The sequence below is a fragment of the Sciurus carolinensis genome, unplaced genomic scaffold (assembly GCF_902686445.1).
Source record: "Sciurus carolinensis unplaced genomic scaffold, mSciCar1.2, whole genome shotgun sequence".
NCBI classification, from domain to species: Eukaryota; Metazoa; Chordata; class Mammalia; order Rodentia; family Sciuridae; genus Sciurus; species Sciurus carolinensis.
In genome coordinates, this window is record NW_025920175.1 from 888,494 (window position 1) to 960,582 (window position 72,089).

General features: G+C 37.5%; 2 pseudogenes; both read right to left on the reverse strand.

The window, feature by feature from the left end:
* Positions 1–17,539: 17,539 nt before the first annotated feature.
* On the reverse strand, positions 17,540–46,752 carry LOC124974782 (5'-AMP-activated protein kinase subunit beta-2-like; annotated as a pseudogene).
* Positions 46,753–68,674: 21,922 nt separating this feature from the next.
* Positions 68,675–72,089, reverse strand: part of LOC124974783 (flavin-containing monooxygenase 5-like) — a 5,195-nt pseudogene continuing 1,780 nt past the window's right edge.

Here is a 72,089-nt window from a genome sequence, read left to right on the forward strand (position 1 = left end):
TTGACCTTAGGAAAAATCTTAAGTAGCTTTAACTGATAATCTCACATGTATATAACCAACTTAGTTACATGCAAACTTGTTGAAATTTGTCCTTTACTTACACACAGACTGTCTTAGCACTTACTTAGACCCTCACGTTTACTACATAAGCATTTTCTTACCCAGAAACATTTTTTTCACTAAATATATTTCCATATGTAGAACCTTTTATTTTTTCTTTCCTATCTGTTGACCCTTTGTTGTTCGCATCCTGAAACAATTCTTATGCAATTTCTGAATTTATTTAAATCACTCCATTTTAAAATTATTAAACACTTTGTTGTTTATAGTTCTCTAATTGAAACACAGTTGAAACTTTTGGAGCCCTTTGTATATAGAATTGTACCTGCTAGGACTTAACTCTTAGTTACCTTGCTATTAGTGATGACACAAAGCAATTTTAAACCCTTTTTATTCCCCAATCTATGAAAACACCAATAACATTTAAGTATGTTACCCCCTGGAATTTAAGGAGTTAAGAGTACTCAATGTTATTTAATAATTAGCATTTTATATTTGCAAATTAATCAGATGTCTGTAACAAACACATTTGAGAAATCTTGTATATGTTAAGTCTAATTTATTTATTTTACTGTAAAACCAAGATATCAGACCAGTGTATTAAACAGTATGTGCTGACTCTTTCCTGTTGAAAAGTCTTAGAAACAATTGATATTAGACAGTTATAAATGTCAACATTTTATTAGTTTGACCACCTAGAGAGACTTGCAAGTTATTTTCAAAGAACTTTTACTTTTAATAGTTTACCCAATTTAAATTGAATCTTTTAAATCACGTGAATTAAAACTATTTGGATCCATGTTTTAAATTTTAATTTTATGCATGTTTAATTTAAATGTCATGTACATGATATATACATGCAAATAGACAATGACATTAGAAAACATGATATACACATAACACAAAAGCAAAGACCTTGTAACATTTGTATCCATTGAAGTGTAAAAGATGTTCAAAATAACTCTAGAGTTGGATAAAAAAGAGAACTGATCAACAAATCATTAACCTACATATGTAGGATCAAAATTGAGCATTTAAGGAAAACAAAGCAAGAATCCTAGAAGAAAAATGATACTGACCATTAATTATAGCATGAGAGAGTGAGAGAGAGGAAGACAGAGAGAAGGGGTGAGAGGGAGGGAGACAGTAAGTTTTTGTAGCAACCCAGAAGTTTAAAATTGACATTTTTTTCTTCACTCTCAGGTTGGTCCACCACTGAGCATGATGCAGGCTTCAGCAAGGTCAGTTGGGGAAAATTGCCTAGGGCTTTTTATCCCTTTTTCCTGGTTGGGAATCAGGTCAGGTTTGGATGCAGAAAACTATGAAATATTATCTCCCACTATTCTTGAGAAATGGGCTGCTATATCATACCCCTTACTGCGACATGCCAAATGTAGGGTTATTTTCTCCACACCAGCCACCTCCCATGGGGATTTTTTTTTCAGTAGGTGGAGCTGTTGGTTGACTCTTTTGCTTGGGATAGGGTGGGGGGGCAGGCCTGAGGAATGGGACCAGACAGGATATTCTCTTGAAATTGATTGCTTATGAATGTCCTGTACTCCTGTTACTGGCAGAGAACAAAGAGGAGTAGCTGGAGAGGCATCACTTTTGCTATCTGTGCTGCCTTTTCTTCACCATTTTTCCCAGGGGTGGGGAAACTATAGGTTTTGTTTTACTTTTTTCTATAGTCTGAGAGTGTAAAACTTTGGGGTCTACATTTTATACTGCAAATGGATTATTGGGAGAAAATAAGACCCTTTTAAAACTCTGTGCTTCACAGAGAGAACTCCAGAGGGGGCAAGAAAGGACAATTCATTCCAAGGGTTTAGAGGGGAGGAGCAGATGGCGGGAGGCCTTTGTTACTCAATGGGAGCCCTCTGTTATTATTGGCATTGGTTTCCTCCTCTTTAGAAGTTACAATGCTTGAAGCAGGGGCCTGAAGGATTATTTTCTCATCTCTTGGTTTCACTTTAAGTTCACGCTGCCAGAGAAGTGACTTTAAAGCAGCTAGCTGCAAAGCTCTCTACTTGGGGGGAAGATTGGAGTAAACAAATCTCTCAAAACAAAAAGAAGAACTGTAAAGTAAACTTTAATGAGTATCCCTAAACCTAAGATAGGGGACCCATGGGAGGACTAAGGGAGCCTACTTTCTGACATACAGAGAAGTGTTTAGGATCCAATATGTCTCCTGTTTAGCAGGGAACTTCCAAGAGTCCTTATGTTATGGCTGTATGTCCACAAGGTGTCTCCAGTGAAAAATCTCCACAGAGGGAGATGTGTTTCCAAATTTGGGGGGTTCAATTCCTTATGTGAATTCCAGGAGAACCCAAAGTGAAAGAGCCACTGGAAGGAGGGCGTACAACACGAGCCAGCAGTGGTTAGGACAAACAGGATGAACAGGAAAGAAAAGGGTCAAAGTTATCCTGTGCTCACCCTCACAGGACCATCAGCACACCAAAAACAAAGGACCCTTATTAAATCAGGGGGAACTCACCAATCCCAAGGTGCATGAGTAGATGAGGCACATTGGGATCCAAAATATAGTTGTGCCACACTAGCTCTGATGCTGGTAAGGACATGGGGGCAAGACCCTCAGACTCTGGGAAATGGGTGGAAGCAGTCTGCAAACTCATTTATTTGGGGAGCAGCCATACATTTTATAGGCTTGTAGTCCAATCACAATGTGCCACAGGGGATCAGACAGCCAGATTCCTATATGGGTTCCCGTGGTAACGTTGAGTCATCTCGGGGCAATTGTTTACTTTCCTAGGTGGGAGAAGTGGAGTGCTCCTCCCTGCAAGTTTTCCTTACACCCTTGAGACATTCACTGCTGCCATCCAAGAACTAGGATTTCTCCCAACAACCTAGAAGAAAAATATGCCATTAGATTATAATTGGTTTACTACTGAGTTCACTTTATAATTTATCCTGTGTGATAAAGGGTCCTTTGTCGGGGTTTCCAGGACCCCCAGCCTTGGGCACGGTCAAGATGACGCCTGGCACTGAGCCAAAAGTGGCCAGCTATACAGTAAACAACCAGCGAATTCCAATGATTGGCTAGTTAATGATGTGATTAGAGCATGCCCCCCTCGTTTACCTATTCTATACCTGCAGCTGTCCGCGCGTTTACCTCGTGTGCTCTCCCCTGATTGGTTGAAGTGTATATAAGCTTGATGGGTGGGGGAGTAGCAAAAGAAGCTGGGAGTAGGAGCAGAAGCTGAGAGCAGAAGCTGAGGGCAGAAGACGAAAGCAGAAGCTGAGAGCAGAAGCTGAGAGAAGAGGCTGAGAGTAGGGGTAGAAGCAGAGAAGCGGAACGACCGGAGCAGGCGAGAGTTAAGCGGAGGGAAAGAGAGCAAGAGAAAGAAAAGAGAGAAGAAACTGAGAGTAGGAGTAGGAGCTGGGAGTAGAGGCATGCAAGCAGGCGTGAGCCGAGCGGGAGAAACGAAGCAGCCGGAGCAGGCGAGAGCCGAGCGGGAGAAGAGTGAAGTGCAGGAGAGGGAAAGAGAGCTAGAGAAAGGGATAGATAAGAAGGAAAGAAAGGAAGACTGTACGCAATAAACTTCCAAAGCTTCAGACGTTTGTCGTGTCTCTCTCTGTGGGCAGAGGGAACGCGATAGTCCTTCATACACCTTTAGGTAAAATCAGGCACAAGTGGAAAAATTATTTCATTAACTAGAATCTTTGATGGCCCAAGTTTCTTTTCTAGTTCAAACTATCAACTATTTGTTATGTAAAAGGGTTTCAAAAATTTGTTTCTAATACTCTGTGCTTCAGTTTATTAATGTTACTTTTTCACATGACTTGGGACAATTTATAAAACTCTTGGTGTGATCTAACCTATGTAGCCTAGAAAGAACTTTCAACTCTTCTATTTATACATTGACCAACAAAACTGAAATCATATTCATAGTAATATTAATAATCATATGCAACATTCCCATCATCAGATGTTACGGTATCAAAACAAAGTCCAAAGACTGAAAGTCTATATAATTTCTAAAGCACTCATGAATATTTATTCCACACATTTTGGTTATATATACTCCGCAGCTATTTCTATAGATCAGGACACAGAGATTCAGTAGAGATAAAATAATCCCTGGTTCACAGCAGTAAACAATGCAGTCAGGCTGGAGGCTGGGACACTCTCACTCCTAATCCAGAGTGATGTCAGTTTAACATGTGGCCTTCTGTCACATTCCTTTCTCTTCTTAAACCTTAGGTAGATGCTGTCTTTTCATCCTGAATCTATTCTTAACCAGGGAGAAATGACATGTTGGACTGCTTTCATTTTCATGCTGTGTAGTTTTCTTCTGTGTTCTCACTCAGGCATCCTGATCTTGTCATACCCTACATTTGACATGGAAAACAGAAGAGCTGGTCAAAAGATCACTTGGTGAATGGAGCATCATGAGATTCAGGAACCTGGAACCTGGGAGCAGTTCAGTGTAATCAAGACCTCTGGCAACTTTACATGGAGTGTTTGAGGACATGCCACTTTGCCAACCTGTGCCCCTCAACCAGGAGCTCATGGAGGTCTGACCCCTGGTGGGTGTCAGCATATTATGGAGTGAGAAGGTGCTTCAGATATTAGTTGAATAGAAATGACACATCTCTCCACTGTTGTAATTTCTTCCTTAACTGGGACAGCTTTGGGGTCTGATCTTGAATATGATATTGGAATTTTCTGAAGCAGAATACAGATAAATTTAAGTCTACACAGATTTAAAATAGATCATCTGAAGTTTGACAGAGATTTTGGTGAGAACATACCCAAGGAACTCTCAAAGCAGAATTCTCTTATCCTATGAAAAAAAAAAAAAAAAGGGTGTGGGCAACCAAAGGTCTCCCCTGTATAATAAAATGCTCTGTAAGATCCCTAGACATTCTCTAAAGTTAGGTATATTCCTGAATCTTCTACATAAAGATGTCCCTTCACTTTCTCATTTGGTCATTTCCATGTGGTAAAACACATAGTGCATTGTTCCAGCATGGAATGTAAACCATATACAAAATGTGTCCTGATTCACACAGCTGGGGTTAATGAGAGCAATGAAACAAAAGGAGATTGACAGACTCAAGAAGTCAGCTGCACTCAGGATGTGATTGGGACTAAGAGTAAATGAGGCAGTACTTACACAACATTATGAGTACACCAAAGGTCACACAACTAGGTTGCTCACCTAAAAACTTGCTTAATTTTATATTTGGTAATTATTTTAGCTCAGTACATTTTGGAAAAGTGAAAATGAAGCTTTCCATAACAATTTTAGACCAGCATGCACAACATGATTTGTTGGTTTGTAGTTTTATAATTATTTGGGAGGCATGTGCCTGTCATGGGACTTCATGCCCTTTCTTGTTCAAATTAGCTGTTAGTCTTCCCACCTGAACTGCCAGAGTTGATTAAAAAACCTTCCTGCCTGCCTGAAATGCACAGGGTCCCCTTTCCTGAGCTTCTTGACTAGTGTCAGCCTTTCTGCTAGCTTCCCATCCTTGCACTGAAACTTCTCCTCCAGCACATGATTATTGATGTCTTTGTCCTTTTCACACTCTGAGAAGAGACAAATGTGCCTTCCTCAGTGGACAACTGGATGTAATGCTGTAGGCACCACCTTCAGAAGAGGAGGCAGGCCCACCCCAGTGACAACAGGAACTTCAAGTCCCAGGCTTTATGCAGGGACCTCCACCATTTGAAATCTCCCCAAATACATGATATTTGATTATCCTCAATTTATAGATTAGGAAAGAGAAGTTTGAAGACACAAAGTACTACAGTAGGGTAATTCAATGTATTTGGCAATCAGATTCTCATGTGACTCTGAATCCTCAACTACTATAATTACCAAAGCCCCTTGAATCAAACACTAAACTGGGCATGAAGCACAGGCTCTGTGTACACTCAGGAAGGTCACTAGCACTACAGGGCTGAAGTTGCAATTGTGCTCACAACTTTAAAAAAACAAGCACCTCCAACATAAAAAGTTTTATCTTAATACACTTGTGTAAATTATAAGGCTTAAGACTGTAAATGTCTGAAAGAAATATGCCTAACACTAATAAAGTTTGTATTAAATGGGAAGTAATATGAGTAAAATATCAGTGTTTACTCTATGCCAGGCACTGATGTAAGAACAATAAGAGAATTAATACCTACTTGACAACTCATAAATGTAGGTACTATGATATACCACATAAACAGAGTAGGAAACTGAAGAAAGGACAAGAAACCTGGATTAGAGCCCAGGAGACTGGCTGGTGCCATACTCTATACACAGTTAATAGGGTCTTGAGGGATATGTTTTTTCATATTTTTCCTACAATTATACTATGGTCCTAAGAAAAAAATTACTAAAATATAGTCTGCATTTTCCCAAAATTGATTTCTTGAATTCCTTAACAACTTTCTGTACATATTTTTTTTAATTCTTTCTATATGAAAAAAAATGCCAATAAATTTTTGGGAAAAAATGTAGGTAAATGAGGCAAATTCAAGCCATGTTATTTCTTACCATAGTGACTAACACAGGTCCTTTTCCCATGATTCCTTTAGTACCAAAAGGCCACCTTACTGATAAGCCACTGGGCTCCCATTACCAAGCTAATGGTTGGAGGGAAGGGTCTCCAACCTTCTGAGCAGCTTGGGCTTTACTGGGGCTGATGGTCTTCTCCACCTAGATTCATTCTTGTCTTGACCTCAAAGCACATATTTCAGACCACACAGCAGCTTCTAGAATGGCTGGCTATCTAGCAAAACTGAAGGTTCAACAGCTTGGACAGACCTATAGGGTGCTAAAGAATCTGATGTCCCAGAAACATTTTTTTTTTTTTGGTACCAGGGATTGAACTCAGGGTCACTCAACCACTGAGTCACATCCCTAACTCTATTTTGTATTTTGTTTTGAGACAGAGCCTCACTGAATTGCTTAGTTTTTTGCTATTCTGAGGCTAGTTTTGAACTTGCTATCCTCCTGCCTCAGCCTCCTGAGTGCTGGGACTACAGGTGTGAACCATCACACCTGAAGGAACTTTATAATGTACTGCAGGTAGAAGACTCTCTTGCATTTTTAAGAAGAGGCTGTGCCCCTGGAAATGGCGATTTCCCACCAGCAGAATCCCTTCTGTCACTTCTGTATACCACTCTTTCATTTAATGCAAGGTTGTATTGAGCTCCTTTAAAGAAGGTACTGTGCACTGTCAAACTGTTCCCAGCATAACCAGAAAGTGCTGTCCACTTAGTACTCAACAGAAGCTTGAACTAAGTGGAAAATCATTAGTCCCAGACTCTTAGACCAACACACTTGTTATATGCCTGTAGGAACTGATAAGATACAGAGGATCCTAGTAAAAAATATATGAGCTATTCTTGATAAGAACAGGCAATTTATGCCTCCAATAGCAGTCAGTAGCTGGGACATTAATCATATTCCCACTCTACACCTACTAGTAAACTATAAGAAACTATAGTATTTGTTCCTCATTTTTCCATTGTCAGTAAATTGAAGGTAAAATACCAATCCCAAATTTCTACAAATATGTTAAGGTTGGAATTACATGAAAGAACAGGAAAATCAAGTTGGAGAACATATTGTTTCTCAGAGGAAACAGCTGATCATTCATCACTTGCTGACTGTGGCCCCCATCTACAATTTACAGTATTTCAGCCAGTTGACCAGACAGTAGGTTGTAGATTTAGATATAAGAATTTTTTCATTGAGGTCTCAAAACTGCTGTTTGTTCTCTTTCAGTTGAGGCTACAATTCCTGTTGATTTCTAGGAGATTCATTTCTCTCTATAGGTCATGTGAAGGGCTGACTAATACTGCCAAGATGGAACAGTCTAGGACTACAGTGAAGAAACCCAAACATGTCATGGGTTAAAGACAAATAAAATCAAATAAGTTTCATGAGGCCTAAGTGATGACAATAGCCTAATCATTAAGTCATTTTTGAGAAAAGGTTGATCGATACCCTGTAAATTTGAGGAGTCCTTAATACACAAAACAAGGCTCCAGATGCCAAAGCTCAGAGCTGAAGTCTTTGCCTATAGCTCAGACTCAGACTCAGGAGTGAGGAGGTAGGGCCAGTACACAAAGAAACAGTCTAACAGATGTTTGGAGATGTCATGAAATGTGGGGAACCTCTGCCTTTCAGTTGCCTTATCCAGGTTGACCCACAGGCCACCTGGTCTGTTAAGAAGGTCATCACAGATGTGGATCCCCAACTCATTTGCCAGTCTCAACAGTTATGTAGCCTTATACCAATATAGCCAACCTCTCTTTTCCCAAACAACTAAGCATACTTCATGTTTCTCCTTTTTGCATGAGTAGAATTAGTTTTCCAACATGTTAATTTTTCCTCAGCACTACACAGAAGTCAGCTCACCATTTCTTTAACATTAAAATGTATCTTAAGGTTTTTCCTCAAGTGAAAAATGTAAATTTTGCCAATGTAAAACTCTCATGATGTTCTTCTCTGATCCACTCATTATTTCTAAGTCCATTAAAATATATAGAAGAGCTGGCTTCAGTGATAAATGCCTGGAAACCCAGCTGCTCAGGAAGCTGAAAAAAAGGATCAAAATTTCAAGGTCAGCCTCAGCAACTTCCTGAGACCCTGTCTCAAAGTAAAAAATGTAAGGGATTGGGGATGGTAACGTGCCCCAGGGTTAAACCTCTAGTACCAAACCTCCAACCCCCTGCCAAAAAATACAAGAGTGCTGTATAACTCAAAGTAATTATGAGTGTTGTCAGTTTTTTCTTTTATCAATATTATTTTATCAATATTTTATCAATGATTTATCAATATCAATTTTCTTTTATCAATATTATCTTCCATTTTTATATTGACATCTTTTCTCTTACTGGGCATTTGTTGGTGTTTCACTAAACCTAAATAAAGTTTGACATCACCGCCTCTTAACCTCCTCCTTTATGTTTCCTTGCTTTGTTTGTGTTTTCTACTGTCACTAAACAATACATTTCATATCTTTTATGTATGAATTTTATTCTGGTAACACAAGAGCCATTTCTAAGGTCAATGTGATTAAAACATTCTTGTGTATAACCTTGAGTACATGTAAAGTCAACCCATTTTTTTTTTTTGCAGTGCTGGGGATTGAACCCAGGGCCTTGTGCTTTGTGAGGCAAGCACTCTACCAAATGAGCTATCTCCCCAGCCCAAGTCCACCCATTTTGGTAGGAGCTCCTCGGGGCGGCCCGGGCGGTCGAGGTGCAGTCTAGCGGGCTGCAGCGTGGGCGCTACTCTCGGGCCGCCATCCAGCTGTGCCGCCTCCTCGGCCACTGCTGGCCGCTCCCCTGGTGGGCGGGAAGGCGGGCCCGATGCGAGCCCTGCCTCCGCAGCGCCTGCCCCCGCCTCCACGGAGGGCCTCAGGGCTCCGTGGGCTAGTCGGGGAGGCCCCGCATGCCGCCGCCACTGCAGCTCGCTCTGGGCCCCCTCAGCGCCGCTGGCTAGGGCTGCAGGGCCGCCCACAGGCCGCTCGAGCATGGTCCTCCAAACTCATACATCTTAATTTGCCTCTTTCTCCAGTTGACCAGAACATAGGTAGCTACTGATGTCATCAGTCTTGTCTTCAGAACTTGACATTGTGGATTGCTCTGAGATTGGGGAGAATCCCCACACTTTTCTAACTTTTACCTCTGGGAACTTTATTCACCTTTTTGTAACAAATACCTAAGAAAAACAACTCAAAGGAGTTAAGATTTATTTTGGATTATGGTTTAAGAAGTTTCATTCAATGGTTTTCTGACACCACTGGTTTGGGCTTGTGGCAAGTCAGAACATCATGGTGGAAAGGTGTGGTGGAGTAAAGCTATTCAGTTCATAGCAGTCAGGAAGAGAGAAGGAGAAAGACACAGAGGGTGGGGACCAGAAATACTATTACAGGGTCTGCTTCCCATGACCTCCTTCCTTCAATGCTGCCCCACTGTTTACAGTTTACTCAATTCCCCATAGTCCATTCAGCTACCAACAGATTAATCCACTATTGAGATTAGAATCCTCATGGTCCAATCACTTTCTAAAATTCTCACTTCTGACATTGCTGCCCTATGACCAGCCTTTATGAAATCAGTCTTTGGAGGACATTTCAAGTACAATCTATGAGAATCAAATCATGTTCTCATGACAAAGATCAGAAAAATCCCCAGAGGTTTTATAATCTAATATTAAAGGATTTGTTATAAAGCTACAGGAAGCAAAACTGTATGAAATATTTGGAAAACATCAAGAGAAACATCAATGGGAAAGAATACAAAGACCAGAAACAATTCTATAGAAATAAGTCAAAAATTTTAACAAAGGTAAAAAGTTAATTTAATGAAGAGAGAATATTCACTATAATCAATGGTGCTAGAACAACTAGACATCCACATTTTAAAAAATCTATACTGAGATTTTTAAACCTTTTATAAAATGGATCACAGATAAATTTGAGGTGTAAAACTATTAGACTCCTTGTTGTAGTGTGGATGTATTTTGAATGTTTCCCCCAAAATTCATGAGATGAAATCTTGCTCCCCATTGTACCAGTATGGAGGTGATGGGGTTTTTAATTCATGGTTAGATCAGGGGGCACCACCTTCAATGAGGATTAATGTAGTTCTCCAAGGATGACAAGACTGGATCTGTTTCTGTGAGATTAGGTTGTTGAAAAAGAATAGCCTCCTCTGTCTCCTGCTTCTTCTCTCACCTTATGCCATCTCTAGCACACACTTTCACTGTGCGCTGTCATCTTCCATGTTGTGACAAACCACAGCCTCAGCCAAGTGCCCAGCTAGCCTCTAGAACAGTGAGTCAAAATAAACTCTTTCCTTTATAAACTACCCAGACTCAAATATTTTGTTAAAGGAGCACAAAATGGACTAAGATGCAACTCAAGATATAATAAGAAAATCTTAGTGAATTTTGGTTGGGTGATATCTCTTAGATACAATACCAAAAACACAATCCAGAAGGAAAAATATTGGCAAGTTGAAGTTCACTGAAAAAAAAAAAAAAACTTATGCTCCATGAAAGGTGCTGTTAAGAAACTAAACAAACAGTACACAGACTTGAAGAAAATATTTGTAAAATACAAATTTTATGAAGGACTGGTATACAAAATATATAAAAATCTCTTTGAACTCAATGATATTAAAATAAGCAATCCAATTAAAAATGGGTAAATGATCTGACAACTCACCAAAAAAGGTATACAGATGATTTCATATAAATAAATGAAAGGATGTCCAAAATCATTTTTCATGGGTTAGGGTTGTACTGCAGTGATAAGAGTGCTTGCCTGGCATGTGTGAGTCACTGGGTTTGATTCTCAACACCATACATAAATAAATAAAATAAAGGTCCATCAACAACTAATTTTTTTTAAAAAATCATTTTTTATTATGACATGGAAAATTAAACAAAAATGAGATAACTTCTGTTTACCTACCATAATAGATAAAATTTAAAAAATTAACAGTACCAAATGCTGCCAAAGATGTGGAACATAGAAACTTTCAGTCATTGCTGGTAAAAATGTAAAATAATAAAGTCACTTTGGAAAATAGTTCATCAGTTTTTACAAAATTTAATGTAATCTTACCATATAGTAAAGCGATTACAGACTGAGGCATGAGCAAAAATGTGATGAAAACATATATTCACAAGAAAACTTTACATGAGTGCTTACAGCAATTTTATTTATAACTTTCAAAACACTAGAAGTAACCAAGATGTCCTCTACTAAGTAATGGATGAACGAACTGTGGTGTATCCCTACAATGAAAGAATATTAAGAAACAGAATGAAATGAGCTATGGAGCCATGAAAGAACATGGAGGAACTGCATCTAATGTAAGAAAGAAGTCAGTGTAAAAATTTATATACTATCTGACATACCATTCCAACTCTGGAACATTCTGGAAAAGTCAAAACCATAGAGATAGTAAAGTGATCAGCAGTTGCCAAAAGTGAGAGAGAAGGGAGGATAAACTGGTGAAGCACAGAGTTTTCAGTAGTAAAAATATCCTGTGTGAAACTGTAGTGGGGTTAAAGGCAATTCACATTTGTCATAACCCACAGAACAATTCAGCACAAAAATTAAAATCTAATTTAAACCATGCCCTTTAATTTAAAAAGATACATCAATTTTTTTATCAATTGTAGCAATTCTACACTTTAAAACAAGACCATAATAACAGGGAGATGTGTGCATGGAGAGGAGTATGTGGAAACTCTGTGCTTTCTGCTCAATTTGTATATAAACCTATAAATATTCTTAAACAAATGTCAGGATTGGACAGCCCCAAATCAAAGTGCTGGTGGCATCCTGTGATGGCAAATTTAATAATCTTTTAAGGGTGCACCAACATGGATTCAGAGTCATTTCTTTTTTCCATGCTTGAGTACTGAGTGTACCCTGGAATCCAGATAGGTTGAGGTAGCCTCTGTGCTCTGAACAGTGAAGAGAGACCAGTGTCATCTGGTAGGACAGGAAGAAACCACATTCTCAAGGCATAACTCAGTGAATATAGCCATTAATTCCTCACAACATCCCAGCAGCAACCACAGTCAAAGGAAAAAGAGACCAGGAGGAATGGAGGGTTACAGGATGAAAGATAAAAGAATCTTCACAGAATGGCAAATTTTGAGAGAGAATCAGAAGTTGAATGAGAATCTAGAAGAAGACTAAAGCATCCTGGTGTGGCCTTGAACCACCTATCTTTTTCATTAACAGCCATGTTCTTATTGTAGCACAGAGAAAAAACACTGTGGAGTCATAGGCTGTTACCACTGGGGGAGAAGATGTTCCACAGCTCCTTATTCTAGTCTGAAAACACATTCAAAACCCACTGGTACTGCAGACTTGTCTTTGGTCAAATTTAGTTTTGGACATGATTGATTGAGTCACTTGACACCCAAATGCTAATCCATGACCTTCTCCACTTCTTCTTCTTCCTTTAGAAACTGCCTCACTGCAGGTGGCAGCCATAGCCCCTTGGTCTGATATAACGCATCTGCCATTCTTCAGTACACTTCACTTTTAAAATTCACTGTTGGTCTCCCAGGACCCAATAGTCTAGCATGTAGGAGGGACATGGTTGTACATCTATGTGCTGCCTCTATGCCTGCAGAGGTGGAGTTCATGAGTCAGGCAACTGGGCTTTGTTCCACATGCTACCCCTCACCTGCAGGACCTGGCACCTAAGAGCACCCAGTAAATGCTACGTAAAAAAAGCATGTTACGTGACAATGCTGGCACAATGTCCTGGTGGGGAATGGACCAATAATTTACACATTGAACATGAAATGTCTGCAGCACTGAAAAAAGCTGTTAAATTCTATACTCAGATTTCTCTCTCTCTCTCTCTCTCTCTCTCTCTCTCTCTCTCTCTCTCTCTCACACACACACACACACACACACACACACACACACACACTCACACATCATGTAATATAGTCATTTTCCTATGCTTCTCTGGACAGAAAATAAACCATATAAGCAATGCTGTTTCTCAGGCTCCTTAAACCCTTCATCCATTGGTGAATTTTTTATCTCCTGATTGTGGAAGAAGCTTTAGTATATGACCAGATATAAATACTTTTATCCTCTACATATAGCTAAAATGATCACCACCAAATCTCTCTCATTTTGAAATTTTGAGCTCCTACAAGACTACAAAATACAAATGACTATCACAACTTTCTTTGGAAAGTCTGAAATGGTGGTGAAGATGGAAGGAAGGTAGCTTAGGGAAAAAGGAATGATGCTCCACAAAGCAAAGGGGAGAGTGGGAGAGATAGAAATATGAAGAAACCAGGCATTCACAAGATAATTTGACTACATTTTGCTGTCACCTAGGGTCCTAATTTTGCAGCATTTGTGTGTTTGATTTTAATGCCCCCAACCCCTGTCTCACTCTCTCCCTTCTTTGTTGTGTGGAGAGAAAACACAGAGTCTTGAGCATGCAAGATAACCAGACTACCTAATTTTTAGGCATTTGTTCTTGTGAGCTTTCTTGTCATTGTTGGGAGAATGGGATAGGTTTGTAAGTTACTGAGAGTCAAGTCAGGATGTTGCTGGATTTCTTGGAGTTTCCTAGCAAGTAGCCTCCTTCCCACTTCTCTCCCCCTTGCAGGGCAACTGCTTGCAGGGCAGAGCTTCAGAGGACATGGGCACCAAGGTCCTGAAGATCCTCAGGGACTAATCCAGATGGAGATGCCAGGGTGCATCCCACTGTGGGCTTGCAGGACAGTTGCAATGGGGTTAGTGGTAGTCAGGTTAACCAGTGGGTTTCTGTATCATCATGAAGACTTTCCTCTTTGAAGGCCCCAGATCAGGTTTTCCACCTCCTCTGCATAAATTGCCTTTAACATAGAGCTATTCTTTTAATGAATTTGCAAGTTTTTCTTATAATTTGGGTCCCTTTGTGAGGCCAAACATCCTCAGTTTCCAATGGCCAGGTTTCACTCCTTTTGAAGACTAAAATTCAGAACTTTTTCTCTAAAAGATGCCCCTTCCTCTCTTTTCCCACCAGCACTACCCTAGCTTAAAATATCTGTTTGATGATTAGGACAGTCCCTTCACCAGTCTCTCCAGTCTGGGAAAGGCAAATATTCCTCAGTTCTCAACCTCCAAACACAGAAGATGAACTACCTTGCTCTGTGATCATGTTATGAATGGTTAGTGGCCATAGTAGCCTTGACTTGAATCTTAATCAACTGAATTAACAAACTCGCTGCTGTTTTTCTTAAAAGTCTTCAATTAAGTCAACAATATCATAAAATTTTCCCCTTTTGATATGTAGACACTGAACAGGACGGTAAGCATCCCACAGCATCTCATGGTGGTATTGTAGGGGAATTCCAGTCTTTGTTCCTCCCTTAATGTGGAGAAAACTCTGTAAGTCACTCAGTTGACAGGTCTGCAGAGAAGTCTTGTTCTTTCCAGTACTGAGGGCGAAAGCACCAGGGATAGACTGTGAGCAAGGAAAGGCAACCAGAGAGACCATGTACCTGGGACTTCTAACTGTAATGTATGTATAAGACTCAAGAAAAGAATCCTGGATTTCCATGGAAAGCGGATTGTTGCTAAAAGTTTGAGCAACTGATTTCCTTCTACTAGGAAACACCAGAACCCCTGTTTTTCATCATCCAGTTTGCTCAGTTCTTGGACTTTTGTTGTTTGTGTAAGAAATCCCATGAACACCACACCAGACATGGGAAATTACATAAGAGGGTTTATTAAGCAAACAGAGTGTCTCCCTGCAGGGAAAAGCAGTTGAATTCCACCAGGCTAACAGGAGACCAATAACAGAGGATAATTGCAAGCTGACTGATGAACCAATAGCTAGCTAGGATGTACAAAGACTGACAAGTAGTTGGGAGGTGGGAAAATGGCTGCAATGGAAAGGGTGGGAGAGCAGCTTTATACATTACATTACAATTTGTTTAATTTTTGTAAAGTGAAACTGCTGCTTTCTTCTGGTAAAATCTCTCTGCTACTACTAACAAGTTAAGGTTGTGTAGTCATCACCATAATTAGAACACAAATTTTGCTCTTCCAAAACCTTCCTCATGCTGTCTCTTTACCATCACATCTTTCCCTAAAACAAGCCTGGCACCTGCCCATCTATTCATCTCCATAGTTTTGTTTTATTGACAATGTCATAGGAACAGAATCTTATAAAACCTAACTGTTAAGGACTGGCATCTTTCACTCAGTACGTGACTTTGAGATTCTTCCAAATTGTTTCACATATCAATAGTTCACTTTTTTCTTTATATTTTTGGGTACTGGGGATTGAACTCAGGGGCACTCAATCATTGAGCCACATCCCCAGTCCTATTTTGTATTTTATTTAGAGACAGGGTCTCACTTACTTGCTCAGTGCCTCACTGTTGCTGAGGCTTTGAAACTCCTGTGTCAGCCTCCAGACACACTGGGATTACAGGTGTGGGTCACCATGCCTAGTTCATTTCTTTATTTTTTGCTGAGGGTTCTATTCAGTGGAAATTCAATGTTTTTCTATTAATCAGTTTAAAGACTTTTGTGTTCATTTTAGTTTGTGGCTACTACTATTAGAACTGCTATGAACATCCCTGTAAAGAATTTTGTGTGAATATAAGTCTTTATTTTGCTAAGGTACAGATGTCCAGGAGTGGACCTTAACTTTTTAACAAGTGTCCTTAACTTTTTTTTTTTTTCGGTACTGGGGATTGAACCCAGGGCCTTGTGCTTATGAGGCAAGCACTTTACCAACTGAGCTACATCCCCAGCCCAATTATTCTTAACTTGATAAGAAACTTCTAAATCTTTTTGAGAGTGAATTACCATTTTGTACTTATACCACAAATGTGTGAAAGTTGCTCACTACTCTGAATAGCTCATCTTTTGATATTTCTAATGGAAGTGAGGAGGTGTTTCACTGGGATTTTAATTTGCATTTTCCTTCTGTCTGATGATGTGGAACTTCTTAACATGTGCTCATTTGCTGAAATGTCTGCTCATGTCTTTTGCCTTTTTGTTGTTGTTGCTCTGTGTTTCCATTTAATTTTTATAGTTCTTTACATATTCTAGTCAAAAGTCCTTTGTTGTATTTGTGCTTTATGTATTTTTCTCTAGTTCATAGATTTTTTTCTTAACTAGTTTTTGACTAAAACAATTTTAAAATGAGTCTCAAATAATTGTAATCATTTCTTTTCATGACTACAAACTTCCAATTGCATTAAAAAATTAAATAAGGACTAGAAAACCTCAAGGAGTGTAAGAGGAGGACCTGTGGTGAAGGTTTAAGAGTAGAAATGTCTACTCTTAAGAGAAAACTAAAGAAAAGAAGCATTTCTTTACATGGTGTACTGTCCACTGAAAGGACTCTAGTCCTTGAATCTCCACCCACCACTAGTCCTTGATTTGATGGCCTCAAGTCCTGAACCTCTCCCCTCAATCTAACCTCTCCAAGCCCAGCAGGCAGCCTATATGAAAGGGAAGATGATGAGGGGAGGAGGAAAACATGTTCCTGCTAGTCAACTTTAAGTCATTAAATTCCAAGTTTTCAATTCTGCCAATATTTTAATGAAATTGACACAGTTGTGTTAATATAGTTTGGAAAGTTTATTCTAGAGATTATATAATTTATTATCATTAATAATATCATTAATATTTTTTAAATATCATCAATGATCATTTGCCTATTACATTTCTCAGAATATTAGAACTCTAAAAGCACAAATATTTGTTTCAAAATTACATAAGTTCTATATACATGGTTCAATGTAAAATTTTTGGTGTTTCATAAATGAGATGACAAGCCATAATGGGTTAAGAAAAGCAGGTCTCTGATTTAGTGACTACACATATTATTAGGGATTTCCCCCATGCCACTAAGAAGACTGAAAAGCAAATTAGCAAAAAGAAAAAAAGCAAACAACTTCAGACTTTCAGGGTGGACAGCGTTCCGGGGCGGATCTGTCAGGGTTCAAACGACATGCAAGAGAGAGGTTCCACAGTGGGCAAATGCGGTGTCTCCAACCCAGCAACTGAAAACTACCCTGTTGGCTCCTTGCTGGTCCCCTTCTTTCTTTTTCTGTTTCCCTTGCTCCTTTCTCCTTTTGTGACCTTCTTTGGCCTCTGACTTTCTTTTCAAACACTTCAAAATGAGCTCCTCCTCTAAACCTATTTTGAGAGTTTTATATTTTACAGTCTTTTGTAACCGCAGAAAGTTTTAAAAATGGAAGAAAAAAATCAAAACTTCTCTGAAGCATGTGGTGAAGAACTTCTTAACTAGGTAGGAAGATCTTTAAAATCATCCAACTTTCTCCATAAAGAGGAAGGAATCACAAAGGACTTTTCATGATCTTCTCCAGTGCTGTCTTTGGTGCAGGGCCTGGCAAAAGAAAGGGCAGTCCTGCGATTTTGAGCCACGCCACTGGAGCTGCTCAAGCTCCTTTCACCTCCACCTGAGATGAAATTCCCTGGGACTCAACCCCTGGGACACACAAATCCAGGCCCAGGTCTCTACTTGGCAGAGTTCAAGGCTTCAGTGGATTCTCTACATTTGGGTGCAAAATTCTGGACAACTGCGACCCCTACTGGCCTCAATAGAGACTAGAAAGCTTGGGATTATACAGACAAAATGGTGACAGGTAAGAATCCAATGAAACCAACTGAAATGCACCCAACTTGATAGAACCCAGGACAGAAAATCGAGTCTCATCAACATGCCACTAAGCTAAGGAAGGAATGGTATTTCTTATTTCAAGTAATTTCTGCTTGTACAGAAACAGGAAAATAGGTCCAAATATGAGAAGGAGTTGGGGTAGGAGAAAACCCGGGGTGAAGGATTTGGTGGTCAGAGGCTGAAGGTCACCTGAGGACACGGAGGGGGACTGCCAGGTCACTCAGTCCCTTGGCTGAGGTTTGGGGACCTCCAAAGTCAGTGAGCATGACACCAGCAGAATTGCTGAAAACAGGACACCCCAAGTTCGGACACCCAGAATCAATGTGTCCTAATTTCACAGTGGTTGCCACCTAAGGATGGTCCTCATGTATCCGAATTAATGAGCTAAGGAACAGAGCAGGGGACAAAGGCTGTCTGGTGCAAAGGACATGTGAAACTGAAATATCTGCTACCCTCAGCTACTTCCTTCCCTAGACAGAAACCCTCCTGTTCAGTAAAGCAGAATGTGGAAGTAGAGACTGTCTCTCACTTACAGAATAAAAAAAAATGCCTTTTATTCCAACTAACTGGAAAGGTCCCCTGGAGACTTGAACTCAGATCGCTGGATTCAGAGTCCAGAGTACTCATCATTACACCACAGAATCACAACAGCTTCACCTGCTTGCCTCGCTATTGGTTTGCAAATCCTTTCTTCAGCTTCCATTGTACTCTAGAATTCCTTCTCCTGGTGCTTTTCCTTGTCAGACAGGATCCAGGTACCTTTACTCTACAACGGGAGGAGGAGTCATGTCCCCCACTTCTCCAAATCTCTCTGCTCATTTCTTTAGGATTGTACTTCAGAGAATGAAATTAAATCCACTTTGAGATTAAAGACATGCAAGAGTGTTTTAGGCCTCAGGCAGACCCACCTGTTCCCCCTAGGTTGCTAGAATTTCCTACCATGACATAAAATTTCTACCCCTTCCCCTTAAAAGTTTTTCTTTACACTTCTTTGTAATTTTCCTCTTCCCATTAATTATCCAGAGAGCACTGATGACCTTAGAAGTGGATTTCGGATTCACTGTGATTTCTCCTTTTCCTCTCCTTTATCCCTAAGTCCCTTTATCACTTTTCCTCTTATTCCCCATTTTTCTCTTCCTCCACCTCCCTCGCTACTACTACTCACTTTTACCTGTGCCTTAATCTCTATTCAGCACAGATTATCAGAACACTGGGAAGGGTGCCACGGTCTCAAAAGAAGGTGAGGAATTGCTGTTCAACAACACAATGGCCCTACTGCTTCTAAAGTCAGAAGACTGTGCAGGTCTTTGCTGGGAAGATAGAATGAGGCAGTCCCAGATGAGTGGCTGAGTGTCCCCAGGCAGCCCTCCCCTGGTCAATGTGGGCCTTAGGCCAGCACAGAACAAACCCGGATTTAAGGCAATTCAAAAGTGAAGAACCTCGGATGTGGTTCACATGGATGTGAACTTTTTGTAAGTTACTTACATGATACAAGAAAATACATAGAAAAAAATTAAATTCTGCTCCACACAGCTTAAGGCTGACTCACCAAGTCCATCAAAATCAATCCACCTTGCATAATGCTCCTTTAATACCCCAATTGAGAAATGGCCATAGTTCCCCTCATTGCCCCCTTGTGGCTACATTGGGCATGAAGTACAATGACCAGAGCTGCTAGAGCAGCTGCCAGCTGCCTGGCAGAGAAGTGGAAAGTCCAACAAAGACTGAGGAAACACAGAAAGAAATAGGTATGCTCCTCTCTCCTGGGTACAAGAAGTGTTGAGAAAGCAACAATCTGGCATTTTAGGATTCGGAATATGAGTCTGTGTAGTCATTAGTAGGCAGAAGAAAAACTGATTTACAAGGATCTCTATCCTGCTGCTAGCCCTTCTACCTTTAAACTTTCAATTGTATGGCCAGTACCTGTGCACAAACCCAACATCAGAGCATTTGGATATCCCTAACTCTTGAGTGGAGATTGAGATCTTGGAGAGGTCCCCTAGTCTGTTCAGTGGGGAATTAGTGATCCAAGAGTGGTAGTTTATATATGATTAACAGTGGATGTTCTAGAAGAAATGAGTATGAAGGAGCAGAATTTAATTTTTTTTCTATGTATTTTCTTGTATCATGTGAGTAACTTACAAAAAGTACACTTTCACATGTTTCTTGTGTTTAAAAAGATAAAGGAAGAAAATGAGAAAAAAGAAAGATGATTCAGATGCCTATTAAAGGTAATTTAATTGAGGAGGGTGAGGAGTTTATTTAGAGAGACAATACTGAGAGACAACCAAGACCTGATAAGATCCCAGGTAATAGACCTGAAGCTCTCCACAGATAGCTGGGGCAGAGAAAGGTGTTTTGGGCCTTGGACTAAGTAACCTCCTCCTGCAAGTGTCTTTTTCTGGAATTCATCCCTACCCTCTTCTTCTCTAAATGGCTCTCAAAAACACCTTTCCTTTCCTAAGGCTGGTGTGTACTTGTGGAAATACTATTTGACCACATGGGTTAATGATTTCATTATAACTGGACCCTATTCCCCACATTAAGAATGATCCAGTCACATATAGACACAAGGGAGCACTTTGAAGCCTTATATGTGAGGAGCTTCTCTTGGAACTGTCATGGATATGGTATTTTATGTGAGAAGGGAAAAAAGCAAGGTACAAAGGAGTATGTTAAGGTAAAAGGGGGTTATGTATTATTATTTAGATATATTGTTTCTTCAGGAGTGATATTTTGCAGAAAATGGAGTGTTTTTTTTTTTTTTTTAATCTAAGGGTACATGGGAGTGGATCTAAGGCATAGAAGTAACAAGAACTTTCTGGGCTAGAGTTGTGGCTCAGTGGTAGAGCACTCACCTAACTGGTGCAAGGCCATGAATGTATTCTGTTTTCAGCACCACATGAAAAATATGCAAAATGGAGATATTGTGTTCAACTATGGCTAAGAGTATTTTTTAAAAATTACTTTTATAGGTATGTCTTAATCTAGTTATTTTTAAAACCACATCAATATTTTATGTATCCAAAAAGAGTGGAAATGCTAACCTTAAAAACAGAAGCAGAACAAATGGACAATATATCAAATGATAATATAACCACAAAAAATTTAGTTCAAGTAAATTTAGAAGGCAGTGGTTGTCTTTATATAGTTGAGTATATCCTGAGGACATCTTGAACTGTATTTAGTAGGTTTACCGATGGCAGAGGAATTGGTATAATAATTCTGGATCTGTTTTGTAAGCCATACAGGATACAGCAAATCAGTAAATGCTTTGAATTTTCTCTGGAACAAGGTTATCAAGTTTGGCAGAGGAGGATGAAACTATTAAATGGGAAAAGTTAGAGAAGAACCCTATGGTGTTGGGTTGGAGTTGTAGATAGCTATATCAATTCATGATACCCACTAGTAGAGCCTTAAAGCAATGGTATCCAAGCAGCAGTGAACATATATACTGTCCACTGCTTGGTTTCTGAGTACCATTTCCTACTAAAGGTAAGTCAAATTCCTTCTCTAAAAAAAAATCTGTGCTTTGGGGTTGTGGAAATAAAATTACAAGATGAACTTGGAACACCTTCTGTGCAAAGATTAATAGGGACATTTCCTAATGACACAGATGACAACTAGAAGTTCCTCTAGTCAAATCAAAGACCACTGGAACATCAAAAATATAATAACTATAAGGTGTTGCAACATGTTGAATAAAAAAATTATTCCATATAATATTCATGCTATATACAAATAGTGGCATTCATGTAGTATCCTTACAGAAAAGAGGGAAAACTACTAAATAGAAGAATATCATTTAGATCATGAAGGAAATAATAGACTGTCTTTGTTCAAGAATCTAAGCTTATAAGTAAAATTCAAGTTTTAATTTATTTTAGAAGCCCAGTGATAAACAGGATGCACCTGATCTTTTTTATTAACTATGTTTATTTTTTTTTTCTGTATAGCATGGTTTACGTGATCATTTATAGTAATGGTAGCCCAATGGGTTATTTTTGCTACCCTAGTCCCTCTCTTTAGCCAAAATTTTACTCCTGAGGCATAGTTTTATTTACCTAAGTTCCTAGAAATTTTCTGGTTCAACATAATTACTCTGAATTTTTATTTGACAAATTTTATTTATATAGATTTATACAAGTGCTAATTATGGGGCTGGGTTGCAGACCAGTGGTAGAGTGTCTTTTATGTGTGAGGCACTGGGGTCAATCCTCAGCACCACATTAAAAAAAAAAAAGGTATTGTGTCCATCTACAATTAAAAAAATTTTAAAACAGAAGTGCTAATTATGTACATAAAAATCCTTGCTAATATATAGGCAATATAACTAGATTCTAAAGACTGAGAATTAACTTCTTTTTGAAAACGTCATAAAGTCTATAGGTTGTAATTTACTGTTTTGTGTGCAAGCAATATTTTCTTTTCAGTTTTACTAAGATTAAGGATTCAGAATCAGTATTTACCAGGATTTATCTGTTTCATCTAAAACCATAAGGCTCCTTCCTCCCTTCCCATTCACAATCTTCAATGTTGCAAACCAATGGGAAGAAACATCTTTTACTACCTATAATAGAGTCTGAGTTCTGTAAGGAATACACCAGGTAAGAGACCATTTCTGTTACAGGACCTTGCAGGCATCATTTTTATAGATGAAGCATAGCTCTTTTTCCTTCATAGTAAGCTTTTATGCCAAATTAAATAAGACTTGTGCCTTGGTCATGGATATAATATATTTAATTTTGCTATTGTTTTAGTTTTCTGTTGCTGTGACTAAATACCTGAGAAAACCAATTAGAAGAGAAAAGACTTGTTTTAGTTCTTTGTTTCAAAGGTTTCAGTCTATGGCCTGCTGGCTCCATTGTTTCTGGGCTTGAGGCAAGGAAAAATATGGTGGCAAAAGCGTGTAACAAAGAAGGCAGCTCACCTCATGGTGGCTGGGAAGCAGAGTGAGAGAGTGAGGAAAGGGTCTAGGACAAGATATACCCTTCCATGGCATACACCCAGTCACCTACTTCCTCCTACTAGACCTTACCTCCTACAGTTTCTGCCACTTCTCACTCCATCAATGGATTAATTCACTGATGAAGTTAGAACCTCATGATCCAACCACTTCACAGAAGGTCCATCTCTGAATACTGCTGTATCAGGAACCCAACCATTAACATATGAGAATTTGAGGGACATTCTAGATCCAAATGGTAAGAGTTATGACAGGAAGACAAAGGATTCTTACTGTGTATTAGTAAGTAATGATAGGATCATGAAAAGTAAAAAATATTAGTAAATGCACATTGCATTATGTTTAACCATTGTTAAATTGTTCTGAGCAAATTTTTAGGCCAATCAACTATTTAAAAATAATTCTTTGTGATTAATTAATTTATACCTATATTAACATCTTTGGTTTTTTCTTAAACTAAAAAGATCAGTGACAGAGATGCCATTAAGCAGTGTTTCTTTCTAATTTGTACAAATTCTTCTAATTTAAACATTTGGAATATATTTTTAAAAGGGAGGTTCTCATATACAATTAAAAGAACGTTGGTCACAGTTTTATTAGTTATTTTGATCCATTTAGCTTAGTAATTAATTCATATTTTGTGGATCTTGGTGTAAGTAGTCCACTTTATAAAGTCTTCAAGTTTTGAATTAAAAAAATTTGGAGAAATTCTGATACCATCAGTTATATATAGTCTAACAAGTACCTGAAAAAATGATTCCCTATTGTACTAAGAAGTTGTTTTTGTATGTGATTTGCCAGGATTTTGTTAAGGATTTTTGTGTCTATATTCATCAGAGATGTTGGTCTAAAATAAAATACTTGGGAATCAATCTAACCAAAGAGGTGAAAGATCTCTACAATGAAAACTACAGAACATTAAAGAAAGAAATTGAAGAAGACCTTATAAGATGGGAAGATATTCCATGTTCTTGGATAGGCAGAATTAATATTATCAAAATGGCCATAGTTTCAAAGGTGCTATACAGATTTAATGCAATTTGAATTAAAACACCAATTACATTTCTCATAGAAACAGAGAAAGCAATCATAAAATTCATCTGGAAGAACAAAAGACCTAGAATAGCCAAAGCAATCATGGGCAGGAAGATTGATGCAGGTGGTATCACAATACCAGACCTTAAACTCTACTGTAAAGCAATAATAACAAAAACAGTGTTGTATTGGGACTAAAACAAACAGGTAGAACAATGATACAGGATAGAAGACATGGAGACATACCCACATAAGTATAGTTATACTAGACAAAGGTGCCAAAAACAAACAGTGAAGAAAAGATAGGCTCTTCAACAAATTGTGCTGGCAAAACTGGAAATTCATATGCAGCAAAATGAAATTAAACCCCTATCTCTTACCCTGTGCAAAACTCAAATAAAAGTGGATCAAGGATCTAGGAATTAGGCTTAAGAACCTTCACCAAATAGACAAGTAGGCCCAAATCTCCATCACATTGGCTTAGGACCAGACTTCCTTAACAAGACCCCCATAGCACAAGAAATAAATGAAAGAATCAATTAGTAGAATAGACTCAAACTAAAAAACTTTTTCTCAGCAAAGTAAATAATCAATAATGTGATAAGAGAGACTACATAGTGGGCAAAAATCTTTGCCACACATACTTCAGACACAGCACTAATCTCCAAAGATTATAAAGAATTTAAAAAACCTTACACCCAAAATACAAAGAACCAATCAATAAATGAGCTAAAGAACTGGGCAGACATTTCACAGAAGAAGATATACAAATGATCAACAAACATATGAAAAAGTGCTCATCATCTAGAGAAATGTAAAGAAACCCTCCTAAGATTTTATCTAACTCCAATTAGAATTGCTATTTTCAATAACACAAACAATAATAAATGTTGGCATGGATGTGGAGGAAAAGGCACATTCAAACATTGCTGGTGGAGTTGCAAATTGGTACAGCCACTCTGGAAAGCAGTGGGGAGATTCCTCAGAAAACTTGAAATGGACCCACCATTTGACCCAGCTATCCCACTTCTTGGTGTATACCCAAAGGACTTAAAATCAGCATACTAGAGTGATACAGCCACATCAATGTTCATAGCAGCTCAATTCACAATAGCTGCATTGTGGAACCAACCAAGATGCCCTTCAATTGTTCAATGGATAAAGAAATTGTAGTATATATACACAATGAAATATTACTCAGTCATAGAAAATTATACAATTATAACATTTGTTGGTAAATGGATGAAGTTGGAAAAGATCATGCTAAGTAAAATAGGTCAATCCCAAAAAACCAAAGGTCAAATATTTTCTCTGATAAGTTGATGATTATATATAACAAGGGGGGTGTTGGTGGGAGAAAAAGTAGAATGAAGAAACTTTAGATGGTGTAGAGAAAAATGGGGCGGGAGGGGATGGGAGACCGAAAGATAGTAGAATGAAACAGTATCACCCTATGCATATTTATGATTACATAAATGGTGTGAATGTATGTTGTGTACAACCCTAGAAATAAAATTGTACCCCATTTGTGTACAATGAATCAAAATGCAGTTTGTAAAAATAAAAAGAAAATTAATTAAAAAAAGAACATACTTAAACATTACCTGTGGTTTATCTGAAATTCAAATTTAATGGGGTGCTCTTGTATTTGATTTGGCAAACCTAGTGCTGGGTCAATGACTATTTATCAACTAGAGGAGAAGCATTTCAATATTTTAGCAGCACATACAACTATCTTCTGGGTCACCTGTCTCCATTCTGGTCTACTTTGTCTAGAAGGATTAGTTATTTATAATTTGAAGCCCTCCAGCAGAATAGGACCTTGTGTGTCTCTTTCATCTTAGTACCTCTAGAAGCAAGTATTTTAAAGCTAGAATTCAGAATTTATTATGCAAAGGACCACAGGAAAAGGCAAATGGACTGAGATCATCAGTAAATTGATCACAGGATCAGAACCAGCCCCCTGGTGATCATGGCTGACTGTTCCTTCGCATTTGGACCTCTCTGTTAAGGCTCAAGCTTCAAGAAACTCCCATTTCTATAGAGATGGAGGCTTCCCAAGGAGAGAACTCAGGAAAACTGGTTCCACCCCCCTGTTCTGTGGTGGTCTCTATTGTCTCTCCCTGCCAGAACGCAGAGGCTAATGGGTCTTTCAGGGATGTTGAATGGGGCGATTGCAAAAGCAGAACACAGACACAGTACAACACCTCCATCTTATTGGCCAAAAAGCTGCAGCCTCCTGGGTGCCCAACATCCATTGGCTTCCCCATGTCCAGAAAAGGATGAATTTGTGAGGGTGTTTGCTTTTACACACTAACGCACTCTGGCTTGCTCTACTCTCAGAAGCAAGTGCTCTCTTGTTCAGTCCTTTCCTAAAGCCAAACACTCAATCTTCACCCACACATCATACCTTCCCTCAGTGACTGCACCTCACCTTCCTTTACACACACTCTCCCCCACGTGAGATGGCTGTGTCTAGGATGGGTACTGAGAGCAAAGACCTTGATCCCACCTACACCCTTCACCATTCCTCAAGGAGAAGGCCTTGTAGCAAATGGCAGCCATGCAGAGTCCCACCCACATGACTTCATTCAAACTAATAATACCACGCATGAGGATGTTTTGGGGTTTAGATGGATTTGCAACTAACCAAGGAAGGATGACGTACATTCATTGTGGGGAAGTTTGTAGTATGTAACAATAAAGAAATGATATTCTTTTTTTCTTAAAGTTTTTTTAGTTGTCAAAGTACCTTTATTTGTTTACTTTTATGTGGTGTGGAGATTTGAACCCAGTACCCCACACATGCAAGGCATGAGCTTCACTGTGCTACAACCCCAGCCCTGATCATGGATTTTGAGACTTGCAGAAAGTGAAAAACACCTCATAACTAAGTAATCTGGGGTGTGCATCATCCAGGCCTCCTGCTGCAGGAAGATGACCACTACTCTGGGGAACAACCAAAGACCACCTATATAAGCCATCTTGGATCAACTTCCTTGCAAGAAGGGCTTTGTTACAAGAGTTTCCCTTTTCTCTTGTTGAGCTGGCTTTCCAAATAAAATCACCTTCCTTGAGTCAACACCTTGCCTCTTAATTTAATTGGTCAATTATGGGACAGACAGTAATTCTGGCAGCTACACAAGGTGCATTGATTACTTTTTAATTTAAACAAATTTGAATCCTTCAACTGGTAAGTATCAGAAAAACAAACTGTTGCATCTATACTATGGAATTCTATTCTGCAATAAAAAATAACCAACTACTGATACACACAATGGAAACTTTTTGTTTCAAATATACTATTATTTTGAGCACAAAAATATTAAAAAGGGATGTAGCTTAGTGTGGTGCACATGGGCAAGACCCTGGGTTCAATCCCCAGTATATTTAAAAAAAAAAAAGGCTACTGACAACTCCATTCATATGATGCCCAAGGAAAGCAAAACTGTAGCAATAAAACAAACAAATGGGTGGTTGCCAGGATGTAGGAGGGGTTGGTCACAAAGAGGCAGCACCTAGGGGCTGTTTGGGTGATAAAACTGTCTTATCTTTTGTCTGAGGTGGTGGCTACACAACTGATGCCTTTGTGCCTAAAGATAAATTTTACTACTTGTAATTCTACTTCATAAAACTCATCCTTGAAATAAAACAATAAAAAAGGACATCAGAAAAAAAGAATAAAAGAAACAAATATGTGTACATACATATGTCCATGGACCAATTGGCATAGCACACACACACACACACACACACACACACACACACACACACATGCACACACACACAAAGAAATTCTTAATGAATGATTAAGGCATCGTTTCCACTGAGTTGGTCAAAATTGTCAGAATATATATTCACTGTAGTGCTCAGTGGGCTGCCTGGCAAGTAGATGCAGCACGGCAGGCCTGTGTGAAACTCCCAGGTGTCACCTGGCTGTGGCAGGCAGGAGGAAGGCACTGGGTTTGCCTTGCTCTCTGGCTCTAACCTTGGGCCTTGGGCTGCCTACAACCAGCACACCCTAGGACCTCATGGGTCTCCTTCCTGAGCAGTTGGGCATAAAACACGCCTGCGGTGGAAGGCAAGGAGGAATGACAGCATCCCCAGCTGTCAGTCTACTACCATAGCCAGCCATTGGTCCACTTGTCAGCTTGTTTGGCACCCATTGGCTTAATCTGTAGACCACAAATTTTAACTGCTCAGCAATTACCCCGATCATCCTTAGCCCAGGCAATTCAAGTACTTAAGCAAAGCTCCTTCACCTCACTATCTCTTGCAGGCTTTCTCTCTCTCTTCAGGGCAGACACTGTTAGTCTGTCTAATAAAATCTCTTGTGTGAGTTCCCATGTCTGGAGTGGTTTGTCTGCATGCCTTTTCATTTTTCATTCAGTGTCTATGTCCAACTGTCTTTCTTTCCATTTGTTCTTGAGTGATGTACTGAGCATGAGCATAAGGGTAAAGTATTGTTTAAACCTTCCTCTTTTTGTGTTGCTCACCAAGTTACCAGTTGGAGTTCAAAAATTCTCTGCTTCCCTTCTCACCAGTACAAGGTATGATGGGATGGGAAGTCCTGTCAGCTGTAGTTCTGTCAGCACAGACCAGATTACTGCACTCTGAGGCATGGCTGCTACAGAGTTCTAAGAGTGGAGTTTCTGCAGGTGGGGCTTAGGTCTAATCAGGTCTCAGGGGTGGTGACTGCTCTGGAGAAACTGGATCAACATGTAGGGCCCAGCACTTACCCTATCTCTGCTGGGAGTCTGGATTCCAGGAGTCATCAATCATGGGACAGGGTAACCAATCCTTCACCCCTCTGCTGCCTATGGACACAGCCTTTCCAGGCTTCTTGGGTTTGGTCCTTCAGCTTATCACCTATCTGTTCAAATTCCTGACCTGTTCTGCAAGCCACCAGACTCAAAGGGAAAAGTGAGTCGGGTTCCCCTTCACCTTTCCAGTATGAATTCCTCTGGGTAAAATATGCTCTGGGCCCCAAATCAAAGGGCAGGGGGCAGTTGTCTAATAGGAAAGCTAAAACAGACACATGGACAGAGAGGAAACCAACTGATAACAGTGAGGAATGTGTAGACAGGGGAAGAGATAAGGAAAGGAGAAAATTCCAGAGACAATTAAAAAGAACAATCCAAAACCCACCCAATGGATTCCCAGTAGTTGGGCCCCTTCTCTTCAGAAAAATATATCTCTGTTACCTTTGGCAATAAACCTGCTTCTTGCTTGCTATCTCTGTGTCCTATTCTTCAATTCTGTGTTGAACATAGACAACAAATCCAGCACCCCAGATACTAACATTGCTGTGTTTGCTCCAATCTCCCAGCTCCTGCAGCAGGTGCTGCTCCATAACTACCTCAAGATGCCTCCCACCTCAGCTCTTTGGCACCAGCTGGTAAACATCATGTACAGTGCAGTCTCTGGATCATCTGAGGGCAGGCTGCTTTTCTAATTTCACATTTTTTCTTACAAAATCTATTGAGTTTCTCTGCATTCTCCCTCCCTCTGTTGAACCAGCACTGCAAAGTGATTGGCTCTAATGTAGTTTTTTTTAAAACTACTTATTTACTTTTTTTTACAGACTGTATTTTGATTCATTGTACACAAATGGGGTACATCAATTTGTTTCTGTTGTGCACAATGTAGATTCATACCATTCATGTAATCATATATGTACATAGGGTAATGATGTCTGTCCCATTCCACCATTTTCATACACATCTTCCCTCTCATTTCTCTCTACATAATCTTGTATCCAAATTTATGAGTCTCTAAGATACTTTGATGTTCCAATACTGTTTTAGTGAAATCCCTCTTTCACCAACCTCTCAAAGCAGTATTCCTGCTGCTCAAATCCCAGTTCATGGAACAACAAGGTATACAGCATTCCCCTAACCACCATCTTGAATTCCCCTGCATTTTTCATTTTTAAAAGCCTTTTTCAATATGCAATGGAGAAAAGATAGCCTCTTCAACAAATGGTACTGGGAAAACTGGAAATCCATATGCAACAGAATGAAATTAAACCCCTATGTCTCACCCTGCACAAAAATCAACTCACAATGGATCAAGGACCTTGAAATCAGACCAGAGGCCCTGTATCTTATAGAAGAAAAAGTAGGTCCAAATCTTCAACTTCTTGGGTTAGGATCAGACTTCCTTAACAGGACTCCCATAGCACAAGAAGAAAAAAAAAAAGCAAGAATCAATAACTGGGATAGATTCAAATGAAAAGCTTTCTCTCAGCAATGGAAAATATCAGTAATGTGAAGAGAGAACCTACAGAGTGGAAGAAAATCTTTGCCACTCATACTTCAGATAGAGCACTAATTTCCAGAATATATAAAGAACTCAAAAAATTCTACACCAAGAATACAAATAATCCAATCAACAAATGGGCTAAGGAAATGAACAGACACTTCACAGAAGAAGATGTACAAGCAATCAACAGATATATGAAAAAATGTTCAACATCTCGAGTAATAAGAGAAATGCAAATCAAAACCACCCTAAGATTCCATATCTCCCCAAATAGAATGGTGATTATCAAGAACAAAAGCAACAATAGCAGTTGGCGAGGATGTGGGGAAAAAGGTACACTCATACATTGCTGGTGGAGTTGAAAATTAGTGCAGCCACTCTGGAAAACAGTATGGAGATTCCTCAGAAAGTTTGGAATGGAAGCACCATTTGACCCAGCTATCCCACTCCTTGGCCTATACCCAAAGGACTTAAAATCAGCATACTACAGAGATACAGCCACATCAATGTTCATATCTGCTCAATTCACAATAGCCGGATTGTGGAACCAACCTAGATTTCCTTCAGTTGATGAATGGATAAAAAACTGTGGCATATATATACAATGGAATATTACTCAGCCATAAAGAATGATAAAATTATGGCATTTGCAGGCAAATGGATGAAATTGGAGAATATCATGCCAAGTGAGATAAGCCAATCTCTAAAAACCAAAGTACAAATGATCTCACTGATAAGCGGATGATGACACATAATGGGGGGGTGGGAGGGGTTAGTGTTAGGGTTAGGGTTAGGGAGGGGACAAGAATGGAGGAAGGAATGACTGTATAGAGGGAAAAGAGGGGTGGAAGGGGTGGGGGAAGGGAAAAATAGCAGAATGAATCAAACATTACCCTATATAAACTTATGATTACACAAATGGTATGCCTTTACTCCATGTACAGAGAAACAACATGTATCCCATTTGTTTACAAAAAAAAAATTTAAAAAGACTTTTTCATTTTTTTCATTTTGAGTGGTTTTTATTGTTTTGCAATCATTAGCACAAAAAGACTGGTGTGAACACAAACTTCACAGATCAGCTCTTTATTCAGGAATAAACTCATGCAGGACTGGATGAGGGGTGGGAATGGGGTGACACCATTGGACTCACTTTCCTTATGGAAAATGGGCCACTGAATAAAGGAGAAGACTGGGTTTATAAAGGTTATACTGAGAGGTGACTTAAGTAATAAGCATGTCTGCTCGGGCACTCAGAAATTTGGGTTCTGTCTTACTGGGTGAAATGGGAGGAGGTCTGGAGTCATCAGTTTGAGCTCTCAGGAAACAACTTTGTGGAAATTTGAAAATTTATTTTTACTGGGAAGTATTTTTATTTGAAGAAGAATGGAAGGTCTGGGGTTGGTATTCAGTAATTTTCTCTTTCCCTTCAGTGTCCCATTGCACTGCCACTGAGAAAGGATTTATCTGGGGAAGGATCAAAGCTTTGGATTTCTTTCTATGGGATTGTTCTTTCATTGGGCAGGACTGCACTGGGAATTCATCAATGCTATTAATGTATGGCTTTCTTTTTTACAACCTTTTCTCAGGTCTTGCTATTTTAGGGCTTGTCATTTTCCATATCCAACAGCAATGTCTAATGTTTATCTAAGTATTTTTCCTCTCATGATTTTTTGTTCTAATCTCTTGAAGCTCAAGTGATATAAAAATGTACATGTGTGGACATACAGTTAATCTTTCCAAATACAGAGAAACAATTATGTCATTCAATATCCATTGTGGGCTATGTCTACTCTTTAAATTTTGAGTCAAATTCAATTATTTTTTCTCATTATGGTTTAATTTTCCTACTTTTTGAATGCTTCATAATTTTCTATTGGCTATCAGATATGGTAAATTTTATCTTGCTCAGTGCTAGGTATTTTTGTTTTCTATAAATATGTTTGAACTTTGTTCTGTGATGCAGATATGTTGAAGTAACTTGATCCCCATGACTTGGCATTTTAAGATTCAGATTTTGCTTTAGTTTTTCTATGCCCACTGTGACAAATTACAGCAAATTCAGTGGCTTAAAGTAATACAAATTATCTTACACTTCTTTGGTTCCTAACTCCAAAATGAGTCTCTCTGAGTAAAAATTAAACCCTCTCTTTCCTGGAGGCTCTAGGAGAGAATCCATTTCCTTAATTTCTAGCTCCCAGGGGCTACCTACATGGCTTGGTTCATTATTCTCTTTTTCCAACTTCAAAGTCAGAAAATAGGTCATGATATTTTATGAGAGCTTCTTCCATTTATAGTTGGGTCCAACTGAATAATCCATGGCAAACTCCCCATTTCAAGTTAACCTTAATTCCATCCATAATCTTAGTTACATTTTGACATATAAGCGAACCTAATCATAGATTCTGGGAATGAACACAAAGATATCTTTGGAGGGTCATTTTTATGCCTAATATCAGCATTCGGTCTTGAGAGAAATGTTCTCTACTACTAAAGGAAAACCCTTCTGATCTGTATTCCATGTTCTCAACTTAGGAAGTTCAGTAGGCTGGAAAATCATAACTTAGAAATTTCCAGTCTTAACTCAGAAATATTCTCAGAGTAGTAAGCTGAGGCAATCAATTAAAGGGTCCACCTCATTTGTGTCCCATATTTCAGAGATAATTATTCTTCATTGCTTGGTATTTAATATCTATGGTAGTTTGAAAGTATCTCCCATAAAGTATGTTACAAAATTAAATTCCATTATAGTAAAATTAAGAGGTGATTAGGCCATGAAGATTCTGCATCATAGTGGACTAATGCTGTTACTGTGAGAGTGGGTTTATTATCATAGGAGTGAATTCCTTATAAAAGATTGAGTTCCATCCTCCAGAAGGAATGACATAGCACAAAGGCCCTAGTCAGATACTAGCCCCTTGTTCTTGACTTTCCAGTCTCCAGAACTGTAATCAATAAATGTTTTATATGTGTTTGTGTACATATACATATATAGTGCGTGTGTGTGTATGTGTGTGTGTGTGTGTGTGTTTGTACCTAGGATTGAATCTAGAGGTACTTAACCAGAGCCATTTACCCACCATTTTTAAAATTTTTGAAACAGTTCTCACTAAGCTGCTCAGGATCTCACTAACTTAGAGACGACTGGCCTTGAACTTGTGTTCTTCCTTCCTCAACCTCAAGGGTTTCTGGGATTGCAGGTATGTATCATCATGCTTGACTTCTTGGCAAATTTCTGAATCTTCAGTATTCTGTTACTGCTATACAAATAGACTAAGACAATGCCTGAAAACTATTTGTTCTTATAATGTGTGCGGAATATTGTTTTTGGTGGCAGAGTAAATCTAATTCATGTTATTCCATCTTGCCTAGAAGTCTTCCTAGTAATTTTTGATTGGCTGTCAATCATGGTAGCTGTTTACCAAGTTGAGAGGTGGATATTTTTGATTCTGAAAGGTATTCTTGAGTTTTGTTCTGGTATACAGTTTGGTTCTTCAAAAACTTTTTGGGAAGCTCTTTATTATAATACTCTACCTTACTTTAATACTTGGAAAATATTTTGAAACCATGTGCTTCAGTTGAGTTCCCTTGCTTTAGTTATTCTTTATGACCTTAGTATCATACATCTTTAAGAGATTTTACTCTGCTTCTTATAAGATTTTGTGGTGTCTCTCTACACTTCACATATAGTAAGAGTCCTTTGGGGGAAAACTGGCTGCATGTCTGAAGTCCCTCATGTTTCCAACTCACCCTCTATTAGCTCATATTGCTTGGAACTTTATTACCTTAACAGATATTCTCTGACTAGGCAAAGGTCATACACAGTCCAGGCCCATAATCAGCAAATGGCCCCAGAGGATAAAATGACTATTGAACTCAGTTCGCCATGGAGAGTTCTACCTTTTCTCCTGAACTTTTAGTTCATCTAGTTGTAGTTGCCTTAAGAGTTCTCTGCTGTATCAGAAAACAAGATGCTACCTTCAGAATCTTCTGAGCTCAGACTAGCTCTTGATCTGGTGGATCTCTAGATTGTCAATTCCTTTTATTTCATCTATAGATATTCTAACTGTAAATCACTCTCCCAGACAATCTATAGAATGCCACTCTACTAACTGGGAAAGAGAAACACCACCTTCAGTTTATCACAAATATTTTCAAACATTTGTGTATTTAAAATGTCCTTTGCCTGTCCAAACTCCCTTTCTCTTATTTTATAAAGTCCTGTTAAGACAAAACCCATGCCACTATTCAGTTCTAACCCACAACTTGTGGTTATGACCCAAAACTTCAATTTTATAATTGATAACAGAAATCCCTTGAAGTAAGAAGAGCTGTAGGGTCACAGTTCTGAGTTACCAATGGAATGGAAGTCAGAATTGCCCCCCTTAAGATCCAGGTACACAGACCTGCTCTAACCTTGACTCATTCAGATACCCAGTATCTTTACTTCATCTTCTCAAAAACTGTCACTTTTAAGGAAATTGGAAGCAGTAGTGAAGGGAAATTAGATCCCAAGTAGTAGAGAACTATGTGAAAAACTACTGGGGTCTTAAAATACATAGCATAATACCTTAGGCCTTCTGATTTCTGACAAAAGAAAACCTCAAGACAGGAGCTTCTTTCAGAATATGAATGAGTGTGTGAAAAGTGCTAACTGAACAGAAAACATAAAGCACTACATCTTCAGTCAATTTAAGTGCCCTGGAGTCAGGGGATGTTAAGCAAAGGCACGTGGCACTTCAGAACTGCATATGTGCTGCTGGATGGTTACCTCAGAGGCCAGAGGGAAAGGGGAAGAGAGATTCAGGATGTCTCTGAACCACCTCTTTCATTGGTCCTTGTCACTGCAGGAGAGTGGGGTGGGTGAAGAAGGGATAAATCAAAAGGCCACAAGTCAAGTAGACTAGAAAAAGATGCTTTAGAAAGCACAAGTCAATTCAAGTTTGGCCTAAATGGAATCATGGTGTCATTTTTTTCAGTAGCCAAAGAACCCAAGTCAATCTAATTTAGAAACCAATATATTTTCCTACCTTCCCCCCATACTGTATTATCCATAATAAATGCATCTCAGGTTAACACTTTCACCAGAGTATGCTGACACATAGCCTAAATATGATAGAAAGAAGGTAAAAATTCAACTTCAGTTGGGCATGGTGGTGTGTGCCTGTAATACTAGTTACTCAGGAGGCTAAGGCAAGTTCAAACTCAGCCTGGACAACTTAGCAAGATCCTGTCTCAAAATTAAATAAAAATGCTAAGGTGGAGCTCAGCACATGCCTAGCATTCACATGCCCTAGTAAAACACACCAGCACAAACAATCCCAGCAAAAATTTTGTAGAAATGAGAAGCAGGTCAAAGAAAGATCTATTTGGTATACCTGGCATGATGACACAAAGGATATAATATGGAATTAGGATAAGGAGACTGAACCTCAGCCCTTTCTGTTAATTGTTAGAAATTTGACCTTCTCTGAGCCTTAGTTTATCTATAAAACTGGGGTTATAAAGAAAAGCTCACAATGTAATTACAAAAGTTAAATTCAAAAATATATTTCTAAATTTTCTATATAACCATATAATCTATTACAGTCACTCTACCAATGATATCCCTAAGCTAGCTACACACATCTAAGATATAAAAGCAGTGTGCCATGCATGGTGGTGCATGACAATAATCTCAGTGACTTGGGAGGCTGAGGAAGGAGGATCACAAGTTCAAAGACAGCCTCAGAAACTTAGTGAGACCCTGTTTCAAAATGAAAATAACACAAAAGTGTTGGGGATGTGCCTGGATCTCGATGCTCTTATTTGAAATCTTTGGAGATGTAGCCACTGGATCTGTATGTTCACAAAGTTTTCCAGGTCATTGTGATCATGATTAACTTAGTTTGACAATCACAGAGTTTTATAAGTTTATTCTAACAGCCTAACCCCAGACATGACAAGATAGAACAGAACAGAAATTTTCATCCCAGAATCTAAAATAGCAGAGAAAGTAAGGAGGACTCTAGAGTTAGACAGGACAGGGCAAGTCTGGTCGCATTTATCCTTTACCTTCTGTATAGTACAGAAGAAAGCATTGGGGTATATACAATAGTGGCACCCAAAAGTAGCTCAATTCCACACTTAAAATGGGAGAAAGAAGTCTTACTATCACATTAAAGTATTCTTTGAACTAGAAGCTAAACCTGACTTTCTGCAAATGATGTCTTACTGCTATGAACTCAAATAAGTAGGTGGCATAAATGTTCTAGCCACCCAAAAAGAAACTGGGAAATAAAATAAGTCAGTTAGCCAGAACATAGACACAGAGAATGAAATTAAAAACAAATGACTCACTGGCTAAAAAATAAGTTCTTCTTAACCATTACTGTCACCTTCAGGTAAAATGAAGTAGCTGAGCAAGTAACCACTGCACAACATGTTACCCATTACCTTTCATATAGCTGAGATGTGAAGAACCAAGGACATCACTTGCCTTAATAGATAATGCATAGAGATGGTTCAGCATAACATGGGTGGGCTCAGGAAGTATGGTTGGATCACACTAAGATACAAAAAATTTAAAAATAATTACATTAGTTGTATGGATGAACCATCAGCTTACTCTTTCTCAGAGCTTTCTGGGATTGTTAAGAACACCTTATCTTCATCTCCTTTCAATAGTGTATCTACTCCAGTATGTAACAATAATACATTCTTATTACAGAAAATTTGGGAAATTCTCAGTTTATGGCAGAAACCCTAAGCATCAATATCTGCTAATATTAATAGAGCTAAAACAAAAATATTACCTACAACAACTATGGAAGATTTGCATTAAATGGCAAAAGTAATCTTAGTGAGAATCAATGAGAATAAATACAGAAGTCAATTTTATGCAAGCAAAAATTGTAACTCTTTTGCATATCCCCAAATAATAAGTATTCCTTATCTCATGTTGGAATAGAAATCTCAGAAATTGGTTCTACAATACATTGTGGTCCTGGTTATTTTCAGGAACAGAGACAACTATAAGCTTTGATTTTATTTCCTGAATAAGTTAACAAACTAGCCTTGATAAAAGGAGTCTATAGTGCTATTCCTATTTATATGATTTATAATCTCAATGTACCTTTATAGTAATCCCAACCTCTAGAATTACTTAAGTTTGGCCAAATTAATCCTACAGTTTCCCAGATCCTCCAGCAATATTCTCAGAGTACTTACAGAAATATTAGTGTACGTGTTAAGAATAACTTGGAGTAGGAAAGGATGAAGGATGGGTGGGGATTTGATTCTCTCTTCAGATCAAAATACATATATTTCTTGACCATTAGGCCCAGGGGGTGAGCTGGAAAGATCTAAAAGATATTTCCACAAACATGAGAAAAAGTACAAAAATTAGGACAATGCATAGAAAAATACATGGTCACTAATATTAAATATAGAAATCATGGATCATAACTTTTAACCCATTGGGTCTACAAGTGTCAAGCAGTGCAAGGAAAAATTTGCCTAACATGGCCAAAAGATTCCATGAAGAGGAGAGGGGTCATAGACTTGAGCTAAGGAAAGAGCTACCCTATTTATCAGCTTTACAACCTTGAAAAAGGCCTTTACCACAATTTCCTCATCCATAAAAATAAAAAGAATCCTTGCCCTATTTCTAATGTTATTGAGGAAACTAAAGAGATAATGAATGTGAAGAGGCCTTGCAAACTTTCAAACAATGTGAACAAATTAGATTTCATTTTTCCCCCCACCCAAGCAACACATAACAAGGTTACAAATTCTATGATTTCTGATACTACAATGACTGCAGCAATAAGAACAAGAGCTATGTAATAGTCATTAGGGAAATGCAAATGAAAACCACAATAAGATGCCATTTCATACTCACTAGAATGGCTATAATTAAAATGACAAACTAATAAATACTGGCAAAGATGGAGAAGTTCGAACTTTCAAACTACAGTAGTCCCATTGCCAGTGGGAATCTACAATACAATAGCCACTTCAAAGAGTTAAACGGATTGTTACCACTTGACCCAACAATTACATTTCCAGGTGTATATCCAAGATATATGTGCCCACATGAAAACTCATATGTTAATGTTTATAATACCAAAAAACAGAAACAATGTCTATCAATAACATGAACAAAATGGTATGACTATACAATGGAATAATATTGTGTCATAAATAGATTCATGTTTCAATATGAATGAACCCTGAAAACATTAAGCTAAGTGAAAGAGTCTCACAAAATATACCATGAATAGACAAATCCATAAAACAGAAAGTGAACTTGTGGTTGATAGTAGTATGAGAGAGGAAGAAATGGAAAGTGACTGCAAATGGGTACAGAGTTTCTTCTGGGGATGAAAAAATTGCTCTGGAACTACTGGTAATGTAACACAACTCTGAATATACTAAAACTTATAAAACCATACAATTTGAAAAGATGAATTTGATGGTATGTAAATTATACTTCAAAAATGGAAAAAATAATGCATCCTGGAAGGAAAAATTTAACAATAAAGAAAAGTTGATTTTGCTTAAAGATTTAAAAAAAGTTTTATAGTCTCCAGTGGAATATTATAATAGTTCATTTAAAGAACTGATTTCAGTTAAACATATATAAAGAAAAAGCAAAATTAATAAAAACAGTGATATTTTATAATATCTTAAAAACTTTCCAAAGCACATCCAGTTATTATGTCATGTAATTCACAAAACACTGCTGGGAAGTACACAGAACAGTTTTTTTTTTTTTAATTTCCTTATTATAATCATCATTCAAAAAAATACAAATTGGTTAAGTATCTGGCTACACTAAACTTAGTGCAAATTAAAACCTAATAAAAATGTATTCTAAGGCTTACCAGAATGGATTGGGAAATTAGGTGAAAGAGGGAAGTGAGAAATATCAAAAGTTGCTGGTCTTCCCTCTGTAGAGTTATGATTGACTATTATTCATTGGTTGCTTTGCCAGAATCAAATAATGCAAAAATATAGTGGGCTGGGGAGATAGCTCAGTCAGTAGAGTGCTTGCCTTGCAAGCACAAGGCCCTGGGTTTGATCCCCAGCACCCCAAAAACAAACAAACAAAAATATAGTTAACAGTCATCTCATAATTTAATTTGGTATCTTTAAACCCTTTTAAATCTCTGCCTGCCAGTCAAAGAGAATGTCTAGATTAATTTTCAGAGCTTACATAATGAAAACATTATTATCCAAAATTTTCTAAATAATTATTATACTATGCAGTTTTAGAAACAACATGACACCCTTATGCCCTGTGATTATTAATATGCTCTACTTCAGGACTTGTGATTGCTGAGAAACACTGAGTCCAACTCCTGATTTTACTGTTATGGAATACAGAACCAAAAGATTTGAGGGCCTTGTCCACAATGGTAAAACTACTTTGTAGCAGAGGCAGGTTTTGAACTCAAAGCGAGAAGAATACTCAGTGTAAATACAGCACACATTTCCTTAGATAGGCATGGCTCTTACTGTAAAGTAGCAAAACAGTAATTATGAATATGGTTTGGAGAATATTTGCATTACTGACATAGTAAATTAAGTAGAGATTAAGGTCTTGGAAAAATAGTATTATAGGAAACAAAAGGGGCTGAGGATATAACTCAGCTGGTAAAGTGGCCTTGCAAGCACAAGGCCCTGGGTTTAATCTGCAGCACTGCAAGAAAAAAGAAAGAAAAAGAAAGAAAAGTATATAGAGATCTTTTCCCATTCCAGGGAATTTTTTAAATCAAAAATTTACAAAATTTTGATTATATGCAAAATAATTGCCTGATATTTTGTGTGTGGTTGTTTTTAAAGCTACTTTTCCCCAATGACTACTCTACTTGTAGGGTCTCATAAAACTACAGAACTGCCAACCAATTTATTGAACAGGCAGATTAAGCTGAGGCAGCTTAGTAAGACAAACCAGTCACATCTAGTCTCTCCTGGGTCATACCACCAAAGGTCAATGGAAAATTGAAATATTACTAGATAGAGTTTTCAAAAAATAGGCTATAGTCCATAAATGAACTGTAAAAATACAATAGCAGCCACATACTGTGGCATAAGCCTGTAATCCCAGTGACCCAAAAGGCTGAGGCAGGAGGATATCAAGTTCAAGGCCAGTCACAGCAACTTAGTGAGACCCTGTTTCAAAATAAAAGGGGTTGTGGTTATGGCTCAGTTGGTAGAGGGTCTCTGAGTTTAATTTCAGTACCTAAATAAATGAATAAATAAATACTTTTAACAAACAGAAAAGAATACATCACAGAGAATAAAGACAAACATTATACCATATATTACACTTCTGTATATCTGTTATGCATGTATTGGGCTGCAATGCAAAATAAATGTCTTACTGTAGATACTTGGTTAAAAAGTTAAAGTACACTAAACTGAGACTTTTTGGCATAAAGAATAGGATCTAAATGTTTATATAAGAAATATTGGCACACACATAAAGGATTCAAAAGATTCCTGAGAAGAAATGGAAATAAAAAACAAAATTAAAAGATTAATTTCAAGAAGGAAATTTAAAAACCACTTCTGGTTACAACAAAGACAAGGCAAAAGAGAGCAAATATTATAAAATTACCTTGACAAGATGTCTCAGATCTTTCCATAGAATCTAGTTTTAAAGCATCAAATACCTCAAAATCAGATTTCTTGACATGGGTCAAATTGCTAATCATGCCAAGTGGACTGGTAACCATAGGCTGAAACAATAAGAAGAAAAATTCTTGAATTTCCTTTTCAAATCCCTCTCTTCCACCCATCCTCTCTGCATCTACTAAAAGTTACAAATGATCACACTCAGCATCTCCATCTTTTATCAAGAGGAATCCTTTAGGGTAAGGGAACTGCTACCATCAATTCAGAGAGCAATGATAGTTAAAATAAGGCTGCTAAGTCATGGTGACCTTTGGAGATCAAAGCCTTACCTCTGATGGATCATGAACCCACTGTCCAACCACAAAATCTTGTATCGTTTCTCTCCCCACAGGGAGATCTGAGATGGCAACAAAGTCATTATGGCTGTAGAAGAAAACATAAGGTCAGTCAAGTTCCTTTAAGAAGACAGAATATAGAAAACCAAGTGGTAATTATAGTGTTATAACAATGCATTCTCATATCCCTAAGTTACTGTGTCCCTTGTGTAAAAAATAATGTATTCATCCAATCTCTTTATCTATATCATCTTGGACATATTTTTCCAACCCTTACAACAACTTTGGTTCTTAAGCCAATGCCTAGAAAAAAATAATCAATGATCTCCCAAAATGGTTCAGCTTGGTATAAATATTTTGCTCCAGCAGAACATATCCCTCAAAAGTATAAGTACCTTAACACATCTGGGATATAGGAGTTCTTAAGGTACTTTCCATATTTTGGTGAACCATTACTGTAAAATGACCTATCTGATTATCTGGGTCATTCTTGTAGTCAGTTAATTCATCATTGCTCTGCAAGTACTACATAACACTACCACCTTGAATTTTACGGTGCATTTTGCTTTAGTGCAGAAGTCACAGCAACAGATTCTGTCAGTTACAGGCTTCCTCCAAGCATAGAAAAGACCTGTGAAACACAATCCTAAATAATACACTCACAAAGATATTATAAATTCCCTTGAGGTAATGATATTCTAAGTGGTAAAGCATCTGACACACAATGAGGATAAAAACCAATGCCATAGATACTAAGTGGTCACAGAATAGAACATATTCCAAAGAAAGGTTCTAGTGGGTGGAGATGGGAAGTCCAGCCTGTTTACTCTTATTAGAAAGGATAACAGGTCAGGCTCTATTCCTGGACCCCTCAGTCTCAACCAAAACACTTACCTTCACCTCATAATCAGTAGAATCTTGGTGCTCCAGTTGTTGAAAGACCCAGAAATGAAGACCTCCTTGCCTCCTTCAGATCAGCAGATAACAGTAGGGTGGACCTGCTGGGTGGGCTTTATGGAGTCATCCAAATGCTGCTGCCATGATACAAACTCTTTTTCACCAGGGAGCTGTAGGAAGGAGTAGGTTATCCCTAGAATAAATTGTGACCCAAGAATTCTTAAAAAGATCATTCTCCTTCTTAGAGTAGAGAGGAGTGCTAGGCTTCAGCTAAAGAAATAAGCCTTAAAATTAGAATAAATCAGATTTTTACAAGCCATAGAAAAAGAAATCATCTTGAACCCAAAATGGTCAAATGGCTTATGATCAAGTGTTGCATAAATCATAGTCTAACTTTTGAGTTTGCATATATTACTTACCCTTTTAGAACCTCAAGATTGCCCTTTAAAAAGAAAAGAAAAGAAAGAAAAGAAAACCCTTCTCCCTACTGTCAGTTTAATTCATATGTAGGCAATTATAACATGCTTCTGAGTACCTCTTATGAGAGAGAAAATAATAAAAACAAAAGATGGCTATATTTTTAAAAATTAAGTCAGATATATATTTTTCACAAGCAACTATAAACAGCCCTCAATTATCAACTGTAAAGAAAGTTACAGATACCAAACTTCATAAAAAATTTATAAACTCTATTTTAGTTAATAAGTTGCACAAAGAAGGGACATTAAAAATTTAATATTAAAGGTCTGGGAAAGTAACTCAGTGTCAGAGCACTTGCCTAGCCTATGCAAGGCCCTGGGTTCAAGCCCCAGAACCACAGATTAATCAGTTAATTAATTAAAATAAAAAGACAAGATCATTGATTTTATAAAATGGAGAAATAGTGGGTGGGAATGTAGCTTAGTGGTAGAGGACTTGGCCTAGCTAGTGAGAGGCAGTACTAGAACAAAAAAGTGGTTATGAAATCATACTTGCTCACCTATGACAGAATTATTCTATTTGAGGTATAGGAATGCAAATATTGGCCTCTCAAATGGCAAAAGACAATAAAAGCATTTTTCTTTAACAAAAACAATTATATAGTCAAATAAAGTTTGCAGGATTTTGAAAAATATTAACTTCTTAGATTTTTTTTTTATTACCATCCCTTTAGACCAGTAGTTGGTAAACTGCAGTCAGTAAGCCAGGTGCTTTTATAAGGTTTTTACTGAAAAATAGCTACACTCATTTGTATGCCTATTATCTACAGTGTTTTCACATCACCATGGAAGCAGTTGTGAAAGATTGTATTATCAACATAGTCTAAATTATTTACTCTGTGGTCCCTTACAGAAAATAATTGCTAAACCCTGCCTTAAACTGGTGACAGGTAAAAAGAATTTTACACTGTTAAGTAAAGATATTACCAAACAAAATAAAGTGCATTAAAAAAAAAGACTAGCTTATTTACTTAGAATTTTTGTGTGTGTGGTGGTGGTGGGAAATGGAAAAGTCTACTTTCTGTACCATCTCTCTCTATTCCTCAAAACTACAGTCTGAGAAACCAGGCACATAATCTAAAATAAAATTCAAGGTCTGGGGATGTAGCTTTGTGGTAGAGCACTTGCCTAGAAGACAAGAAGGCCTTGGGTTCCAGCCCCAGAAACACAGATTAATTACTTAATTAGCTAAAAGAAAGAAAAAATCTGGAGAAAGAAATCTGAAGAGTCTTTTATAATATTACAAGGAATTAGCATAAGAGAAAACCTAGTATCCATATTCTAAAAGCAATGCATTCTGTCTGCCAGGCTGCATTAGACAGAAATTTTTGCATATGCCTAAGAATAACCTAAGATTCTGATTCAGACATAGGATCTGGGAATTTATTTTTGAAATCATCCCAGATAAGACTGGGATTATGTTAAAAGAGAGAAAGAAAAACCTCATCTTTTGAGGTACATCATAATTTGTTATAACATGGAATTTGCTTCAAAAAATTGGTGAAGGAATAGTAGATTAGGGTATGGATGATATACATTCATTCATGCTTTGATCAATCTCTAAACTTGGTGAGAGGTACACAGAGTTCATTATACTGTTCTCCCTACTTTGTAAATGATTCAAATTTTCCATAAAGTATTTAAACAAATCTCTGGTGATTCCAATACATAAATAAGATTGAGAACCGATTGATTAGTCTGCTGAAAAAGACTGGCATCCAATGGAGGCCCCACTGCCACTGTTTCCATCAATTATTTTACAACTTAGAATTTTTCATTTAGAATCTGAAAGTCACAAACTATTAATGCTCCAACATTTGGAGCAAAGACCTTCCACTTATGACATGACATATGTGTGGTAGGATTCAAATGCAGCTGACTAGAGAAAAGGTTGATTACTTTAAGTAAAACAGCAGAACCATTGATAAAAGAGAAAAAACAAGAATTAAAATTACAGTTTGAAGAGGCTTTAGTAAAATATGGAGGGAAGAAAAGGGTCAGTCAAAAACTCTTAGATTTGGGTGGGACCAAAAGAATTATATGAACCATTTTCTTGTTTTCCAAATGGCAAGATTGGAGTGAGGGAAACAATGATCCAGAATAGGCCCCAATTCACACAGAACAATTTGGTTTTAATTCAGGACACCAATGACTTCAGTCATGGTTTGACAAACACAATGTACTTAAATCCTGAGTCATTGATGTAGGAAAAGGGGTAAAAATACAATGAGGTTGATCACCTTGGGAAATCTTTAAAGAAGTAAATACAGATGGCTGGGTAGACAGACCACATGATGAGGAAGAAGATCTGAATTGGAAGAAGAAAGAAAGGAATGGAGAAAAAGCCCCATGAAATGCCCCTTTCAACCACTCTTACTTCTCCCTCTATGATGATGTTCTCAATTGGGATCCAAAAAAAAAAAAAAACAAAAAATTAAATAAATAAAACATAGCATCCAAATTCCATGTACTTCTGCTATGGAAATAAAACTAATTTCTCTCAAAATCCTCAAACCTATCCCCCAATTGCCTCAATCCTTCCATTTTTCTATTTCACCCCTGAACGTCCTACCAGAAAGAATTAAATGTATTTGTGCTGACACTCCTAAGTTATTAGAAACATTAGGATGGTAATCACATTGCTGTCAGCTCCATCTGTTTTTTCTGTTAGGGGGGAACACAATTGACCTCTTCCTGTAACTCCTTCAATTGAAAGCAAGGTTTTCAGGGAAGCAATAAATTATTGCTTTTAGGTTAAGAAAAATTTTTGAAGAACTACTGTTTAGTGGAGCTATCTGGGAATCACTGGCTCTCCCACTTGAGAAGCTGGCCTGGAAGCAGTCACCACAACTACAAAATATAGGACAAAAACTGAACAGTCAAATTAATGATGTCCTTTATTGATCACCAAGTCTAGGCACAAGTATTCTAGTTAACAAGTGGTGGGTGCTCACAACCATGCCAAAGGGGAGAAGGATCCAAAGTGCAGAGTTCCTAAAGGAGCAAAAAGGATCAAAACAGAAAATTCCAGGAAAAAAATTTTACTTAGCCATTTCAAGGAAAATGTAAGCAACTGAGTTAGGACCAGAAGCTCAAACAATCTACCCCCTCAAGTATTCCACCATAGCTTACAACCTATAAATTGTTAGAAGAATAAGGATGGTGAGGGCGGGAGAGGTGTCTATGGTCCCTGCCCTAAATATGTGGTTTAAGGCTTGATCAAACCACCAAAGAAACAAGAAATCCACATCTGCCTTATATTGAGGCAGCACCACAAGAAGAATTTATGATCCAGCCTCCCTCCCTGTAATATCCCTTTAATTTAAAAAAAAAAAAATTCCCTTAACCCAATTTAGTGTGATGAAAAGGAGCCAAGGAAAGGAGGAGGAGTCTGGAAGCCAAGCAGCAGCTGCATCGCCACGGTAGGGGGCGCGGAGCCAAGTACCTTGGAGTCCAGCAGGCCGAAGACACCTGGGTTGCTTGTGCTCCCCACCATGATCTTGTGATTCTTGCCGGGGCATGGCCGCCATTGCCCTTCGAGCTTGCAGCCTAGGCGCCATGACGCTCCCCGGACACCCAGTCTCTGGTGGTGTTTCCTATGGCTGCAGCTCTATTCAGGGGCTACTTGGTGATGAGAGTTACACCCAGCGGTGAACAAACACCCCAGTGGCCTGCATCAGCCCCGCCTCTGTGCCTGGGGACCCTGGAGGGAATCCCTACCACAGAAAACTGTGCCCTGTGGTCCCCAACCTCCCAGTCTACAGGGGCTCCCACAAGCCCCCCCCATCTCCTGCCGCCCCCACTCTGGAAACCCGCCCTCGGGACTCCCCCGCAGTACTGCGCCCACTCCTGTACCCTGATCAACTCCAGCAAAGTGCTCCCTTTTCCGGGGACCATGGGCGTGCTGGCCATTGGGCAGGAAAGGCCACCAACAAATTATTGAAATCGAAGCCGCAGCCGGGGCCAGGGATCTGGGTTTCTTCCTAAAATGGCTACAAGGCCCGTGGCTCTAGGCCGCTCCTGTGCGATCCTGCCACCCTACACCGCGGCTCTCCAGCACACCTGCCTCTCTAGCTGTCTGGCGCCTTCAGCATTGCACAGGGTCGCTGGACAGGGACCGCCCCATGGGTATGCCATGCCTGAAGCGCCAGTGCTGTAGTCTGTGCTGCATGGCGAGTGGACAGTTCAGAGGATGCCAAGGGCTCAGTGCCACAGGACCAGTGCAGTTTTATCTATGGCTGCCTCACATGGCCTCAGGTGTGCCTAAACATTTTATGAGTTCGTCTCTCTGAGCGGTGACTGGGAGAGGAATAATACCATGGACTTCACCTCCAGGCAGAAGGAAGTAGAGGTCAAGGTTAGAAGCTGATACTTACTGTGCAGAGCCACAGGAAGGACTACTCAGTCCGAATTGGGGTCCTGGGGAATAATTTGAGATGGAGTGTCTAATAGTACATAGACCCTGACAAATTAGTGAATTGTTAGGAGAATGCTCTTATAAACTAAGAAATTGCATTTTTGCAATGATTAACTCCAGAAGAAATAAATTCCAAAAGAAAGAGCAATTAAAAAAAAAAACAAAAACATTAGAAGGCACGCAAAATGTATAAAAATGTCACAGACTGACGCCGTCCAGCAGAGTCAATTTGGTGCAGGAGACAAACGAGTAGTGAGGCTCTTGAATTCAGAACGGTTTATTGTGGATTCAGGGAACCCTGGGGACCGGGGACATGGAAACCCAGCGCTCGAGGAGAGCTGGCTTATATCCCGTCCAGGAGGCATAGGGTAGGGCTGATGCCAATTATGGGAAGATTAGGCGAGAAGTTAGATGTCCAATCACGGGTAAGGTCAAAACAAGCAGGCATGATCAGGAGCACCCGGGAACACATGTGCATGCATTGTGTATGAAGACTTAATTGAATACGGCCAATGACAAAACACCTGAGTGTACTTATGTTAATTAACTCCTCACCACCGATGTGATCAAAACAACCTCTGGCTGTTGCCATCTTGGCATAGTCTGCATGGCATAGCCCCCAACAACAGACAATTCTAGGTTTTGGAGGAGTCCAAGATTTTATGATAATGGGACTTATCATTTTCTATGAGAAACTTTTATTACTCAATATATGTTATATATACAGACCAGCAGCATTCATGTATCACCTGGGAGCTTGTTAGAATCTAAGCAGGATCCAAGGTCCCATCCTAATGTACAGAACCAGAATCTGCATTTTAACAAGTGTATTTTAAAGTGTGAGAATCACTGCTTTTGACAGCTGATAACAGCATAGATCCAGATTTCATCCCTTTTTATATTCTGCACACACCATGTAGATAATTATCTTTCATTGAACATTTGCTGAGTGAAGAGTACAGGAATACTGCTAACTACATTTCTAACAAGATATGCCACTTAGGCATAGTGATGGGGAAGGCAGTCAAAGCTGGGGAACTCCAAGTCACACAGGCCATGGTTTCTGAGTGAGTGGCACTGTTTTTTGTAAAGTTCGTTCTTGCATTATGGAGATGAAAAATCTACTTAATATATACTGCACCCCCCATTCTTTTCTCTGATTCTTTATGAACTCATCTTCTTTGCTTGATCATAAACAGTTTAAGGGAAGAGGTGCAATTTTACCACAACTGCTTGCTCACCCCTCCAAATTCTTGACTGCCTGAGTATCTCCTTTTGGTTATCTTTACTTTTTCCCTCTCAATTCCAATTCCTTTGTCTTTCCCCAGGTACTCACTGGGGATTGAACCCAGGACTTATGTGTATGTGAGGCAAGCACTCTACCAACTGAACTATATCCTGAGTCTTGCTTCTTTTCTCTTACAGAAAGAAAAGCAGCAGCAAGGTGATTAGCTGACTGAGGAGAGGAGACAAGTATTTGAAGTTTGAACAGGTAGGAGGTGTTTAGCAATCAACTAGAAGTGTAGGATAGAGAATTGACTAGAAAACCTAAGTGTGAATGGCAGATTGTACTGAAGGTCTAGGAATGTTTGGTGGCTATGAATTTAAGACAAGCTAATCCACCATAGTGGTATTTTTGTCTTACCACATTTAGCTTTTTGTGTGTAGGCATATACCAAAGGTAAAGTTTATACAAGCAGGAATGGAGAAGGGCAACAAAGGAGAGTGCATAGCAGGGTGGGTTTATAATGCTGGGTGGTGGATTTTAAACCTGTTGGTCTGGGAAAAGAAGAGCAGATTGATGGAGGGGCCAGTGGAATCAAAGAACTGGCTGATGACAGTAAGTACCAGAGGGAATGAGCTTAGTAGGTAAGAGATGGTTTGAAGAGTAGGAATTTGACATTGATATTTCAGTGATGTTGCAGTTATTAGCATTGTCTTAGATATGACCGTAGGTATAGGTAGGTGAGGTGAGATGGATCATAAAATCTTTGGAACAAGGTTATATAACTGAAAAATTAGATGACAGAGTGTTAAAGACCCACTTCAACATTCATTTCCTCTTCCTTTTCAATAACCTTGGTATGTTGCCTTTCTGTATAAATACACATTTCATAGCTTCCCAGGTAGCTAGATATGTGATTACATTCTTCCAGTGAGATCTAAGTGGAAATTCTATATGGAACTTCTGTTAAATCTCCTTAAAAGAAAGGGTGTGCCCTTACATTTCTCTTCCCTTCTATGTGACTGTTCAAATAATGGCTGAAATCCAGCAGTCATCTTGGACCTTGAGGTAGCTGAGAATAGTACAGCAGAAAAAAAAAAAAAAAAAACTATGGAGCTGTTATGTATCAGTCTACCTCTGAACTTTTTTATGAGAAGAAAATAAGTTTCAGTCTTGTTTACATCATTTTTTGGGACTTCTCAATTATATATAACCAAACCTAATCCTAACTAATATGTTGGATTGATGAAAGTTATTACCTAGATACTAAAGTCAACTGCAGGAGCAGTTATATTTACAGAGAAAGGCACAAAGCTTGATACTAAAATATTTACAGAATAATGGGGAGTGAATGGGTCTGAAAACAACTACAATGAGGAGAGGTGGTGGCCAGTACTTCAAAGGAGCAGGAGAAATTGAGAAAGTAAAGAGAAACAGCAATTACAAACTCTAGGCAGCATGAGGAATGAAAATGACATATACCCCACTTTGATTTTTTGTAATGATCCTGACTTTTTAAAAGACCTATTTCATTGAGTAAATAAGTTACAGACACTTGTGTTTCAAACCACAACAGAATATTAGATACTGACTCAGATCAGTGATCTATTCTAGAATATCTTCTGAAAGAATGTTGGCCTACAGATATTTCAAAATATTAAGCACCCCGATCACCTTAATGTTTTCTTAAAGTGTTCACTATTTAAGTCTTTAAAAACTCAATTACATTTTTATATTCCCATATTACATGTATTCATTCAGTTAATTAATCTATGCACACTTCACTGTGTTCCAGGCACTACACTAGGCACTAGGAACACATAAATTGATTGCAAAGTGTCTGCCTTCCAAGAGTTTACTAATTGAAAGAGGAAACATGTGAGAGAACTGTTATGAAGTAGTTTGATAAGGATATTCAAGGGGTGTAGTAAAAGCAAAAAGGAGCCCAGGGTTTCATATTGGGGTTCAGTGAAGAGAAAAAAGATGAATTGAATCTTGAAGATGATGGAGGCATTAGTTAGCTGGAGAATTAACTGAAAGTACAGAATATACAGAAGCATGGAAAATCATGCACTTTGGGAACCTCCAAGTAGTTAGTCTAGATTACTGCATTACTATTAGCCACAGTAACAAGGCAGGCCAAGTGTTAAGTAATATTATCTTAGTTATGTATGTAGTTGCCCTTAATATAAATGTCATTTGTGGGGACTGCTGGCTTCATGTTCTCAGATACAAGAAAACTTATCTAAGTGAATTGAAGAAATTGTCTTTTGACTTTGTATCACCATTTCTCAGTTAATACAATTACAGTCAATACTTACTCAGCAAAGAAGGCAAAATTTTCTGTGGTAAGGTACATTATGTTTTATTAGATCAACTTAATTTGAGAGTAATCAGGTAAACACATAGTAATATATATGAATGGCATAGTTAATGTTCTTCCTCTAAGAAAATTTTACTAGACTGTAGCTCTGGGTCAAATCCTGAATCAATTAAATATACTTCTTTCTTTAAAGTAATTTTTAGTTTTGAAATAGTTTATGATTTAAGAAATGTTGCAAAATTATTTCAGAGTTCTTGGATATACCACACCTAGTTTTCCTTAATGTTGACACAATATTATGGTACATGTGTCACAACTCATAAACTAACATTGACATATTATTATTAATCAAAATGCCAACTTTATTTGTATTCATGTACTTTTTAAATTGATCCTCTCTTTATTCCAGAATATCCATTACATTTATAGGACAGATCTCCTTAGGCACCTGTATACTGTGACAGTTGCTAAAAATTTCCTTGTTTTTGATGACCTTGAAAGTTTTGAAGTGGTCAGGTAGTTTGTAGAATATTCCTCAACTTGAGATTATTGATACATTTATTATGGTTAAACTGGGTTATATTTTAGGGGAGGAATACCACAGAAGTAAGTGACCTCCTTGTCATATCATTTCAAGGGTACATACCGTCAGTATGAATTATCACTGTTGATGTTAATCTTGATCACCTATCCTCAGTGGCATTTGTCAAATTTTTCCACTGCAGTCACTTTTTCCCCTTTCCATACTGCAATTTTTGGAGGGAAGTCAATATATGCAGCCCATTTAAAAAGTAGAAAATTGAGTTTCATCTCCTTGAGAAGAAACTATCTATATAAATTCACAATTCCTTTGTATGGGAGAGTTGTCTGGTATATATCATTAATTATTTAATTTATTTATTTAATCATTTATTTATATTACTATAGAATCATGTATTTTTATGTCTTATATCCTAATACTGTTATTTATTTTATTGTTCAAATTTTCCACTATATGATGGCTCTGGTGTCCCTTTGACATATGCTTATTCAGTTTCTGTTTTGAGCACTTTCTTACTCTCTGGCATTACAAGAATGCATTTTACTTTGGTAACCAGATATAATACAATTGGAAAAATTTTACATATATATGTATACATGTATATGATCTTAATATAAAGAGCAAAATATGTAAGTAGAATATGAGTATTAATGCATCAATAACTAAGACTTTGCATCTTGAGATGTTTTGAGTGCAATATCCTATTCACATCTTGCTTTCAGCTTGGTTGAGAAAATAAATGATGATTTCTTTTTTGGTAGTCTTACATAATAGAAATCAAACCAATTTAAAAATAAACACTTTAAAGAGGAAATTGGGGTGTTATTAGTAATAATTAGGAAGTATTAGAGGATTATTAATTCAATACATTTACATTCTAAAAGAGGCAAGTTTATATTATAAAAGGAGAAAATTTAAGAGACCTTCAATTTACTTTTGAACAAGAGTAATCTGCAAATCAAAAAATACTAGTTCTACTTTAATAGATGACAAATACCCTGTGTCATAAATGTTAGAGAAGGAAAAAGACCTAAGAAATAATATCAACTTCCAGTACTTTAGTTCTTGAAAAGGGGAAATGACAGCCAGCTGTCCAAATGATTATGTGATTAAGAAGTTTTAGCTCTCACATTTCTAATTCTCTTATGTGCATTTGTATTTGTCAATGTCCTTTTAGTTGGTTATTAATCCTGTAATTTATCCTGTAAATTTATCCTGTAGTTAAGAAATTGGTAGCAATCCAAACTTATAAACATATTGCAAAACAGCTGTTAATTAACATACACTTGACTGGTACTTTCAGCACCTTTCCCTATGAAGTTCATTGTGCTTGACAGCTGAAATTTTCTCATGAACTAGAACAAAGCAAAACTTCAACAGATGAGAAAAAGAATCAGCAACAGCACTGGATGTAAACCCAAGTTCCTGCTTTCTATTTCTTTGCTCTGTTTTTGAGAACTACACTGTATGACATAAGAAAAAGAGGTTTTAGAAAAATATTTCTATGTTTTAGACATAACCTCTTTGAATTCTTATTACTTAGAATCTACTTGAAGGAATGGGAGAAAATTAGAGTAGGAGGAGACAAAACACATTTGTAGTTCACATTACAATAGTTGGCAGCTACTTATTTCCTAAAGTAAAACTCTGATTAGGTTCAATCTGGGAACTAAGAGATCAAAAAATATAGGACAACTACTTAAAAAAATCCCAATTTTCTCCACCAAGTTTAACCCATGGGTTTATGCTAAATTATTAAAACAACCTATGAGCCTAGAAAGTTGAAAGTAATTTTTTTCATTAATAAAATAAAGACATGTTGCTTAGGGAGAGGAGCAAAAATGATCAGTTATCAGGTACATTAGTAAATAGTAAGTAAAACAAAATATCTTATCATAGACAACTGTTTTAAGAACATTATTTCTTTTATCTCTCAGAAGACATACATTTAGCTATAATATTAAAAACAAACAGAAATTTAGCTTTTAATAGAAAATCAAATCCTATCTGAAGAATTACATGGAGTCAGCCATTTTTAGAGATGCTTTTTAGGGTCCCCACCATAATATTTGATAATCAACATGACTAAAGACATAATATAAAAATGACTAAAGGAGTCTGTGAGCTCACAGTCTAGAAATTATTGGAAGAAAAAAGTGACAGATTACAAGAGTAAGGGGGGATGAATCAACACAAATGAAAACCCAGGATTTCATTGTAGAAAAAAGCAGAAAGAGGAAAGTAAAGGTAATTTCTTCTTTTGAAAGAGAAGTAAAGGTAATTTCTGGGAAATATGAAGCTGAGAATTGTTCCTTCTTGTTAGGTTTGGAAACCATCTCTAGATTGAGCTTTCCAATGAAACCCAGGGTATTGACAATGAGACATCTAAAAATAAGCCATAATCACCTCAAAGAAAATAACAACTAGCATAAACCTGCCCATTGTCTTTGTTGAATGTATGAAATTACTCTTTTCAATTACTCCTGTCTCCATAGGCTTCCTGACATAATCATCTGTGGTTAAAATGGTTTTTCAAAACCCATTCCACTTTCCAGGGACCAGTAGATGAAACTGGAGTGGAGTACAGGGTCCCAAAAGTAACTGTAATGCTAACTTGGGCCAGTGAAGGCCAGAGACAGTAGATTAGGCTTGACTCCCACCAAATCAGCAATCTCTTCCATGCTATCAATGTAGTCTCCCTGAATGGTATGATGTTGGCTCTCCACATACCTAAACGTAGAAAAGATAGAAGCCATGGACTATCAACAAGGCACTCAATTAGATGATCAATCAATCAGTGATTTCTGAGTGCTGCTATTGATTTTATAATGGACTATTAGCTGTAGTAAATAGTGAAAAAAAAGATGATATTTGTCACCATCCTCAAAGATCTTACAAATTTACTAGTAAGAGATAAGATAGGTATACACCTACAGAATTCAAGGGTTTTGCTAAATATTGTGGGTTTGATTGCTAAATGGAAATGAAAAAAAGGGCACTTAAAAGAGAGATATACTAGGCCCTTGAAGGATGTGAAAGATATAGATAAGATGAGAACAAAGAAAAGGATTAAAATCAGGGAACATCAGCAAAGTGAAAGAATAAAGCAGGAATGGGTCAAAGAATATTTATGGTCATTGCCTACATTAGTAGAAAACAAGAATGGACAGCATTCCAGATTCAGAAGATTGATGCAAAAGAGGGAACTCACCACAAAAGTCCTCAAACATGAGATTCTCAATTATTTTATGAGGACAGTGGTGGTGGGGTAGTGGGTATCCACAGATCAGGGTTTTCCAGGGAAAATGTTAAATTGGAATCCTGAAAGTATGAGGGAGGGTGACTTATCCTATAAAAAGAAGTGGCCCTCCAGATGGAACCAGATGAAATGATTAAACCAAGTGCAGATTTGGAGAGTTAAAAATACTTTTTAGTGGGAAAATGTGCTGAACAGTAAAATATGTGGAAGAAGTGTGACTAGGAGACTTTCACTTGCTACTTTCTATAATAAAAAGAAAGAACAATGGAACACAAAGGAAATAAGAGGAAAGTCAAATTAAGCTGATTGAGGGATCCAAAAATGAGGACAGGAAAAAATGATTAGAAAATAAATTTTAGGTAGAATTCTTGAGATGGAATTCTGAAGGAACTGATAGATGGTCAAGTAGTACTTTATCAAAATGGGGCTGGATTTTGAGATGAATTAGGAAAGAATTTGAGAGCTTTGCTTTCTGGAGATGATATTAACTCAGGTGTTTGTATGCATGCATTTATTTATCTTATAGCAGTAGATCAAGAGCTGGAGTTTTCATGAAGATTTCACAAAAGGATTCACTAGTTCCAGCCTTGCAGGATTGTTATGAGGATTAAATAAGCTCCATGTACAAATGAAAGGCTGACTGTAACTGTCAACCCTTAATAAAGTTCAAATTATATCCTTGGGAACTGCTTATAGTCAGAAGGTGGTGGGACAAGAATAAGTCAAAGGAAAGAAAGCAGAAAAGTCCAAATAAAAGAGTTTAGTGCCAGAAAAGAAGAGAAAGAAAGCACTCCAAGGAAAAATGTTTAAAAATGCCAAGTTCAGTAGTGAGAGATTGGAATCTAGTCATGGATGACCTCCAAGGGAACAGTGGCAGGAGTAAGGAGGTGAATTTAAAATACAGAGACTCCAGGGAACAAGGAGAGAGGCCTGAGAGCATAGGATGTAGAAACTTTAGATGTTTTGACAATGAAAGAGGGGAAGAAAATAGGAGAGGACCTGGTAAGGATGAGATTAAATAATAAATTACTTTCTCTTTCTCCAAGATAGGGGAGTTATGCTAGTATAGTCAGTTGCAGAAAATCACTATTTTGGGGACTTCAACAATCAATTTCCACTTTTTATGAATAAAAACAACCCTAGGATTGAGCTCAAGTTCAGACTTCTGAATCATTGTGTTCACCACAGCACTAAGCAGCCAGCTGATGTTATCACCTTACCAAGTCACATGGACTTTTTATGCTCCAAGCCACTGTAACCTTCATGTGCTATTCACCTGATGATAGCCAGCAAAGCACTCACTTCAGATTTGTAAATCTACTTAACAGATTTGAAATTATTATTCATTCAACATACTCTTCCCTCCTTTTGCACCTTTATTACTGCTTCAAGTAATTCCTCCCAAAATAACATACCTAACTTTCTTCTCCATGAGTTTTTTTTCTACCTAACTTTTCTTTTAAGACCTAAACATATTCTTTATACCCTTTTCTTGAGTTTTCTCTCCTTTCTCATCCATATTGAAACTGTGAGTAATATTTCCCCATTCAGTTGTCACAAATATTGTTCCCTTTTTAATCAGAATTCTCAAATTAACAAGAGGAAACTGAAATGTAGTAAAATATTGTTTGTATTAAGAAATAAGTAGAAAAAGTTACCATACAGCATCCTGGGAGAATTTCTTATCTTTCTGCAATTTCCTCTTGAGTTTTAGTTATACCTGCCATCATTTCACACTGTGAAAAAAAATTCTTTAGCCCTAAAGAAAAAAATTTAAAAATTGAATGTAAATTACCTCAGTAAAACAATGATCCTATTAACAGTTACTGTGTTATGAGAAATTCAAAGAAATACAGGATAATTTTCTGTACTCAAAGAGATTATAGTTTGCTTGATTACCTGATCCTTCCACCATCGAAATATAATAAGTAGAGCATACCTAATAGGAATAACAGAAATCTGAAATGTTCCAAGCCCCAATATTCTTTGAACACTGACAAGATGCCACAAGTAGAAAATTCAGCACTTGACCTCATGTGATAGCTCACAGTCAAAAAACATGTACATAATAACTATTGTATAAAATTACCTTGTGGTAATAAGGTACATATGTGGTATAAGGTACATATGAAAAATAAGTGAATTTCATTTTTAGATTTGAGTTCCATCTCCAAGATAGGCCATTATGTATATGCAAATATTTCAAACTCTAAAAATACATGAAGTTCCAAACACCTCTAGTCCTAAGCATTTCGGATAAAGAATATTCACCTGTATCAATATGTATAGCTTACTTTATTCTGCTTTGTCTTAACATGTTTACTGTACTCTGCTTTTCAACAAATACCTGCCTCCTCCCTAACATAATTTTTGAATTGGTAAATGAAATATGGACACATGGAAATGACAAATGGTCTTAAAAGCACATGGACAATGAGATACAAGGTCAAAAGTCAAGTTGGATGTGGTGACACAACCTTCAGTCCCAATACTTGGGAGGCAGAAGTAGGAGGATAATTTGAGTCCAGGGGTTCAATCAACCTAAGCAATGCAATAAAACACCATCTCAAAAAAGGAGGGGACTGAAGAAATGCACTTACACAGGTATCTTAATAAAAATGATATTTTATACAATGGAGAGTAAATGAAGTAAACATAAATTCTCAATCACATTTTATGCTAAAGTCCTATGGAAGATAAGTCTCACCTTCTAACCTCTTATGTTAGATAGAAGTTTGTGTGGGGGGTAAGGCCAAGGGTAACTCATAATACCCAATCTTGACAAGTAAATTTAAGTATTAATATACAAACAGCTCCTGTACTAGGATCTAACACCAAGTATATGGCTAGACAAAGGCAGAATCACATTTAAGTTCATATAAACAACTCTAACTCAAACAATTAACCTTTTGCAAGATATATAGCCTTATGACCAGATATATAGGCACTATGCCATGTAGAAAATTTAAGCCACAATCCTAAAGTGTTACTCTATAAAATTCTGGAATGTAGAATTTCAGTACAGGAATGTGTCTTACTCAGTCCAATCCTTCTTTCTACAATACAATATCAAGTGATCATCTCATTCCTCCTCAAAAGTCTCTGGTCTTGAGATCTCACCACCATGTAAGGAGATGATATAATTGATTGCTGTAGTTGCTGGAACATTATTTTTTGTACTGATCCCCAAATCTACTTTTATTATACTTGCATCATTGAAACTAGCTCTTCCTTATGGAGCCACAGAATTGAATTTTAACACCTGACAGGTCTTAGAATATGCGAAAAGCACCTGTCATAACTACTTTAATCTTCTCATTATCTGGTTAACCAGCACAGGTTTTTTATATAACAGGTTTCATGCTCTCTGCCATTCTAGTTGCCCTTTTCTGGGCACACTCCATTAACTACCCTGATATGCACCTCCTGAAACACAGAAGTCAGAAGTTCAATACTCAGAGCTTACTGTGTTTTTTGATGGTTTTCTCATTTTAGCTACAGAAATTTTTACTTTTAAATCAATAAGGAAGAATGGGAATGTTTCCTTTGTAATTAATCACAGGTCTTTCAGGATGCTAAAGAAATACTTTTTGAGAGCTTATTTCCAATTATTGCTTATAGGGTATTCATAGAGGTGATATCAAGAAATTTCTTGGCTGCCATGCAAGAAATTTGTATTTAATGTAGGCTATAGAGAACCACTGAAGAATTTTGATTGGGAGAGAACTCAAATCAGATTTGCAATTTAGAATACATGTCAGAGGGAGTAAAAAAATGCAAGTAAATCTTGCATTTATTAGCTTGAAACTCTATGGAGGAGGAGGGGGTAGAGATCTATTTATTGGTGGTGACAGTTCATAAACAACAATAACAAAAATCTCTTAAGATTTGATGGACCAAAATATTTACAACATTCTGAGATGCAGTTCTCTTTGAATTCATTAACTTTCAGTATTATCTTATTTAGACACATATTGTATCATATTTCTTATATCCCTCCAAATCTTGCTCCCATTTTTATATTCCTAGTTTACAATAATGGCCACAGCACCTGGGAAGATTCTTTTCTCTCTTATCCCCAACATGTATTCTGCCACCAAATCCTTTTTTAAAGTTCCTATGAAGTTTCATTCAAGTTTGTTACCTCCTATTCATTTAATTGCCATTACTTTGGTTTAAAGACTTCATGAGGTCTTACTTGGACTTACATTCCCATTTTACTCCCTCTAACATGTATTCTAAATTGCAAATCTGATTTGAGTTCTCCTCTTCCAGTTAAAATCTTTCAGTGGTTCTCTATAGCATACACTTATACAAAAAAACTTCTTGCATGGCAGCCAAGTACTTTCTTGATATCACCTCTATGAATACCCCTGACTTCATTTTTCTTAATTCCTATAACATTATTTCCCAACATTCTCAATTACTTGTAATACCCAGAATTCAATTTACTGTCATTTTGCCCTAACTTTATATGAATATTGGTGATTTTCCCATTCATATATCAAAATTTCCTTTTTTCTTTTAGTATATAGCCATGGTAGAATTGGGTACTTGTTGCACACTGTTCCCATATTAGCTCCTCTACATTGTTACTAGACCATCTGCTTAGGATGCAGTAAATATCTGTGAAGTGAATGAACACATTAAATGTTTGTTTCTTGTCTATCTTCCTTCTATGGCTCTGAGTTCCATGAAGATAGGGATTTTCTGTTTTTCTGTTTTTTCTGCACTAGGAGATCATATATACTGAGAGATCAGTAAATGTTTGCTGCATAATGTTGCTGAAGAACAGTGAGGAATTGAAGTTTATTTTCCCAGGGTCCCATGACAATGTGAGAATAAAAAGAGCCTAAATTAAGATCTATGTTAAAGGGTCTTTCAAGGTCTACTCTCAGGAGTAAGGCATGCTGTATTTGTGTAATCCTGACTTTCTGAAATCCTGACTTGCCCTGCACATTTTGGTATAATGTTACAAGAGAAAAGAGATATGGGTGCCATACTGGTCTTCCAGACTAGTTCAGACTTTTAACATGAAGAGAAATTGGTCAAGGCACTTGATAAGCTGAGATCTTATGAAGTTTCTACTACAGAACTCAGAACTTCATTTGCTTGAAGGCCATACTGTATTCATTAGAAGTGACATTAGATATCTTCTATGTGCTAGGCATTGGTCCAGCCTTGGAATAGAAAGGTAAATAAACATGATTATTTAAAGAGCTTTCAATATACTAATAAATGGGGGAGGAAATATGCATAGGTTTGTTCTGTATAAAGAAAGTAAAGAGAGGGCATACTAAGAAAAGAACATCAGAAACAAAAGCTCTCAGTACAAGGATATCTGCTATATTGTTGCTTAGTGAGTAAGTCATCCAGTGCTTCTAGAAGACTTGATGTGTGTTAAAGACTAGTAAAAAAATGAACCTTAAAAAACAGGTTATACCAATGTGTGGTGGAACCTAAATGTCACCCTATGACATTATACCTTCTGATAATTCAAAGAATTAGTATAACTTGATATGGTTTTCAAGGAAAGAAAGTTGCTGAATGAAAGAACCCTTGTGAGACTGACAAAACAGGCAAAGAACAAAGAAACTTGATTTCATTTATGGCAAGAATGTGGGTTCAATGTTATGGAAAAGGATGGAATATTTCCCTTGACAAGAGGGCAATGATTCCAGGGAATTAAGGAAGAAGAAAAATGGGATTGGTAGAAGGAAAACAGACCAAAGAAGAGGACAGACTGAGCTGGGCAGGCTTGAAAGACTAGGAGAAACTAGGTCAAAGATGAACTAGTGAAAATAAAATTGAGGGAGGAGAAAAACAAGAATTTGGTAGGTAGACAGGTAAGCCATAACTAGAATGAAAAATTCAGGGTTCCTATTGGAAGTTTGGTAAAGTCAGGGATTCTTCTGAAGATTTCTTCTTTGCAAAAACTGGAAGAATGTGTGCTACGCTTCTGCTACCATAAGAAGTTGAATTTTTGTACATTTTTCTTCAGATCACCTACTCTCATACCCATAATGCAGATTCTTCCAAATACTCATGTTTCCAATTTTATTTAGCAAGTTACTTGGGAATGGAATAAGAGTCCCAATTTCTTCAAGCATACTAATATGATCTAACCTATGTTAATGAATTTTTCTCCCCTTATTTAATTGATCTAATTAAAATATCCATTTAATATGACTAAAATTAAGCCAACCATTGACTACGTGGATTTGGTGGTCCAGTGCTCTTAAAAAGTACATGAACTACTGCATAGACTGTAAGAAATTAAGAAATGTCAGACATTTGGAAAGATGTTTTTTACCTATTAACTATATAGCACTATATTTTTCCCTCTGACATCATGAGGTTCTCACTAGTAAACAGTAAGCTATAATTCCAAAGAAAACATTGAATAGTTTTAATTAAATACTACTAATGATAACAAATTTCATTATAATAATTATAGGATCAAAGAATTTCTTCTTTAGAAAGAAACTTCAAAGTCATCTGGCTTCTCTCTATTCTGAGGCTTAACTCTCCTCCATTCACCTCTGTTCAAATGGCCATCTAGGCATGTGACATTCTTTTGCTATTATGTTTGGATTTTTCACAATTTCAGAGGCTGCCCAAGAAAAGGTCTTGCTGATCTAGGCATTAGACTAAAAACCCTGCCCCTATTAGAAGAAAAAGTAGTCCCAACTCTCTATTATGTCAGCACAGGAACCAACACCCTACTTAAGACTCCTAAAGCAGAAGTAAAATTAAGAATCAATAAATGGGATGGTATCAAATAAAAATCTTCTTCACAAAAAAGGAAGCAATCAAAAGAGCTCTCAGAATGGTAGAAAATCTTTACCATCTACATCTCAGAGCATTAATCTCAAGGATATACAAAGAGCTCAAAAAACTTAATACCAAAAATCCTCCAAATCTCAATCAATAAATGGGCAAAGGAACCAAACAGGCACCTCAGAGAAGAAATGGAAATGGTCAAAAAATATGAAAAAATGCTCAACATCTCTAGTCTTGAGAAAAATGCAAATTAAAACTATACTGAGAGTTCATCTCAGTCAGAAATATATCAAGAATACAAGTAACAGTAAATGTTGGCAAGGATGTAGGGGAAAATGTTCACTCATACATTGCTGGTGGACTGCAAACTTTTGCAACCACTGTAGAAATCAGTATGGAGATTCCTCAGAAAACTTGGAATGGAACTGCCAATTGACCCAGTTATCCCACTCCTTGATTTACACCCAAAGGTCTTAAAATCAGCAGACTACAGTGACACAACCACATCAATGTTTATAGCACTCAATTCATGATAGCAATGCTATAGAACCAAACTAGGTGCTCTTCAACAGATAAATATATATAGAAAATGTGGTGAGGGGGGTTTCAAGATGGTGGACTAGAGGGCGGCTGCATTTCATGTTGCTCCAGGACTCAGGATTCAAAAGAGGAGATAGTGAGCGACTTGGGACCAACTCAAAGCTGCCGGGTGAATCTCTCCCATTGGGCAGGCATCCCGGATGGGGCGGCAGCCCCGGTACGCAGGGAACTTTGTGAAGTAGAGTTGCCCGGCAAGACACCCCTTCCCCCGCTGGAGTGGTAAACATGGATAGCGGGGAACTTTGCAGAGGAGGCCTCACAGCACAAGGCTTGGTTTCGGAGCAACCTGCCGGGGCTCCGGTGGCTGCCAGAGGAAGAGCTGGGTGGCGAGCTATTTGGACTCAGCAACCTCCTGAACAATGGGGGGGGCTGTCCTGAGGAGGAGGAGGTGCGCAGTGAGTTGCTTGGTCTCCAAGCGCCCACACAGAACACTGGGTGGCTGCCTGGAGGAAGAGGCGAGCAGCGGGTTACTGGGGCTTGGAACATATGTAGGAGGCTCCCGGTGGCTGCTCAGAGGAGGGGTCGCATAGCCAGGCGATTAGGTGCAAAGCATGGTCCAGTCCGGGGACCTAGGCACCCTTTGTTGAAAGAGCTACACAGAGACAAGCTGAGGGGCAGAGCGAAGGTTCCAGGACTGCGGGCGGCTTCTCTGAGGATGGGCTACCTAAGGAGACTCTTCTGCGAAGAGCAGGGCATCTAGGCAGAGGAGGTAGGTCTGGGGCCCTGGGAACATTGCCTGGGAAGGCTGTCCTGCCCAGGCGGTAGGTGTGGACTGAGGGGAACCTCTAGGAGGGGAACTGATCAGCGAGACCTCCCCATTGGGTGAGTCTTCCCTGCCGGGTGAGGTTTTCCCACAAGGACGGTAAAATCAGAGACACAGGCCCAAACAGGCCTTGCCTCAGCCCACAGCCTAGTTCCCCTTTGGATGACCATTGGTCAACAAGTAGAGGCACCTCTGCCCACTAGCAGGGAATATACCCCACCTGAAGACCACCACCCCTAGAGAGGCAGCTTCCTTGGGGAGCACTGCAGTATCAACTTCCTCCAAGACTTCAGGCTACTGAAGGATAAGAGGGGATACACTAGCAATCTTCAGGGACATTATAAGTCAATAGAGGAAATCTGCAACATCTCAGCAGTCCACTGATACCTGAACGACATGAGAAAACAAGGGAAGAAAATGCCTCAAAAATATCTGGATGTTACATCAATAAAATCCAATGACAGCATGGCAGAAGAAATGTCAGAAAGGGAGTTCTGATTGTACATAATTAACATGATAAGGGAAGCAAACAATGAAATGAAAGAGCAAAAGCAGGCAGTGAATGAATGCACCAAATGACAGTTCAAAGAGAAAATACAAGAAGCAAAAGACCATTTCAATAAAGAGTTAGAGATATTGAAAAAAAACCAAACAGAAATCCTTGAAATGAAGGAAACAATAAACCAAATTAAGAACTCCATAGAAAGCATAACCAATAGGATACAACACCTGGAAGACAGAACCTCAGATATTGAAGACAAAATATTAACCTCGAAAACAAAGTTGAACAAACAGAGAAGATGGTAAGAAATCATGAACAGAATCTCCAAGAACTATGAGATATCATGAAAAGGACAAATTTGAGAATTATTGGGATTGAGGAAGGCTTACAGAAACAAACCAAAGGAATGAACAATCTATTCAATGAGATAATTTCAAAAAATTTCCCAAATCTGAAGAATGAAATGGAAAATCAAGTTCAAGAGGCTTATAGGACTCCAAATACACAAAATTACAACAGACCCACACCAAGAAACATTATAATGAAAATACCTAACATACAAAATAAAGACAGAATCCTAAAGGCTGTGAGAGAAAAGAATCAAATTACATTCAGGGGGAAACCAATACGGATATCAGCAGATTTTTCAATACAGACCTTAAAAGCTAGAAGGGCCTGGAATAACATTTTTCAAGCCCTAAAAGAAAATGGATGCCAACCAAGAATCTTATACCCAGCAAAACTTACCTTCAGATTTGATGATGAAATAAAATCATTCCATGATAAACAAAAGCTAAAAGAATATACAAAAAGAAAGCCAGCATTACAGAACATTCTCAGCAAAATATGCCATGAAGAAGAGATGAAAAACAAAGAAGCAAATCAGCAAAGGGAGGAGCTAGCCTAAAGGAACTCTCAAATAAAGAGGAACCAAGTCGTGTCAAAAATAAACAAATAAATGAATAAAATTAGTCAAATGACCAGGAATACAAATCATATCTCAATAATAACCCTGAATATTTATGGCCTGAATTCATCAATCAAAAGACATAGACTGGCAGATTGGATAAAAAAGAAAGATCCAACAATATGTTGCCTGCAAGAGACTCATCTCATAGAAAGAGATACCCATAGACTAAAGATGAAAGGATGGGAAAAAACATACCATGCACATGGATCCAGCAAAAAAGCTGGGGTGTCCATCCTCATTTCAGATAATGTGGGCTTCAAGCCAAAGTTAGGCAGAAGGGATAAAGAAGGACATTTCATACTGCTTAAGGGAACCATAAATCAGCAAGACATAACAATCATAAATATCTATGCCCCAAACAGTGGCTCACCCATGTATGTCAAACAAATCCTTCTCAATCTCAGAAACCAAATAGACCATAATACAATAATACTAGGTGATTTTAACACGCCTCTCTTACCACTGGATAGATCTTCCAAACAAAAATTGAACAAAGAAACCATAGAACTCAATAACACAAACAATAATTTAGACTTAACAGACATTTATAGAATATAACATCCAACCAAGAGTGAATAAACATTCTTCTCAGCAGCACATGGATCCTTCTCTAAAATAGACCATATATTATGCCACAAAGCTAATGTTAGCAAATACAAGAAGTTAGAGACACTTCCTTGTATTTTATCAGATCATAATGGATTGAAATTAGAAATAAATGAAAGAGTAAAAAACAGAAATTACTCCAACACCTGGAGATTAAACAATATGCTATTATATGATGAATGGACAACAGAAGATATTAGGAAGGAAATTAAAAAATTCTTAGAGGTAAATGAGAACAAAGAAGCATCATATCAAAATCTCTGGGACACTATGAAAACAGTACTTAGAGGAAAATTTATTTCATGGAGCACATTCAATAAAAGAAGTAAAACTCAACAAATAAATGACTTAACACTACAGCTCAAAGCCCTAGAAAAAGAAGAACAGACCAACACCAAAAGTAGTAGAAGACAGGAAATAGTTAAACTCAGAGCTGAAATCAACGAAATTGAAACAAAAGAAACAATACAAAAAATTGACAAAATAAATAGTTGGTTCTTCGAAAAAGTAAACAAAATTGATAAACCCTTACCCACACTAACAAAGAGAAGACGAGAGAAAACCCAAATCACAAAAATTTGGAATGAACAAGGAAATATCACAACAGACACGATTGAAATACAAAATATAATTAGAATCTATTTTAAAAATCTATACTCCAACAAAATAGAAAATTTCGAAGATAACAACAAGTTTCTAGAGATGTATGAATTGCCTAAACTGAACGAGGAGGACATACACAATTTAAATAGACCAATTTCAAGTAATGAAATAGAAGAAGTCATCAAAAGCATACCAACAAAGAAAAGTCCAGGACCTGATGGTTTCTCAGCCAAGTTCTACAAAACATTTAAAGAAGAGCTCATTCCAATATTTTTCAAAATATTCCATGAAATAGAAGAGGAAGGAACTCTCCCAAACTCATTCTATGAAGCCAATATCACCCTGATACCTAAACTAGACAGAGACACATCGAGGAAAGAAAATATTAGACCAATATCCTTAATGAACATTGACACAAAAGTTCTGAAGAAAATTTTAGCAAATCACACACAAAAACATATTAAAAAGATAGTGCACCATGATCAAGTGGGTTTCATCCCAGGGATGCAAGGTTGGTTCAACATCAGGAAATCAATAAATATAATTCACCATCTCAACAGACTTAAAGTCAAGAATCACATGATTATTTCAATAGATGCAGAAAAAGCATTTGATAAAATACAGCACCACTTCATGCTCAAAACACTAGAAAAAATAGGGATAGTGGGAACATTCCTTAACATTGTAAAGGCCATCTACGCTAAGCCCATGGCTAATATCATTCTTAAAGGTGAAAAAGTGAAAGCATTCCCTCTAAAATCTGGAACAAGGGTGGGATGCCCTCTCTCACCACTCCTATTCAATATCATCCTTGAAACTCTAGCCAGAGCAATTAGACAGACAAAAGAAATTAAAGGGATACGAATAGGAAAAGAAGAACTCAAACTATTCCTATTTGCTGATGGTATGATTATATACTTAGAGGAACCAAGAAATTCCACCAGAAAACTCTTAGAACTCATAAGTGAATTGAGTAATGTAGCAGGATATAAGATCAATGCTCATAAATCTAATGCATTTTTATACATAAGTAATGAATCTTCAGAAAGAGAAGTTAGGAAAACTAACCCATTCACAATAGTCTCAAAAAAAATAAAATACTTGGGAATCAATCTCACAAAAGAGGTGAAAGACCTCTACAATGAGAACTACAGAACACTAAAGAAAGAAATTAAAGAACACCTTAAAAGATGGAAAGATCTCCCATGTTCCTGGATAGGCAGAATTAATATTGTCAAAATGGCCATACTACCAAAAGTGCTGCACAGATTCAATGCAATTCCAATTAAAATCCCAATGACGTACCTTACAGAAATAGAACAAGCAATCATGAAATTCATCTGGAAGAATAAGAAACCCAGAATTGCTAAAGCAATCCTTCGCAGGAAAAATGAAGCAAGGGGCATTGCAATATCAGAACTTCAACTATACTACAAAGCAATAGTAACAAAAACGGCATGGTATTGGTACCAAACTAGACAGGAAGATCAATGGAACAGAATAGAGGACACGGACACAAACCCAAATAAATATAATTTTCTCATACTGGACAAAGGGACCAAAAATATGCAATGGAGAAAAGATAGCCTCTTCAACAAATGGTGCTGGGAAAATTTGAATTCCATATGCAACAGAATGAAACTAAACCCATATCTCTCAGCGTGCATGAAACTAAACTCAAAATGGATTAAGGACCTCAGAATCAGACCCGAGACCCTGCATCTTATAGGTCCAGATCTTCAACATGTCGGCTTAGGACCAGACTTCCTCAACAGGACTCCCATAGCACAAGAAATAAAAGCAAGAATCAACAACTGGGATAGATTCAAACTTAAAAGCTTTCTCTCAGCAAAGGAAACTATCAGCAATGTGAAGAAAGAGCCTACATAGTGGGAGAAAATCTTTGCCAATCATACTTCAGATAGAAAATACAAAAAATTTCTTATCTGATAACCTAGAGATATATTCAACTACTCTTCTACCTTTGCCATATAGTCTAGATATATAGATTATGTGCAGGTCTCAGGCTATAATGTGCCTTTTGCTATTATAAGATATTATAATTAGAATGCTACATGCAGACACTATTTACCTATCTCTTATTATTCCATAACACCTCAATTTGTTTTGCAACTACAAAAGATATTCATGCTTAAATAACTAAATGAAAAATTTGTTGTTAAACAGAGCATCCAAGTATCATCTCACTAATTGAATTCAAATTGCTGAGGCAATTTAGCAAGGCCCTAAGCAACTTATGAGACCTACCTAAAAAAATACAAAGGGCTGGGATGTAAATCAGTGGTAATGTAACTCTGGGTTCAAACCCTAATACCCATAGAAAAAAGAAAAGAATGTTATTGGGACATCTGTGGAAAATAGATAATGTATTTTATCAATGTTAAATTTCCCAAATATGATAATTGTATTATGGTATATAATGGAGTGCCCTTTTTCTTAGATATATATTAATGATTTTGACTTTTAAAAAAAGTTCTTAAGTATGTATGTATACTACATATTGTTTGAATCTTCCTATCTTCTAAAAGGGAAAACAGAAAAAGCAAATATGGCCATATTTGATAGGTGAATCTAGGTAAAAGATATATGAATGTTCAATGTATTTATTATTGAACTGCTTTTCTGTAGATCTGAACATTTTCAAAAATAGAAATTAGAAAAAAATCATTTAAAGTCAGTATATGAAAATGATTTCACAATGATCCTCCTGGCTATATGAGAACCTCATTCTTTATATTCTGCATTCTATGCATTTCTTTGTCATATGCTGTTTTCTATCTTCTCACTTATACTTTTAAGGTAAGATCCATTCTGAAGTCTTTCATTTGTTACTCAAGTTTTCCTTGGGCAAATTACTTAGTTTATCTTAGTTTTAATTTTTTAAATCTGTAAAATGGACATAAAAAAGTACAGAACCCCAGGGCCATTTGTGAGGGTTAAATGAGATAATACATATAATTCATCACTGTGCTTGTCTTTAAAAACTCTTCAAAAAAAATAAGGTATTATTTGTATTATCATATCTTTTCTCTCTGTATTTCATGCCCAATATAATGTCTTTCTCACAACAGGTGCCCCATATTTGTTCACTGACTGAATGGTGCACTGCCCTGTACTACCTTTTTGTTGTTGTTGGGCACAATATAAAAAGAACTGATACCTGACAGAATAAGAATATCATTAATGACAATGAGAATAAGTGACAGATATACTTTAGACCATCAGATCTTGTTCTTCTGTGGTTGATAAGGTAAAAATTGAATTTCAGATTCTCTGGATTTTCTTAATTTATAGGTAGAGATAGCTCTGTTAGCCTGTGTGAACAATCCTTGTTCTTGGATCTTAGCCAATATCACCTCCATTCCCATCCTGAGAACATATCTGTGTTTAGGCTTCAGGACAAACATTTCATAATCAAATCTTTGATTCATACTTTTTCCCAAAAATTTATTTGTTAATGCTTGGCCACATATATTTGATATAAGATGTTTAAGTTGATAAAAGTGTACCACATCAAAAGAATATCCATCATCCCCTACACAATTCAGGATCCAAGCCCCACTCCTGGTGCTGAGGAATACCTAAGGCATGGAAAATATTGTTTACTTTTATCATTCTGTCTCACAATCTGAATGCACTCCCACTTTTTTCAAGATTAAGTTCAAACTCACCAGTGTGGCATTTTAGTTCTGTACAATCTTTTTAAAAAATTTCCTGCCATTTCCTTCCCAAACACTGTCCAAGAATATATCTCACTGTGATCCACCACTATATTTCTGTTTAAAGTTAATGTGTGCTTGAAAAGTTCTCCTCTTTTAAATTCTCCACAGCCCATTCATTTTTAAGATTCAGATCAAGTTTGCTTCCTCTATGAGAACATCACTGACCTTTCTGGCTGAGAATTCTCTCTCCATCCTCTGAACTTCACTAGCACTTACCACATTTAGGACTCATTAAAAATCATGGAATAGGCTGGGCTCAGTGGTGCATGCCTATAATCCCAGTGGCTCCAGAGGCTGAGGCTGGAGGATCATGAGTGCAAAACCAGCCTCAGCAATTTAGTAATGCCCTAATCAACTCAGTGAGACCCTGTCTCTAAATAAAATATAAAAAGGACTAGGGAAGTGGCTCAGTGGGTAAGTGCTGATATCCATATATTTTTGGAAAGATTAGATTGCTTCTTTTTTATCCATTTGAGTGGCAAAAAGGAAACTCACCCACAATCCATTAAGTAAAAGTTTTTAATTATCAAAATGTGCCTTCCTTTATTTGAAAACATGGCATTTCTTCTGGTCAGTGGACAATTCACACTCTCAATATTGCATTTACACAACCTCTTCCAACAAATACCTGGTCTTCATCAATGCCAGGGAGAGGCTAACTAGGATTCTTTAAAAAAAAATTTTGTAGTTGTAAATGGAAAGTATGCCTTTGTTTTATTTGTTTATTTTTCTGTGGTGCTAAGGATGGAACCCAGTGCCTCACACATGTCAGGCCAGCACTTTGCCACTGAGCTACAGTCTCAGTCCTAACTGGGATTCTGAGTGCAGCCTGAAACAGTGAACTTATTCCTTAGTATAAAGCCAACTGAAGAGTGGAATTCTAATCAGTAATCATGCCCCTCCATTAGCATCAATCATGATGCCAATTGAGGCAATGAAACCAAGCCCCATATTTGCCACTGGTACTGATGGGCAGTGTGCAGCCATCCATACTCTGTTGGGTCTACCTTCTTGATAAGACTGAAGATAGAATGAAGCAAAGTAAATCATTGACTCAAACCTGCTTGGCTGTGTAGCTAATTTCTACAGTCAGATCTCCTCCAGAATTTTCAAAAATTATAAAGACTCTTTTTCCAGCCAATTCCTCTGGGTTTTTATAGTCTTGACTATGGAAGTACTGACCTTTGAACTTCTCAATTCCTGCAAGAGAACATAAAATAATTTTGGATGATAGTTTATATGATGGATATCATTTGTAAAATCATTCTTTTGTAGAATTTAAAGTTGAAGCACACATTCTCCATATGATCTCCCTTTATTCAGCTATTCTTGTCATTCTGAATACATTTGCTTATTTTTTCTTCCATAGCCCCAGAATAGTAACTTGTGATTCCTTTATTGTATGTAGTTTGTATTTTGAATTTGCAGACTCACAAATCCAAACTGCCTCAGAAAACTGCCATTCTCTGTTGTCTTTTCATTCCCTTAGATACATACTCCCATTTCAATTAGAGTATATATGTTTCTGTATACTCTAGGATATACTTAAAGTGCACTTTTTAGAAAAAGAAAGTTCAGGCCCCAAACAAACTAAATTACTTAAGCTTTCATTTAACCCTTAGAAACTCAATATTTGTTTATTTTCTCCATCACTAAAAAATTCCACATCTGAATGAATGCTGTGTAAGCATTCCACAGTCTTCCTTTTTGATCCTTACAAAGACCAAAGTCATTGTGAAACTAAATACAATCATGTTCTACTTGTCAGAAATACATACATTCTCAAAAAATTGCTGTAAGTTGGTTTCATTATTGTGAAAACATCACAGAAGTACTTACATAAGTATAGATTGTTTAGGCCAGTCACTTGATGTAGCCTCCTGATGCAATCAAGATCCACAATAAACATGAGACATGTGAGGCTACTTGGTGTAACATGGCAGTCTGCTTTACAGTAAATGTTTCTTTAAGTAGAAGCAGTATACTCTACACTAAATGTAGTACATAAACCAGTAACATGGTTGTTTATTATTATTATGTACCACATACATAATTGTGTGAGCTATAATTTTATACAACTGACAATGCAGATGGGTTTGTACATCAATATCACCATGGTATTATAATGTCTGTGATACTACTCAGTCAATAGGAATTTTTCAGTCTGCAATTATAATCTTATTGGATTACCATTCTGAATGTATTCCAGCCTTGACTGAAATGGCAGTATGTGGGAGCATGATTGTTCACAGACCTCTAAACTCTAAAATTACCATTGCCCAAATGGCAATAATACAAATTATACCACTTTCAAGGGAACATGCACAATTAGGCTAAGCCTTATTTCACCCCAAAGTAAAAATCACTCAGACCACAACCTTCTTTTCCTCAGTGTCAAAGACATGGCTTAAGGGTCAACCTCTTTTCTGGTAGGTCACTCACCTGGAAAGCTTTCCAGGGATAAGTGAGCATTAGTGTGATGGCCAGTGCAAACCATGACTCCATCAAAGATATTAGCTTCCTTTTTCCCTTAACACTCAGTGACCACCTCCCATTGGCCTGAAGTAGAGAAATCAGGCCTCTTCTTCACACCTTACACAGTGATCTGAAAGAAAAGTAACATACACAGGGGACTGTAACCATAGCCAGTACAGTGTATATCTTCCCAGACATGACTTATCCGGCAAAATGTTACACAAAAGGTTGATACTGCAGGTACCATCACATCATTAGGGTCCTTGCAAGAATATTTGATTTTCATACTCTATAAAAACAGTTTTGTTTGAGGTTGTGGTCCAAATGATAAGACTTCCATAAGGCACATAAAGTAAAATGGAGTTGACAGACTAATGTACTCTCCTGTACCACTAGAAAAGTAAGATTTGTGAGGATTTTTAGTCTCTGCCTTAAGGCA